Source organism: Cupressus sempervirens, chromosome 11, assembly GCF_028749045.1.
Source record: "Cupressus sempervirens isolate cs-2001-9-10 chromosome 11, ASM2874904v1, whole genome shotgun sequence".
NCBI classification, from domain to species: domain Eukaryota; kingdom Viridiplantae; phylum Streptophyta; class Pinopsida; order Cupressales; family Cupressaceae; genus Cupressus; species Cupressus sempervirens.
Window position 1 is genome coordinate 2,997,443 of NC_143128.1, and position 72,089 is coordinate 3,069,531.

Consider the following 72,089-nt stretch of genomic DNA (forward strand, 5'->3'; position numbering starts at 1 on the left):
TGTCTTTGGATTACAATTTGTTGTTTGTTTCACAAGTCACCACTACTTTGTGTTGTAATTTTTTGGCCTGATTTTTGTGTGCTTAAGGACATCCAAACAAGGAAAAAAATTGGTTGTAGTGTTAAGTGAGGCAAGTTGTATTACTTGGACTTGGTGTTAAAGAGTTTGGACAAGTTGCATCAAGCTCTTGTGATGGATGGCTCTAAGGGGGACAAGTAGAAATCTGAAATCTAGTTATGGCATCGATGTCTAGGACATGCTTCCTTTGGTTACCTGAAGAAATTATTTCCTAGTTTATTTGCAAAATTTGATGTTTCTAGCTTCTGGTGTGGAGTTTGTGAACTTGCAAAAATCCATCATGCTTCTTTTCCATTAACTTTGAATAAAAGTCTAGTTCCATTTATGATCATACATTCTGATGTTTGGAGTCCGTCCAAAATCACTACCTAGGGTGGATCACATTGGTTTTTTTGCTTTTATTGATGATTATACTAGGATGACTTGGGTATGCTTAATGAAGTCTAAAAGTGATGTGAACTTGTTATTTCAAAAAGTTTATAACATGATTTATACTCAGTACAATGCACAAGTTCAAGTTCTTCGTAGTGACAATGTAGGCAAATATTTGAGTTCTGAACTTCAGTAGTATTTGGAAGCACATGGAACTATTCATCAACATCTCAATAGAATGGGATAGTCGAGAGAAAAATCATCACTTTTTGGAGGTTGTGCGTGCTTCTCTGATAGAAGTGCATATGCCATTAGCCTATTGGGGTGAAGCGCTTACCTCTGCAACATATTTGATCAAATGGGTACCCTCTAGCACTATTGATTTCCAAACACCATCCCAGGGTCTCACTAAGGTAGTTGTTGCTCCAACTGTCCCAAATTTACCTCCTCACATCTTTGGTTGTGTAGCTTTTTTACACCTCCATAAGCATGAGCACAACAAGTTATCTCCTCGAGTGCTGCAATGTATCTTTCTAGGATATGTTGCTTATCAAAAGGGGTACCAATGCTATCATCCTCCAACCCAATGAATATTTATTAAATTGGATGTAGTTTTTCATGAAGACTTGATGTATTTTTCCTTTGAGCCTGAACTTCAGGGGGAGCACCAGAAGGAAATTCAAACTCTAGACTATGATGATCACATCTCTGAAGATGTGGATGTTCACATCTTTGAAGATGTAGGTATCTTGGACATCTCTAAAGATGTGGATAACACCTCTGAAGATGTGGATGTTCAAATCCTTGAAGTTGTGGGTAGCTTGGACATCTCTAAAGAAGGGGAACTCTCTAAAACTGTTAATTAAGAAGTAGGTGAAACTTTGGATCAAAGTAGTGATGAACATCTAGAAATTGAAGCTGAGGGTCCACCTCCATCCGAGTCCCTCACACCACACCAATCACTTACCAAGGATGTTCTTGAACCATCTAGAAAATAGCTACCTCAGCATCTCACTAGAGGTATTCCTAAATCCACATATGAACTTAAACTTTCTAGTAAAGTTAAATATCCTATGAGTCATTATGTGTCTAACCATTTTTTATTAGAATCAAATTAGTCATTTGTAAATCAATTATCTATTGTATTTATTCCTAACAATGTGTAGGAAGCCTTAACTAATCCAAGGTGGAAAGCTTCTATGAATGAGGAGATGAAATCATTATAGGAAAATAATACTTGGGAACTTGTTGACCATCCACCAGGAAAGAAACCAGTTGGATGTTGGTGGGTTTATACTATTAAGTACAAAGAAGATGGTACAATTGAACACTTTAAGGTGAGATTGGTAGCAAAAGGGTACACCCAAACCTATGGGATCAATTATATAGAGACATTTTCACCTGGAGCTAAAATTAATATAGTACGAGTCTTGTTGTCTCTAATTGCAAACCTGGGTTGGCCATTACAATAGTTTGATGTGAAGAATGCCTTTCTACATGGAGAGTTGTCTGAAGAAGTCTACATGGAACTCCCACCCAGCTATATGATACCAAAAATAAATAGTCTGAAGGTGTGTAGATTAAAGACGTCACTATATGGGTTGAAACAATCTTTTAGGGCATGGTTTAGAAGATTCACAAAGTCAATGAAAGTCTTTGGTTAACATCAGAGCAATTCAGACCATACTTTATTCAGAAAGAATTAGTAGGGTAAGATCACTACACTTATTATGTATGTGGATGACATGATAGTTATAGGAAATGATCCTAAAGAAAGGAGGGCTCTACAAGATTACTTGTTCAAAGAATTTGAAATGAAAGACCTCAGTCCCTTGAAATATTTTCATGGGATTGAAGTGTCTTGATCTAATAAATGGATCTTTCTATCTCAAAGAAAGTATGCATTAGACTTGTTACAAGAAATCAATATATCAACATGTCAACCTACTGATTGTAATGTCCCCTTTCTAGCTTTCATAGCATGATTTTGTCATTAGCCTATTTCCCCACAATCCTGTACGCTAACTAGGACATTAAAGGGGCTTAGAGGCCATTTGGCCTAGACAGTTTCAGTTGTAGGTCTTTTTGAGGGGTTCTGAGGCAACTTTGGGCATACTTACTATTTATAGTAAGTCATCTTGGACATGGCTAGACATTCAGTCAGAGTGGTATGTCAATGGTAATTTTTTAAAATCGACAAGAAGATTTATTTATCAGTGATAAGATTTGTTATGCATTGATAAAGCCATTTTATAAAGTTAAATTTAAATATTTAACTTTATTAATGCATAGACTATAGTTTGTGGGAAATATTTAAATTAAAAGAGTTCCCTTTATTTTTATAACACATTGGAGACATAAGGTACATAAAGGGAGTTATGTTTTATCCCACATTGAGAAAATGAAGGATTGAGCTCTTGTGAGAACACTATAAAAGAAATGGAAGAGCTTTTTTTTTTGGATTCTTGGATGAAGATTAATGTTATGTTGCTGGATATTTGATTATCGGGCTTGGAGGACGGAATCCCTCTTTGCTAGCATTCTCTTTGCTGTTGGAAGACATAGTCAGGAGGATCAAGGGTGTTTTCACTTCAGGAAACACACTGGGCTTCATTTGGGGCATTTGTATAAAGAAATTTACAAGGGTTTGAGGTGCAGATCTGAAGTTAGTTTTTGCTATAGTCGGCATGAACAGTATTTTGCTACAGTACGGCGTGAACAATGTTGGTATCAAGTTTACTTATTTTTCCAGCTGATTAGAAGTTTGGAGGGCTGGCCGACTACATCTACAAAATACTATGGCCACTAATTCCAGGTTTCTTCTGTCAAATTTTGATATTTTGCATAATAATTGTTGAATACAAGTCTGAATAGTTGTTGCAGCCTTTAAGGCAGCTATAAGTGCACATCTACATTTAAAAATCACCCTTTATTAGCATATTGAAAGAGTTTCTAGATTTTTCTTATACTATTGAATGTGTACCAAGTGTTTGTGAAAATGTTATGATGTGTATTATGCATTTTAATGTCACTTCATAGTTGTTCGTAAATCTACTCATTAGAAAGCAATTTATTGAGGAAATCAGCTTTATGAGTTTGCATACAAAGTGTTTGACAATATTCCTTAAGTTAAATTTCTGCAAGTCAAAGTTCAAATCAGGGGAGGATATTACAGTGGTATCAGAGCTATAAGTCCTGCCATCCTATGGAGGTCTTATAGGAAATTTGGAACTGGCGGATAGAGGGGAAAGTGTTTGACGAAATGTCAAAACACTAAAATCAGAGCATTTATGTTTGAGCATGCGACAGGGGCCTTATAATTTCTGCAATACCAGAGAAAGACAAAGTAGGAGTTCAGACCTGCAAAGCAAACAGTCTAGTTCATCCGTACAGGGGGGTATAGAATCCAGTCATACAGACATAGAGGAGGTATTCTTTGATCAAGACAGCAATATGGGTGACCGAGATGATAGGAATACAAGATTAGGTGGAGGCGAGAATGCCGGTCCAGAGCCTAGAGAGGAAAGATTCTTATAGTTATTAGAGACCTTGGTATAGGGTCAGCGAGTAGCAGAACAAAGGGTACAGGAACAAAATTAGAGATTAGATCTTATGATGCAGATGATGGCTCGTCAAATGGGGTTGAATGCTAACATGGGTGGAGGAAATAATCAGAATGGTAATAATCAGAATGGAAATCATCAGGATGGGACACATAATGGAGATGAACAAGTTGGAAACAATTTCGGTCATGCACCCCAGCGAGCTAGGACAGTGAGTTCAAGGCCCATGATTCTTACATTTCCTCCTAGAGCTCCAGAGCAGCTCGTACCAGAGCCCCAGATTACTAATATATAGGACCAATTGAGGAGAGATTGGGAAGCCAGAGGGCCAAATTTTACTGCTGCAATTACCTTTAGGGAGTATATGGATGTGCGGATGAAACATATGCCACGTGGACATGACAAGAACCAGAGCTATGAGCTATGGAAGAAAAAAGGGAGACTTGAGTTACCATATTATGATGGCTCAGGAAATTCTATAGCAAGAGCTTGGGTTCAAAAGCTTGACACATACTTTCAATTGAACCCTATGACCGAGGAAGAAGCTATTAAGTATGCAGCAATTCATCTGGGTGGTGGCATCATGGTATGGTCACTATGGGACATGCACACATCACCTCATATGTGGAGTTTACAGAGAGGCTGATTGAATGTTTTGATAGGAAGGATCCAGAACTCCATTTCAAGGAGTTAGCTTAGCTTAAACAGTGGGCTCATTGGAAACATACATTTCAGAGTTTCAAAAACTTGCAGTGTTAGTAATAGATGTATCTAAATGGAAGATACTAGTTCTATTTATGGATGGGTTAGCTAATCCAATGAGAGGGTGGATTAAGGCTCTCAACCCTCTTGCTTTGCAGGAAGCCATTAAGAAAGCTCATGACATGGATTCCTCTTCATCTTCAAAAAATAAATTCCAGGCAAAGAGTTTCCCTTCAAGGAAAGATAAGGACAAGAAACCTTTTCATAAAGAGGTTCGGCCAGCTAAGGAGGAAAGTAAGAGGTTGGACAATGATACACTTAATGATCTCAGGAAGAAGAAGCTTTTTTTTCATTGCAGGGAGCCTTGGGATTTGTCACACAAGTGTCCATTGAAAGAAAAAGCTAAGCAGATGGAGTACTTTTCAGCTGAAGAGTAAATAGATGGAGATTCAGAGCAGTCATCTGAAACAGATGGAGATGATGATAGTTCTTCACAGGAGGAAGCACGCGGTGATAGCATGATAGCTCAGTTGTCAAGTATATAGGAGGCTTTCAATTTCAGAATTAGGGGAACCTTGGATGGACAGAGAGTTGTGGCACTCATTGATACAGGGGCGACACATAACTTCATTGATGAGAAGTTTGTGACACGCAGAGGGCTACATACAAAGGAGCATAGGGGATTTAAGGTGATGGTTGCCGATGGCTTGAAAATTGAATGTACCAAGAAAATATCCAACTTGCAGCTTCGTTTGGGAGATTATGACATGACAGGAGATTTCTTTGTGGTCAACATTGGTGATCAGGATATGGTGCTTGGGATGAACTGGATGAAGTCTCTAGTAGAGTTCACATTTAACCTTGAGAAAATGGAAATGAGGTTTGAGGAAAATGGTAAGAAGATAGTTCTCAGAGGTTTTTCAGATGGGAGACTTCGAGTGGTGTCACTCAAGTGGATTCAAAGTTTCTTTAGACATGATCAAGTGCAGTGGACAGTAGAGTTTAGAGTAATGCCTGAGATGACAGAGCAGCATAAACTAGAGTATCCACCTAATGTACAAAAAATAATAACCAAACATACTAAGGTGTTTGGTGAGATACCTCCAGGGAGAGGGTGCTTCGCAGGAGGACTATCAGGGAGTATCTAGTGAAGTGGAGGAACCTACCTGTTGAGGATGCTACTTGGGAAAATGAGCAGATATTGCAGCATCCAGAGCTGAAATTGCTTGAGGACAAGCAATTTTTGGAAGGGCAGACTGTAATGTCCCCTTTCTAGCATTCATAGCATGATGTTCTCATTAGCCTATTTCCCCACAATACCGTAGGCTAACTAGGACATTAAAGGGGCTTAGAGGCCATTTGGCCTAGATAGTTTCAGTTGCAAGTCTTTCTCAGGGGTTCTGAGGCAACTTTGGGTATACTTACTATTTATAGTAAGTCATCTTGGACATGGCCGGACATTTAGTCACAGTGGTATGTCGATGGTAATTGTTTAAAATCGACAAGAAGATTTATTTATCATTGATAAGATTTGTTATGCATTGATAAAGCCATTTTATAAAGTTAAATTTAAATATTTACCTTTATTAATGCATAGACTATAGTTTGTGGGAAATATTTAAATTAAAAGAGTTCCCTTTATTTTTATAACACATTGGAGACATAAGGTACATAAAGGGAGTTATGTTTTATCCCACATTGAGAAAACGAAGGATTGAGCTCTTGTGAGAACACTATAAAAGAAATGGAAGCGATTTTTATTTTGGATGCTTGGAAGAAGATTAATGTTATGTTGCTGGATATTTGATTATCGGGCTTGGAGGACGAAATCCCTCTTTGCTAGCATTCTCTTCACTATTGGAAGACACAGTCAGGAGGATCAAGGGTGTTTTCACTTCAGGAAACACACTGGGTTTCATTTGGGGCGTTTGCATAAAGAAATTGAAAAGGGTTTGAGGTGCAGATCTGAAGTTAGTTTTTGCTACAGTCGGCATGAACAATATTTTGCTACAGTATGGCATGAACAGTGTTGGTATCAAGTTTACTTGCTTTTTCGGCTGATTAGAAGTTTGGAGGGCTGGCCGACTACATCTACAAAATACTACAGCCACTAATTCCAGGTTTCTTCTATCAAATTTTGATATTTTGCATAATAATTGTTGAATACAAGTCTGAATAGTTGTTGCAGCCTTTAAGGCAGCTGTAAGTGCACATCTACATTTAAAAATCACCCTTTATTAGTAGATTGAAAGAGTTTCCAAATTTTTCATATACTATTGAATGTGTACCAAGTGTTTGTGAAAATGTTATGATGTGTATTATGCATTTTAATGTCACTTCATAGTTGTTCGTAAATCTACTCATTGGAAAGCAATTTATTGAGGAAATCAGCTTTATGAGTTTGCATACAAAGTGTTTGACAATATTCCTTAAGTTAAATTTATGCAAGTCAAAGTTCAAATCAGGGGAGGATATTACACTGATACACCCATGGAATAAGTGTTGAAGTTATGTATTGAGTCTAATCAGATACCAATTAATAGAGGTAGATCCCAGAGACTTGTAGGAAGATTGATGTACTTAGCACACACAAGGCCACACCTTGCCTATTCATTAAGTATTATTAGCCAGTTTATGCATAATTCTAGAGAGCAACATATGAATGCAGTTATGTGCATTTTGAGGCATCTGAAGTCTTCTCCTGGAAAAGGGATTTTATTCACTAAAAATGAGGATTATCAAAGTGTGGATACATATACTAATGCTGACTGGGCTAGAGCAGTAGATGACAAGTATTCTACTTTACGTTATTTCACCTTTGTAGGAGGTCATCTTGTTACATGGAGAAGCAAAAAATAGAACGTTGTTGCACGATCAAGTGTGGAGGAAAAATTTAGAGGTATGGCACTTGGAGTATGTGAAGTGTTGTGGCTAAGACTTCTCCTAAGAGATTTGGGCTATCTGCCTAGGAAACCAATTCAACTATATTGTGACAATAAAGAAACATCTGATATTTCTCATAATTTGGTTCAACATGATCATACAAAGCATGTGGAGGTAGATAGATTCTTTATTAAGGAGAAGTTGGATAAGAAGATTGTGGAGCTGCCTAAGGTTCGATCAGAAGATCAACTGGCCAATATTCTTACCAAATTAGTTTCAAGTCGAGTGTTCTCGAAGTTTTTGGGCAAGTTGGGCATGTGGGATATCTATGCACCAAGTTGAGGGGGAGTGTTGCAATATTGGATTGTTTCTAATATTGAACCGATTCTTTCCTAAACTATTCTTTCCTAAATTGATTCTTTCCTTTTTCACCCGTAGCTATTTCCTTTCCTGTAGCTTTATATATTTGGCACACAACTATATATGTACCTATACAATTTTATGTAAATACATGAATGAAAAATATTCTTCTTGATTTCTAATTTTCAAGTCATTTTGCATGCATGTCTATTAGAGCATTCAAAATCTTTATATTTGACTAGGACTTTTGATATAAAGATAGATGTAGCATCTTTTGAAATAGTTCATAATTAGTGAAATAAATCTACCTTATATATGCATGTGATGCAGGTGGCTACAAATACAATATTTAACAAAGGTCTTTATTACTTTTGTCCATCACTTTTGGAAATTTTTCATTTTGGTCACCGATCTATTTACTCTAATGTCATAGTGTGATTTGAAAGTGCTTTAATAATTCAAATATCTTGAAGAATTCCATTGAATAGATCACTTTTAGTGCTATTTTCTATAGTCAAGACTTCTTGTCATTTTGTGTATATAACGTAATCATTAGATTTTGATAAAAATATATTGCTATGAGACAACCTACCACTTAGTTTGGGGACATTGCTTATGCTTAAAGATTAATATTGCTCATTCACTTGATAATGTATCTCCAAGGTACTCAAGTAGATCATTCACAGTATATTATTTCTTCCCAACTTTGTGAATTCAACTTCTTGGAGAAGATGGACATGCATTTATTTGCAAGATACATTCTATTTTCTTTCCCTTTCAAGGAAATAGGATTTATTTACTTCAATCTTTGTAGTTTACTAAGTTAGTTTAGATTCACACTTTTGAAGACATTAGATTGTTAGAATTGTTTTGTGCAAGAGAAGAATGAATTCATGACAATCTTCTATAATCGATAACAAACAACTATCGTGGTAATGGGCTAGGAGATGTTCTAGTGGGCATTTTGAAAATAGTTCACATTTCTCTCATATCTGGTATATCTATTAAATAGAACCATATCATTGGTATTTTTTAGCCATAGAAAATGTAAAAAAATGTGTAAAGCTAAATTGAAATAACATTCTTACTTGGGGTGATTTATAACTACAATGACACAACTCTTATAAAATGGTGGGACTCCTACTACATGCATCTCTTGTTTTGGCTAGTGTAGCCTTTCATAATCTTCTATTACAATGACTATTTCTATTCAATTTATATAAATTCCAATGATAGATACTTACACGAATAAATAAATAAATAAATACAAAGATGTTTCTTATCATAGATATTGTATGATAATAACTTCATATAATTATAGGTTGTACCCTTGTACATGTTCTTGATGAAAGCATTGGGTTTACTAGCGAATGATATGAGAATAGTTGTATGGAGAAAAAATTCATATTATTTAAATGATTACTATAAATAATGTGAAATGTGAGCCCTAGTTAAATTTGAAATGTAGAACTTAATCAAATATGAAATGATGCAAACTATTTGAATCAAGAAGAAATTCTTATTTAGAAATTAATTATTTACTTTGATTTTTCATGTAGTCTACTACTATAATCTTTTCTATTTGTAAGACTAATTGGAGCAAAAAGAGATTCTTTCTATGTAAATGAAATACTAAAAGTTAAATTGAAATATAAATCTTAGGCTTCAATGTTCAATGATGTGATGCTGAACAAGAAGAGATTCTTATTTTGGAACTAACTTCTTGTTAAGGTTTCTTTTATGGTCTATTTGTATGCTCAAACATGCAACTAGTTGAAATTTTTACCATACAAATGAAATATAAAATACAGTGTTCAATATTCAATGATGTCAGACTAATTGGAACATGATGAAATACTTTATTTAAAAATTATTTATACTCTTCAATTTCTCCAACGCTTTACTAATATTTTCTCTTTGTAAGCCTAGTTGGAATAAGAAGAGATTCTTTATTTAAGAGTTTTTAAAAAAAAGTTTCTCCATATACTCTACTAGTATAATCTTTTCTATTTATGAATCTAGCTAGAACAAGCAGAATTTTTTTTTATTCTTTGTGAAGAAATTCTAAATATACAAATAGAATATTAGAAATAATCTAATATATCATGAATCTTAATTCAATATCATTGACATGGAACTAGGTGGAACAACAATAAGAGGTTTGTAGTTGGGAACTATTTATTTATTTCTATTTCTCATAGGCTCTAGTAAAAAAAAAATCCTACTATTTAGGTTTCTCTTATGACCTATTATTTGTTTGAGGATGTCAGAAATATTTTTTTTAGCTATTTAAAAATAAAATATTATAAATTTATTTAGTGAATCTAAATTCTTTTTTTTGTTTAGAGATATTTTATTATTTTTAATAATTTATTTAATTTTATTGAAGTATTATAATTTTTAAATATTTAATAATATTTATAATATTTATAAATTTTAAATATTTTATTAATATTTGAATATTTTTGATATACTTTTATATTAAAAAATCTAATTTTGAATTTAGATAGATTAAAAAGTTATCTAATATTTTAAATACTTAAATATATGACACTTCTTTTTTTTTTCTTTTTTTTCTCTTAAAATGATGTTTGGCAAGAGCTAGGTGGTAACGCTAAAATTTGCTTATCTTTGATTCTTTGATGATTTATCATTCATGGAAATTTTTTTTTTTCCAAATGCTATATTTTATCCACATCTTAAAATTTGAAGGACTCCTAACATTGCAATGTATTATTATAAGCAAGATACATTTTAGTGGCTAATATTCGCAAATTGGCTATTTTTAGAAATTTTTGGCTAGTAGTTTGGCTAATAATTTAAGATTTGACACAACCTAAATTGCCATACTTCTATAAAATTTAGTTTTAGAATATTTAAAATAGCTCAATAATTTATTTTATTGAAAAATCTAAACTCAAATATTTGCCACAGTATTCGATATATGATTAGATTTGAGTCACCTAAATATTATATATTATTGCAGAAATTAAATTGAACTGATCAATAATTATCATAATTATTAGTTGTTTTAAGAATATATCACCAATATTTAGTTTTCACTATTGATTTTAAGTATATGTAATGATCCTCATAATATTCCACGAGGTAAAAAAATGTTCAAATTTGATTTGTAATATTCCATGGTGATTAATGAACTTGCTATTATTATTGAGATTCGTCAATATTTTATATAAAAAAGTTATGATTTGAAAATAATCGCCAATATTTATCATATTTGGAATAAAAAATTGAGAGATTCACTAATAGAAATAATTTTTTTTTTAAAAAAAATAATGAAAGGTTCGCCAATATTTATATCTTTTTTGGAGGCAGCTTCCTTAAAGTTTACCCTAATTATAAGAGTTGCCCATTATGCTCGGAATATAAAATATTCAAGTAATAGAAATTTTAGTAAACTGTAAGACAAACATAATTACTATGTAGTGGTTTGTATTTTTCATAGTTTAATAGTTTAATTAGATAGAATATATTAAACATAATAGTTAAATATTTTAAAAGAATCAATTTATTTGATGGTGATGACAATATATGATAGTTAACACCTTACCATCTACAATTTTTTTGAACAATTTAGTTTGAGTAATGTCCAAGAGGTTTTTAGGATGTGGATCATGTATTTTTGAGCCAACTCTCAATTTAAGAACATCTCTTGAATTAGGTGATACTCTTGTATTTGTTGGAAATATAGGAATAATTGGGGGGGGGGGAGGGGGGGGGTGAATCAGTTACCATTAAAATAAATCCTAGATCACTTAGATGTCAATAATAAAATTTAGACTAAGAAAATTGATTGCTCGCTAAACACATAGAAAATGTTGTAACTTGGTAAATGTAGAGTGTGATTTACTTTAATAGATCTTAAGATGTTATTAGTAATTATTTGCAAGCATGAAACAAATAACATGAACACATGAGACACTAGATTTGACTTGGAAACCCAATATGAAAAAAACTACCAATGTAACTAGTTACTATTTTTCACTCTTCTGAAGTGAGCCCTATTAGGAGCCAACTCTGTTAAAGCTTACAAAACACACTGTTAGGCATGACCTTGTTAGAGGATTTAATCACCCTGTTAGGAGTGGCCTTGTGAGAGGTCTTAAAACAATTCAATGGAACTGTCACCTTGTTAAAGGATTTACAACTAGCTATTAAATCAACTCTATTTATATCATCCAAATTGTTAAGTCATCTTAATAAAAACTAGAATGACCATTATTCATTACCATAGTTAGCTAGAACTAATACTTAAAATAATTAAGGTTGTCATGCCAAAATAACAAAATCCTTTATTACCCGACCCTGCTTGGTAAACACTAGTTCTTAGATGATTTTCTGTGTTAATCAATAGAGGCTCAGTTAACACTACAAACTTGCAAAAATCCTTTGGTAACTGAGTGAACTCGGTTAGCACTAACTCTATCCAACTTTCCTTTGTTAACCATGTGAACTTGATTAACACTATTTTCTAGCATAATTTCCTTTGATGCCTGAGTGAGCTTAGTAGACATTGACTTTGTAGAGTGAACTTCAGGAATGCTTAGTAGAAAATGAAAATTGTGTTGCTGACCAAGTGAGCTCAGTAAGCACTATCTATCAACTGCTACGACATTTGTGAGACATTAAAGACAACACAAAGTTAGACAATTGTATCGAACAATCTCCCTCTTTGGCATTGATGGCAACACAACATATCATAGCACAATGAAATTTGAGAAAAAGACTTTCTCTAATAGAAAGTTTCTCCCTCTTAGATTTTATACCATATGCTTCTCTTTTATGTAGTAATCTCACTTTGTGAAGGAATTACATAACTTCTATGATAGTATAATTCTCCCTCAGAAAGATATAAACAAATTTTAGAAAGATATGATAGTAATCTTTTCCCTCTTTAACAACACATGCCAAAGACAACACATATCAAATTAATATCAATGTGCCTTGAGTATTGATTCATATGCACTATTTTCTTGACTATGTTTCATCAACTAATTAATCTTGAACTTGGTTCCTATTGATGCATTACTAAAACTTCATTTAGTGAGCTTCAGATGAGGGAATGACCCCTAGCTTACCTCTTAGATACAAGAATACAGGTAATGGCTTAGTGAAAATGTCTACAATTTGTTCTTTTGTATGAACATATTCTAATCTAATTTTTTTTTCTTGCACCAATTCTCTGACAAAATGATATTTTATAGCAATGTGCTTAGTTTTGGAATGCATCAATGGGTTCTTTGATATGTTAATTGCACTAGTGTGATCACAAAACATGACAATTGGCTCTTTGATCTCTACCTTCATGCCTTCCAACAATTGTTTAAAACAAACAATGTTAGAACAATTTACTGCTGTTGCTACATATTATGCTTTTGCTATAGATTCGGATGTGCAATTTTGCTTCTTGCTTGTCCAAGATACCTACCTTTTACCAAGAAAGAATACTCCACCACTTGTGTTTTTTTTGTCATCAAGATTTCCTACCCAATCAACATCAGTGAATACCTTTAGGTCTAAGTTTCCTCCAAGTTTGTACCATAAACCATAGTCTTCAGTGCCTTTCAAATGTCTCAAGATTCTTCTGATTGCCATCATATGATTTTCTCTAGGTTTTGCTGAGAATCTTGCCACTATTCCAATTGTTAAGGCAATGTTAGGCCTTATATGAACTACATACTGTAATTTTCCAATCATTGATCTATATAAGGTCTGATCTACCTCTTTGGAGTCATAATCTTTTGTAAGTTTTAGTCCAGTACACATGGGGGTTCCAACTAGTTTTAAATCTTCCATTCCAAGCTTCTTGAGTATCTCCTTGATATACTTGGATTGAGATATGTAGATACCATTCTTGTTCTACTATATCTATAATCCAACAAAGAATTTTATCTCACCAAACATGGACATTTCAAATTCTTTGTTCATTTGTTCTAAAAATTATTTTCATAGATCATCATTTCCTATAAATAGAGTATCATCCATAAATATCTCTGCCAATACAATCTTGTTATCTAGTCCTTCCTTGATATACAAACTATTGTTATCATTTGTTCTCTGAAAATCAATTTGTGTAAAGTAGTTATGTAACCTTTCATACCATACTCTAGGAGCCTGTTTCAAACCATACAATGCTTTGTGTAATTTTCAGACCATGTCCCTTTTGTTTGGATCAACAAAACCTTTTGGTTGTTCAATGCCAACTTCTTCATTAAGAATACCATTGATAAATGTAGATTTAACATCCATCTGACATACTTTGAATACTTTGTGTGCTGCATATGCAAGTAGGGTCCGAACACCTTCTAATCTTGCAACAGGAGCAAAAGTCTCACCATAATCAATTCCTTCTTCTTGAGAATAGCGTTTACATACTAATCTAGCTTTGTTTCTTGATACTTGTCCATCTTCATTCAACTTATTTCTGAATACCCATTTTGTTCCAATCACATTTTTATCTTTAGGCCTAGGTACAAGGGTCCAATTTTTAATTTTCTTTATTTGTTTTATTTCTTCATTCATAGCCTCAATCCAAATTTCATTTTCCAATGCATCTTTAACACTTCTAGGTTCAAATTTAGCAAGTAAACATGTACCTTTTAGCTTACTTCTTGTCATAGTACCTTCTAATTTATCTCCAATAATCTGATCAGGTGCATGATGCCTTCTGACATACTTGGCCAATACAGGTTCTTTTCCTTTTGAATGAATTGCATCGTCTTCATTCTGAATCTCAACTTCTGGTTTGGGTCATTCAGACTTGATAGGAATGGGCTTGGTAGCTTCAGAATGTGACTCAGGTCCCTATCACTCGGTTTGTACTTCTTGAAACTTAGTAGCTATGGAAGACTTGAGAGATGAAGTCTCCTTATTGTTAGATGTGCCTAGCAATGTATCAGGTTCAAAATAAACAAATCTTTAGTAATCTTTTGGTTCCCTTTTGCTTTCTTCTTCAATCTTTTTTGCAAACTCATTAATTCTCACATGCACTTTCTATAATTTTGTGAGTAGACAAAGTCAAACATTTATATGCCTTACTTTTGCAATAATATCCTTAGAATATACCTTCATCACCTTTCACATCAAATTTACCTTTTCTAGATTCTTTCAAGATATAAAATTTACTACCAAATACTTTTAGGTAATTTACATTGGGTTTGTAGCCATACCATAATTCATAGGGATTTTTGTGTGAGTCCTTCTACTAAGCTCGGTTCAAAGTATGGATTGCAATGCTGATGGATTCCTTCTAGTATTTGATAGCAATATTATTTTCAATCATTAGAGTCCTTACACAATCCATAATGGATCTGCTTCTTCTTTCGGCTATTCTATTCTACTCAAGAGTACCAGGGGCTAATACATATCTTTTGATTCCTCTTTCAATGTAAAAGTTATTGAATTCATTGGAGATGAATTTACCACCTCTATCTGATCAGCATTTCAATCTTTTTCTAGTTTCTTTTTCTACTCTTGCCAAATACCATTTAAATTTCTCAAATGCTTCAGACTTTTCTCTAAGATACATAACAGTCATCATTCTAGAATAGTTATCAACAAAAAGAATATTTTTTTTTCTCCACCATAACTTTCTATTCCAATGTGTCCACATAGGTCAATATGTGTAATTTCCAAGACATTTTTAGATTGATAGTTTTTTCTTTTAAAACTAGTCTTTCCCATTTTGCCAATCTGACAATTTTTGCATAAACCAACATCTAGTTTCTTAAAACTAGGGATACCTCTTACTTTTCTAATTTTTCTTATCTTGACCATATTATCAAAGTTTACATGACATAGTCTTTTGTGCCATAACCAACTTTCTTCCATTTGAGCAATAAAAAAATGAGCAATCACCAAGATCAAGATAAAATAGGTTACCTCTTGTTTGTTTGCCTAATCCAATTAGATTCCCTTTGTCATCTAGTAGCCTTGTCTTTCCATGCATGAATTCTACCTTGAATCCAATTTTGATTAGCTATGTCACACTTAGTAGATTATGTTTTAGTCCTTCAACCCGATAAGCATTGTCACATAGAAGTTCATTGGTTAATGAGATTCGACCTTTCCCTTTTATACAACAAGGTTCATTGTTTCCAAACCTTACACTACCTCCGTCATAGTATTCAAAATGTTCAAACTTTGTTCTATCTCCAGTCATATGATGTGAACATCCACTATCTATGATCTGATGTGAATATCCACTATCTATGATCTATGTATCATTTTTACTAATATGAGAGATAAGTTCCATCTTATCTTCTTCTTCATCAAATTCATCTTTTATAGCAATGTATACTATCTCATCTTCACTATTATCTGAATCTTTAGCCATAAAGCAAGTTTTTTTACCTTTGTCCTTGTATGATTTGTGATTTTTGAAATCCTTTTTGCCTTTGTACTTGTGACTCTTCTTCTCATCCTTGCTTTCTCTATTTGGGCACCTGACAGCAATATGACCAATCTCTTCACAAGAAAAGTAGATTAAAGGAACTTTACCTTTGTATTTTCCTCTACCTCTAGAATATTTCTTTGCAAGTAAAGCTTCAACAACTTCAAAATCACTATGAGAACTTTCCTCTATTTCCTCTTCACTTTTTGACTGAATGTCCTTTATTTTTTTGCCTCTCTTTGAGTGAAATTTTAGCTTCAAATGTAGACTCTACATTTTTAGAAGCTGGATCATAATTGTCAAAGTTGTCTAGCTCAAAAGCTATCAATCTTCCTACTAAGGCATCCAAACCTAACTTGTGATTTGGATCACACCTCTTTTCTTGTATAGTAGATACTCTAATTGTACAGATAGGAAGCAAGGCTCTAAGAACTTTACTTACAATAGTTTCTTCCTTGATTTCTCCTCCAAAAGCTCTAATTATACTGACACTAGCTTTGATTCTTTGCACATATTGGGCAACATTTTCATCTTCTCTCATTCTCATCTGATCAAACTATCCTCTAAGAATTTCTTCTTTGGCTCTCCTTACATTGTCATCACCTCCATAAATATCCTTTAGCTTGTTCCACATATCAAAAGTAGTTTTGCAGTCTTTGATCTCATCAAACTCATCATAGTTGAGAGCAGATGCAATATCAATCATCATGATGTTATGGTTCTTTTTCTCAGCAAGATCTCCAATAGAGAATGTACTAGTAGAAGTTTTGTATTCTTCATCAAGGTATTTTAAGCTTAAATCACTAATGGTGGCTAGATGAAGTCTCATGAGTCCCTACCATGTTGAAAAGTTGTCTCTATTTAGCTTTGGAATTTCTCTCTTGTAAGACATCCTGATCTTTAGCTTAGGTCCTTGAAAGCTTTCCTGCAAGCACCAAATTCTCTAATACCAATTGTTTGAAATATAAGAGTAACTAAGAGAGGGGTGAATCAATTACAACTAAAATAAATCTTAGATCCCTTAGGTGTTAACAATAAAATTTAGACTGAGAAAATTGATTACTGCTATTACTTGGTAAACACATAGAAAATGTTGTAACTCGGTAAATGTAGAGTGTAATTTACTTTAATAGATCTTAACATGTTATTAGTAATTATTTGCAAGCATGAAAGAAATAACATGAACACATGAGACACTAAATTTAACATGGAAACCTAATATGGAAAAAACCAGCAATATAACTAGTTACTGTTTTTCACTGTTTTGAAGTGAGCCCTGTTAGGAGCCAACCCTGTTAAAGGTTAAAAAATACACTGTTAGGTGTGACCTTGTTAGAGGATTTAATCACCCTATTAGGAGTGTCCTTCTAAGAGGTCTTAAAACAATTCAATGGAACTGTCACCTTGTTAGAGGATTTACAATTGGTTGTTAAAACAACTCTGTTAAGAGATTTTAGATCACTGCTACAATGGTTAGAGAGTAACAATGAAATGACCTAATTGTGATGTAATTGAATTGTTGAATCCAAATCTCTATTCTACTTAAATTTGATCCTTCCTGATCGAATATTACTTTTCTACTCCATAAGGATATCTTCTTATCCTTCAAGTTTGCTCTCACTCTTTCCTTCTTAATTCAATCAATACACTTGTACACTTAGATGAAAATCGCAACTTGACCTTATTTTTATATCATCCAGATTGTCAAGTTGGCTCAATAAAAGTTAGAATGACCACTAATCATTTCCATAGTCGGATAGAACTAATACTTAAAATAATTAAGCTTCTCATGCCAAAACAACAAAATCTTTTATTTGTCAACCCTGTTTGGTAAACATTGGTTTTGAGATGATTTCCTATGTTAACCAACAGAAGCTTGGTTAACTTTATGAACTTGAAAAAATCTTTTGGTAATTGAGTGAACTCAATTAGTACTAAATCTATCCAACTTTCCTTTGTTAACCATGTGAACTCGGTTAATACTTTTTTCTACCATAATTTCATTCAATGCCCGAGTGAGCTCAGTAGACACTAACTTTGTACAGTGAACTTTAGGAATGCTCAGTAGAAAAGGAAAACTATCTTGTTGACCATGTAAGCTCAGTAATCACTGTCTATTAACTGATATGACATTTGTGTGACATCAAAGACAACAAACAATTAGATAATTTTATCCAATAGTATTATCATGCCAAATTTTTTCAACCAAACTTTTGACTTCACTAGTAAGTTTCATATCACATCTCGGGAGTCTACCACTAGAAGTTCATAAAATATTTATTGGATCACTTTCAAATTTAACCCTTTCTTTACATCTCTTTCTAAAGTTTTGTGATTCACATTAAGATATCCACTTATGTTACTAATAAATCTTTTTTTAGTTGTTGATTTGTTAACTAAAGTTGTTATTTCTCATCGTGCTACATTCTTATCTTTAGAGTGACTTCTCTTTCCGATAACATCAAAGACACTAGCAATAGTGGATACAACTTATTTTAAAGACTCATTTTAATTCTTAGGTTTTTCATACATTCGTAACATTTTCATTTCTTTTAATGTTTTAAACATTTTAATTAGTTGCAACATCAATTGGCATTGAAACTCAAATTTCTTATAATAAAAAAATGTCTATATAATCTATTAGCATGTGTCCTAATTTTTCTCCACAAAACCAATCCATGAAGATTATCTAGCACATTATTAGAAACATGAAAATTATGTTCATGCATTTCAATATCATTTTGACATGTTTGTTCAGTACTTGGTGTTTCCATGTCTATATTCATACCACTGTTATTTTCAATTGTCATTTCATTTTCAATGTTATTTGGAATTTGAATCTCATTTTCATTTTTTCTTAGTATTTCTTTTGGGGCATGCATTTCCATTGGAGTTTTTTGCGCATAATTGTTAGGAAATTTATTCTAATGAAGAAAATCTAAATTGTTTAAATCGTAACATGCTTCTAAAAAATTTAACAATTTCATCATGAGAAAAAACTCAAGAGTTTGGAGACACACCTATATTGAATATTTGATTAGAATGTGCACCTGAATCTCCTTGTATTGGGTTCTCTTCTTCTGCTTCTGCATCCATTGTGGTATCCTTAATGTCTTTCTCTCTGAAAAATTGCCCAACTCTCTAATTCTTTGTCTTCTCTCTCATTGGTGTTGTGATCCCATGTTTGCACCAATTTTGAATTTGAACCAACAGCTTGTGAATTGTAGAACGAGACAAGAAAATAGAATAATTATGATAGATATTTGTTGTTACAGTTTGAAACTGTCATTCAACCATTGCAATAATTGAAAGATACTCTATGGGGCATCTTTTGGGGCCCAAGGGGTACATAAAAATTGGGAACCCAATTGTTAAATAATCGGGTACCTAATTGTTTAAAAATTGAGTGTTCGATTTGGTTAACGTCTAAATTCAAATTAGGCACTTGATTCTAGTGACATGGGCGAGAATTTTCGATGGGTGGGAATTCACATCAGATTTTGCCTTGGGGAAAAGCATGGCATAGTCTTGGTGGGGCCAAGCCTATGCCTTTATGAACCAATTTTTGACTAAGGCATTTAATTGACAATTTCAGGGATTGTTATAATTTTTATACGGTCGTCCCCATTGAATTTTTTGATAAAATTAAAACCCATTATAGGTCTTGTTGTTCTAATTTCAAAAGTGTAAATTTAATAGTGTTATGAGTTCATGTTCTATTTTTCCATTATTTATTAATCAAAAGTATCTCTTAAACATTAAATAATGACATTCACTAAAATTTAATAACATTTTTAATTTTTCATATTTTTAAAATTAATTTACATTTCGTCAATCCTCACATGATTCTTTTGAGGTTCAAAAGAAAAACCGAAAAAATTAAAATTTGATTAAAGTATGTTGTTCATACATGAGAAGCTTTAGAAATTAGCTTAATCATCCATTAAAAACTAGTTAAAAAAATTCACTAAAAAATTCAAGAAAATTATTTTCATCAATATTTGGTGTGTCCAATAACTTCATTTAAAAGGATTAAAAAAAAATCATTTAGTTGTGTCAAATTATGGTGTCAGTACACGAGCATAGTTTGGTCCTAAAACAAACATTTTGAAAAATTGGTTTTTAAAGATCCATACCAAAAATATAATCTATCATATGGTTATACAAATAAATTACATATTCGAAAAGAAGATTCTAGGCACTACAATTTTTATTTCTGATTTTCTTTTATATTTAATTACTAAGTGGCTCAAATTTTGGCATCATTTGACAATATATTTCAAAAACAGGAAATACACTTCCACTTTTTGGCCAAAAGTGAGACCCAACTTCTTGGACTAACCCATATATGAATATTTATACTATAGTCTCATAGGTTTAACTGACTGAAGCTACCAAATATCAACACTCCCTCTTAGCTAGGGGGGATAAACAAGAACATGCACTACATATTACCTCAATGTTAAAAATGGTTTCTAAAATGTCAACTCATTTGATATTAGAATGCCAACTCTTTCGACATTCACTAACGTCAACTCATTTGACATTCACTAGGTGCTTTTGAGTAATGGCCTCCTGAATGTCATGTTGCAATATATTCACCAAGTACTATGAGCAATGATATCATAAAGTCAACTTATTTAACATTCACCAAGTACTCTATGTAATGGCCTCCTGAACATCAATTTGCATACCATGTACCATGTACTCAAAGTGTTTATAAGGTATGTTCACTCACATTTGCATAATGTGTACCATATAAACATCCACCATGCAAAGTATAATCTATCATGATCTGCATAGAAATCATAAGATATCTATGATAATAGATTAACTTATTGAAGATAATCACCTTTCAATGACTTCTGCAAATACAAGTGATAGTCATTTGGAAGTAGTCACTTCCTCATGATATACATAAGTAAGCCCATATAGTTCTAAGGACTAGAATTACAATCCTCTTAACTTCTATAATTTTATTGATTACTGGAGAATCCATCTTCAATATAGTCTACTCCCTTTTAATCAATACATCCAAGATCACTGAAGGTTAATGGAACCATCTCCTCTATCTACTCCCTTTCTTTCAATGTTGCATCTATTGAAATGGAAAGCTCCTTTTGAATACCAATCTCCCTCTGAATTTGAAATCAATCTTCCTTTTCCTACAATAACATTCTTGGAGGAAAATATCAAGGCACATAGTTCTTATAATAATAATGATACCTTTAATTATATTCTCAATAATTGTAGTGCCTGCCCTTGAGATTATCAGATATTGTGCTATGGATTCAGTTGATATGTGATGAGATTAATTAGACTCTACATTTTATGTATGTATGATGATTATTTTCAGTGCTTGCAGTTATTAATGATGATTAGTAAGATGATTTATTATCATATGTGTTTTCTTATGGATACTTACCCCATACTTGCATGTGTATGGTGTGCGTGTTTTCTTTGTGTGTTTGCTTTTGTATGGTGTGTCTGATGTGGTTAAGGAAGGGAGTCATAGTCACCTGCTAGTCAGGATCTACACGATGCACCACTTCCTGCTATTGCCTTTTTAGCTTAATATATATATTGTGCTTGTACATGCATGATTTTTATGCAGGTTGCAGGTACCAGGTATCGACTTCTGTGAATTGCCAGGATGTGCGTACCCTATCACATTATCTCAATGATAAGAGAGGGGAGATAAATTCTCAAGTCCAAATCCCAACCCTTTAAGCCATTTGTTCTAATTGGAAAATTAAGACAAGTATCCGAGTTGAGTACCCTCTGAATATGTCGGATGACATAATTCGTGATATTAACCCTTGGTTTGATTTTGTATGTATTTTGGCTATGACGAGTTTTCATATTTTTGCCTTGTGAGTCTTTGATGTATTTTCTATTAATTAAGCCTAATTAAAAGATTTAATTAATGGTTTAATTAAATAAAAAATTAATATTATATTTTAATATTTATTTTATTTAATCAATTAGAAAATTAATTAAATAAAATAATTAAATTTAAAAATAAAATAATTAAATTGGAAGATAAAAATTATAATATTAAATTTGGAATGTGACAATATTTATTTTAATAATAATATATTAGGAGCTCATTTTAAAATAAATGACTAAATAATATTATTATTAAAGCTAATAAATATTTTAGCAATAAAGTTTTGGAAAATGAAGTTTAAAAGTGGAAAATATATTTTAAATTATTAAAAGATTCTAAATCTCATATGATTAAAATATAAATATATTAAGATTGAAAAGTGGAGATATTAAAGTTAATGCATGAGACTTAATAAATTAATTAATTAAATTAGAAAGGGTAAAATAAATTGGAGTTATAAGCTTGCATGGGAATTAACATGTATCAACAACACGAGGGTTAGTGCATCAATTAAGCACAAGGTGTCTACAATTCTATGACTCATAAAAAATAATTGGAAAAGACCCATGCTTAGTTGGTGACACCTTTTAGCGGTTTCAAAAAGTATTCCAAAGGTTTCTTGAGAGCTCTTGATATTCAGGCATTCATAGAAGCTTAAAAGAAAAGCTTAATGGAAGCTACAAGTTTAATGGAAGCTACAAGCTTAATGGAAGCCACGAGCTACAAGCTAAAATAGAAGCTTCAAACCTTACATTCAGAGGAGAGGATTCATATGCTCATATATTTTCTACTTCCTTCTATGCTCCTTCTAGCACTTCTAATCACTTGGAGGATTCAATCGGCTTGGATTCTTGGAAGAATTGTGAATGATGGAGAAGGAAGAGATTTTTTATGGACTTCTGAGGCATGTCAAATTAGCATCAGTGTCCAGGTGCACTCGTGATATTCTCATATTCTCTTTGCACTCTTTCTCTTCCTGTCTTCATCATATCTATTTTATGTGTCTACTCTCTGTGATTGAATCTACTATTTGAAATTGGAATCCAGATATTTTATTTGGATGAGAAGAAAAAAATAGAAAAATCTTAGATCCAATTAAGGAGAAATAATTAGATCTTAATCGGATTTGGGTTCGAATTTATATTGTAAAATTAGATAGATAAAATTTGGAATTAAAATAGAAATTCTTAGTTGAAAATTCGAATGATTAGATGTAATCTTTCTATCAAATTATATTTTTAGATGTATATGGACAAAGCTATTAGATGGATGAATGGGTAAATTTATAGAACAATTAGTTTAAAAGGAAATTCTTAATTCATCACAAATTGTCCTGTCGCTGCCCCTTGGATAGACTCAAATTTAGTCATTCATAACTTTCTATCGTGATCGTATTTATTCGATCGCTCTAGTCAGAATTGGCGCAACTTGGCCCTGTCTAACATATTTAAATTTTAGCCCGATCTAACAGTTCATTAGAGAGATATGGTCGTCGTACTAGGACTATTTTATTCAAGAATGGATATCTCTTCATTTCACATAACCAAGAGTTCATTATGCTTAAACTTCACAAAAATAATATATCAAAGTAATATAATTAGAATTTAATAATTATTTAATTAGTCTAAAGACTAATAAGAATGTTCTAAATGAATTAATGAAGATTTTTAATAGAAAGTTTGTGGATGGAGCTGATGGATAGAGATATTGAATTCAATAGAGAATGGATGATTTTTAATATTAATTATTTAATGTATATTAAATACTATTTAATATATAGTTAAGAGGTGATAATTTATAAAAGTGTTTAATGATGATTATTAAGAGACTCAAATTTTAATGATATTGGATTTAGATTTAAATAAGAATTATTATATTGACAAGGAGTCATAGTTACATTATAACATTGTTATAACATAGCTACGATTTGAATTATTGATATTCCTTAAATGTTAGTTAAATAATAACTAATGGGACTTATCAAAATACAATTTGATGAGTTTATTATTTATTAATGTTTGTTGGGTCTAACAAACTATTAATAAATAATTGTTTAAATAGTTATCAACAAATTTGATTAGAAATGATCTAGTGGAGATTATTTAATAAATTAAAGATATTATTGCAATCTTTTCTTATTAGAATCTTATTAATACGCATTAGTTTTATATGGTCTATTATCTAATCTAATTAAATCAAATTTAATTAATATTAGTTAATAGTAGAAGAAGTGTAGTTAATTATTAGTCAATCTAAGTAAATGGATTAAAACAAAAGGGATTTTAATATAGTTTATATAGTGGAGTTTTTATAATGTATATGGAATACTATTAAACAATTTTAGAATTTTTTAATGAAGATGATAATGCTAAGAATTTGAAAAATTATTCATGTTAAAATCTACAATGGGTCTTATTAGTTTTTGATAGGGATCTTTTTCAAACAACTTTTATATAGACAAAATATTATTAGAACAATTAGAAAATGGAGTCTAATGGTTGATTTTAATATTGACTAAATAATTGTAAGATGATAATTTATATTAGGTTAATTTAAATTTAGAAAATCTAAATGATATTAGATTAAGATTGAATTATTATGTTATTGGTTAATACGTTTAAATACCTTCATGGTATTAAGAGTTAGCTAATGAAGTTCTATGTAAAAGTTCTCTAGATTGATTATTTATAGTTGTGATAAGTTTATTATTTATTAATGTTTGTTGAGTCTAACAATCTATTAATAAATAATAGTATAAATAGTTTAAATAGTTATCAACTAATACGAACAGAGTTACTCTAAAGGAGATTAGTTAATGATCGAAGTACTGTAAAAGATATTAATCAAATTGAATTGGTTAATAATTTGGAGGATTATCAGTTAACTGAATCAACGTACATAGGAAAAACTTATTTGAGATAATAATACTTGGTATTGAAGATTTATTATAACTTGTTATTATTAAAATATAAATGAGAATATTGTTGCAAAGTGATGTATGTGATCATTAAAGATTTAATAATAAGATTCCCAATATAGTTTGTTATTAAATATTAACAAGTTATTATTATTGAATTATTAATATGATCATTTGAGTATTGAGTTATAGTTGACTTTTAACTTTCAGAATTCTAGTTAGTTATTAGTCAACTGATGTTAATTAGAACGTTGCTATGGTTATACAATAATTAATTAAATCAATTAATGAGAGTTAATTAGATTTAATTAATAATTAAGTTATGTAATAGAGATTTATTTGATATAATTCTTTTAACGAGATTGTAGGTTATCTATATTGAAGTTGATAGGTCTTATTCTTATGACTTGAATTATGACTTTAGATATTGTATGGTTGTCAACGATGGTGACGATTAAATTCAAAGACTCAAACTTTAGTAATACTTAATTAAGTTTCCAATTGAAAACTAATAAGATGTTAATAGGTCATGGATGGTGTACCTATGTTAATGGATTGAGATAAATAAAGTTATAATCTCTTATTCGAAGAATGATAATTGGTCCTCTTATAATATAACGAATAATGATCCTAGAAAAGTTGAAAGGTTAATAAATTAGAATATGGATCATGGTTAAATAAAGAGAACAATTTAATTAAAGGCCAATAAGTAAATACTTATCTTTAAATTATTCTTATAATGTAATTCTTAATAATGGAAGGATAATGCTATCGGGGAACAATTGGGTTGACTTGTAGGTCAAATGATGAAACTTAAGACACTTGGAAGTATACTTACAAACAGAAAATTGGAAACTCCTACACTTGATTCAACTATGAGATTTTAGTAAAATCAAAACCTGTGTTTGCATCATGTATTCTCTATGCTTCTTGTTTTTGGTTTTGGGTTGACTAGTGTTAACCAGTCCTAAGTTGTTACCAGAGGCTCGGGGGTTATGAGATGTGATGGCATGTTGATCTTATTTGGTCTCAATATTTATAAGCCCAACCATGGTTATGTGATCGTATGCTCTATGAAATGTTTGTATTTGTTCATCAGTCTTCATGTGTGAAGCTGAGAGGTATGTGTATGAGACACTTGAGCTAATCATTTTTGAGTCATCGATCAGCTACTCTTGGTTTACTTTCTAGTCACCATGATGGGACTGAAATGTTGATTTATTTTTTGATGATGTCATGTTGTGACATGTTTGACTCAACCATTTTGGAGTCTTCGATCAGTATGATTTTGAGATATTCTTGGTTGTTTGTTGAGAACCAATGGATAATTATGATTATCAGTGATGCCTTCAGTTGTCAATAGAGAACTGTTGTGGTCATGATTTTCTATGGATGCTTTTCGGATACTCATGGAGATTTGATGATTCTTATCTTTGAGATTTGATGATTTTTATTATGGATATTTGATGCTTTTATGCATATTTGATGATTTTATTATGGATTATCTTTTGTGATTTGAGATTTATGATTCCATGAGCTTAGGGTAGGTAATCTACTTATAGTGTCAGGAAGTGGCTTGCAATGGGGGCTAGGGCCCTAAGTGGCTGTCAGGGTAACTCATTGTAAGTTTGGTTAATAAGTGATAACATTTACACACTAAATGGGAATTAAATGAACCTAAAAAGATAATTGTTTTAGTTCTCGCCCATGCCTTGAGTGCTTGTACAGGCTAGGATGGGAGTAGTGAGAACGCATGGTTGTGACCTTGCATTCCGTAGTATGCCTCATCAGTATGAGAGGATACTAGTGGCCGCATGAGATCAGTATGGACCCATGGAGTTTAGCTAACTGCCAGGGTAACTTGTACATGATAATTGCGATGACACTTTCCTGCTTACATAGTAGGTTTCCTACATGTCATTGTTGTGCCTCTAGGAATTAGATGTCGATTTTGTGTGTGTTGGAGCCTTTGAGTTAGTATATATTTTTTGGATTCCTAGACTATAGATATTTGTGCTATGTGTTATGGATAGCCTATTTGGGACTTTAGATTATCTCCTCAGCACGGTGGGAGTGGACAACTTAGATTCCACGCGGTCGGGTGGTAGTGTATTTTCCACTCTTATCATTTGAGATCCATTGGAGACACCGTGGCTGGAGCATTCTTAGTTGGTATTTATCTTCATTATGTTCTTGGAGCATTATGATAGATTATATACCTTATGATGGATGCATTTGCTAGTATGTTTCCTATATTGATGATTTGCATATGTTAGATGATTGTATCCTATGCTTTACTTTGTATGTTAGTAGGATGTTTTAGGAGTGACATTCCTACTATGTTAATACCGATGATCTCTTCAGTGCTTCGGAATGTTACGCACGAAGGGATGGCTAAGATCCACAATGGTCTAATGATGCTATTTACGGTTGGGAGGAACTGTGCACTTAGTTTATTTTGTTTGATCTTTATGATAGATGTATATGTATTCTATGATGATGTATCATGTGATTATCTCTACTTTGATGTATCATGGATTGTAATAGGATGATGTACCTTATTTCACATATGTATATTCTTTTAAGCCTTCATACCCTATGACATGTACAGTGGATGATTGAGCATTTAGAAATGTAATATATGAACATTGGACTTATCATTATTATTCATGTGGATGTTGTACTAGATGGATTCATGTATTTTAGTTAGTTTAGATGTAACTCAACGTTAAGGGATTCTTAAAGAATGAAATCAGTTATGTATGTTATGTTTACTTTTAGATGGACATTGCTATTTCTTCCATTATTATGCACAAGTTATATGTGATATTTACTTTCATGTTATAAAAAAAAAATGTTACCAAACTTAGTTAAATTATAGGTTAATTCTTTGGATCCCTTGGTGGGGCATTACAATAATAATAAGAACATTGAAACTTGATACTAAATTCATAATTAATTTTAATCCTATATATATATATATAGAGTTAACTACATCTAATATACTCATACTTCAACCGATAAGGATATATCTTATTTCATATGCAAATCGAGTGCCCTAATAGGTATGAGGTAAGCCTATCTTTTCGGGTTAACCAAGATTGGCGTCCTTGAGGAAATTACCATTTTTCATATTGTTCCTCTTTGTTGATATTTGGTGATTCGCACCATGCTTTAGTGTTTATTATATGGTCTTGAACTATCCATGTACTAATCTCCTTATTTATCCAAGTAAGTAACAACCATACTTTTGTGGATTTAGTTTCTCGCGATCAAGGTGAGGCAGAATTCATCTTCATTTTTCTCATATCCATCAGTGACGTGTGCTGTAGAGATAACCAACTTACCCAATCCTTAGCTTCTCATGAAAATTCTATGATCTTTATTTCATCCTCTAAGGTTTAGGAGAGGTTTGATAATTTTGAGGCGATCAAGTACTATGAAGGGTGCCGCTATGAGCATGTTGAGTAGCGTAGCAGATAAGAAATTTAGAAGCAACAATACATGGCCACTTGGATCATGTCTAGTCTTACATAAGAGAGTGAACAATTCAGAGTTCCTCAGGACATCATAACTTCCAAACTCACCTTTAAGCAATTTCTATGCATAATGTATTACGATGAGCAGTGGATCTGAAGACGCTTATGTACACCATCCCAGCTTGATGTCACCCCACATACTCTTCTTTGGTACCCACAAACAAAGCAAGGCCCGAATAAGTGACTCGAACTTGAAAGTGACATCTCTTCTACAAAATTTGGAGTACTTTCATTGTTTCTAATATCTTAATCATGAAACCTTACATCTAGTTGTGTATTCATCGAGGTTTTGTCTATTCATCAACATGGAGGCTCCAAACACCATTCAAAGAGGATCCCTCTAAAGCTTAGAGTTATTTTGGTGAGCCATAAAAGTATATGCTTTAGAAGTACAAGTTGTATCTACAACAGAAGTATAGGTCATATATGTGCCCTTTCTCTAGTCTTCATTCAATTTACATCTGCAACTAGGGTCTGATACCATGTTGATTTCTTAGGATCGATTGCAGATGTAATTGCATTGACATTTTGGTATATTCTTTTCAAACACATCAATATCCTCTTATATATATTGTGAATGACACATGTAGAGACATGGCTATCCATTATAATTAATAAAATAATAAATTAAATATAATATCTCATATATATATGAATATTTATACTATAGTCACATAGGCTTAAGAGAGTGAAGCTACCAAACATCAACATACATGATTGATCATTTAACTAAGGTTCACATTTCACATTATTTTAAGTATTTCATTTAGATAATAAGAATCACTTATTGTTCTAGCTATTCTCATATCATTTACTATTAAACTAAAGTTCATATTTCATGTTGATTTCAATTATATATATATATATATATATATATATATATATATATAGTAAAAATCTCTTCCAATTCCAAATACCTCTACATCATTTGACATTTTAGACTATCATCGTTATTCCTAAAAATTCCTTATTGCAATATGAGTGGAATAAGCATATATAAATTCTTAAAATTTCAAAATTTTTGTTTGGTTGTACCCAATCAGAATTGTAAATAGGAATACATATTGCAATTTTAGCTCAAAAATGAGCACATGCAATTCCGTGCATTTATTTTAGAATATATAAATTTTTGGATCCATAATTCCCCATCAAATTTTGACTAAACCAAACAAGAATATGAATATGTATTCTTATTTTCTATTCTAGAATAAAAATTCTAGAATGCGTAGTCCTATTCCATATTCTTACTCCCCCAACCAAATAGACCCTAGTTTTTAAAAATGTGCTCCTCATAAAACACAATATTCTCATGTTAGAAGGAACAGTTCTCAATCTAGGTAAAATACAGTAAAACAAGACAAAACATTATATATTTGTACATGTTTTTTAACTTTCTCAAATCATTGTTATCATTTTTATTAAGATAATGATAGATGTTGGTATTGGAAAAAGTTAGGAGGGGTTGCAACTGATCACCCTACCATTAAGATTAATATAAACATACCGTTTAGATCCATATAAACATAAGCTCAGAGTTTCATGTCAGCATAGAATACCCATCCACCATTGAAGATAGCTTCTTTTTTATTGAGACAAAAAATCTAAGAAATGGAGCACTCATCGTACAAACTCATGGTTAGCAACGAGAACTAGAGCGAGAAGCCCAAATGGAAAAAAATAGTCTTAGATCTGGAGAACACCCTTGTTTATTCAAGCTCCACAGTCATCCCCCAATATGACTACACAATCTCCCTAAGAGGCCATCAGGAGCACTTAGCGCCAAGTACAATCAAAATTTACATACAAAAGAGGCCTACAATAAACCTTCTGATGGCAGAACTGGTGAGAAAGAGCTACGAGATAATAATATTGACCTCAGCCACCAAAGAATACACAGACGCCATTCTCGACAAGCTAAAAATCAACATTATTCACAAAGCCAACATAGACATCTGCCTCTACAGAGACTCCTACCTCCTCTCTAACAAAAACGGCTACGTCAAAGACATCACAGTCTGCAAAAGAGACCTCAAAAATTTCATAATTGTGAATGATAATCTAGCAAGCTATAAACTTCACCCGAAAAATTGCCTTCCCCATGAAACCATTTTCTGGGGACTTGAACAATAGAGAGTTGTGATGGGTAAGAGACCTGTCCATCATTGTAGTGCTATCCTGTGATGTGAGAGAGACCATCAAAATATATCTGGCCATAGGTGTGTTGGAATAACATTAATAATTCTTTTTACTTGCACAATGTTTTGCATTTGGTTTTCTAGATGCTAGTTTTTTTCCTTCATCCTTAATAATTAGGGTTTCATTGATCTCTCGAACTAATAGACTAACTTAAATTTATATCTTGTAATATCTTGAATTAATTTATATGTATTCAAATATGTGTTTCTTCTAGGTGATTATCACAATTTGGAGTATGAGTTTGTATGTGGACGCCAATGTGAATTGCATGTAATAGCACTGCAAAAGAAGATTATTGTTCTGGAGCTAATGAATACTTTGGTGAAGAGAAGCAAGGAGTTTATGAAGCATGATTTCAATATTCCAGTTCGTATCTCTGGAGAGCTTTGCACAACTTATGTAAAGAAGAGGCTTGATTTGGACAATCTTTTGGCTGAGCTGGAGCAAAACTATGAGATTCTTCTCTATACTCGTTATACTAGGGAATAGGCAGATCCTATTCTTGATAAGCTGGACATTGGTTTTCATCTCAACCATAGACTTTACAGAGACTCTTGCCAAGATTATTGGCTCTGTAAGGATATTGGTGTTCTGAACAAAGATTTAAACATGGAATATGCAAATGTGAAGAATGTTGTGATTGTGGATTGTGATGTTTCGGCTTTTAAACATCATCCTTGTAATGGGTTTCTAGTAACTCCATTGGAGGAGGATGATAGTTTGGATACTGAGCTATGTAAGTTGAAGGGGTTCTGTAAGGGGGCTTATCTCTATGATGATGTCAGAGAAGCCAATGCTAACTTCAAAAGGAATGACAAGAGGCGTATGTCTTATTTACATTATAGTAGAGTTTGGCTATTGGTGTTCATTAGGTTTTAATCAAAGTTTCCTTCCTGTTGTTAGTACGAGGTTTTGCAAGGAGTTCATCTACATTACAATTATTAAATACATGGAAAACCCTATGGAAAAATCTTAAAATCTTAAACTACAAGAATGTTGAAATCTAAGATAGAAATAAAAGATCTTTTTCACTTCATTGATTAAAAATCTTTTGCATATTAATTATTTTCATGAATATAAATTAGCATATGTATCTAATATATGTTTGTTATATATAAAGGTTGAATAATATTAATCTAGAGTCATTTTATCTATTTCATAATTAATTAACAATAATTTGAAATTATATATTTATTATATGTATTTATCTAATATTTTTCTTTATTAATTGTATGTAGATATAAAATTGATGATATATCTTAATTCACTATATGTATGTAGACATAAATTATATGTAATATTTATTATAGAAATGATATATATATAAATTTAAATAATTAAAGTAACATTTAAAAGAATTAAAGTATCATAACAAAAATAAATCTAAGTAAACTAAAATAATAACAGGGGGCTGACCTTGAAGTACAAAAGACTGATAAATCAATTGAAGGTAACCTCCCAATCAACTAACCAATACCAACTTTAAACTTCAAAAAACAAATATATGTCCATAGTCAACTTAACAATACTATCAATCTTTAAAATAATATGTATAATAGACTACAAAATAAAACAATAGCCCTTATAAAAATTGTTGTTATAAGTCCCCTTAATCAACATAAAAATAAAGACCGTGTAGATGGCTATGCTTGCCTTTCTTCCCAACACCTTAATTATCAGTTAGATAAAAGGGGAGTACATAGTTGTTTTATCTCATTGAGATTTGATAGAAAAACATATGTTGAAAGATATTACAAAATATATGATGTCTGCATTACAATTATTCATAGGAGATAATATTATCTAAGTGACTCATTCCAAGTATCATCAAAGTCATCTTCCACTAGGTATTTGTCAAGGTTGATCCCAGTAATGGGTCCACTTCCATATGAGTTTTTAGAACTATTTGAACTATCATTACCACCTATCCTCTATTGGTACCACTTACCCTCTATCGATGGCCTGGAGAAACTTTATTGTTAAGCCTTTTTGGTGCCATTTTTCTAATACCTATGGTTTTGACCTATCCTCTTTATTTCTAATGTTCCCATTTTCCATCCTCTTTGAGATTCTAGATTAATTCCCCCACTATTCAATCAAATTCATCTTTAGTGATCATTTTAGTATGACCATATAAATTTTTTTTAATGGTGCATTTACCCTTTCTTTCTATTACCAACTTGAGGAACTTTAATTCTAAAAGCTTGAATATTGTTATTACCTTTAGAGAGATATTAGAATATATAGTCTTCAAAGAGACTTAGTAAGGTGCCTAGATTTACTATTAAATATGTCATCCTTCCTAGCTTTCTAAATGATCCATAGCTCATGAACATAAATGATAAATCAAAATGTTTTAAATATTGTGTTGTTCTCAATAATAAGGCCCAAGAGAATTTTGGTAAAAGTGAAATAATAGTTTAAATACAGATAAAATATACTCTAGATATCATTAGAAAAAATATTATCAAAGAAAACATAGTGAACAAACTCAATATTTTTTCACATAGAGGAACTATTAGGTTTACCCCTTAATCTCTTGAAGGGTAGTTTATGAAAAAAGAGATGATATAGGAAGTAAGAAATGCTTAGTTCAATAGGTTTGCACCCTAGAATGTTAAGAAATTCCCCCAAGTATCATAGTCTAGGTTAATTTTGTACTTAGAATTGAGGTGATACAGGATATCAAATTTTTTAGTTTGGAGACAGAAAAATAAATTTGTGCCATCTAATGACCTCAATATTTTAGAAGAGGTTCCTAGTTCACAACATGGTTTCAGAAATACAAGGTCAAGATATCTTTCTTTCAGAAGTTAGTATGTTCTCCATTGAGTGGAAGGAATGTAGAACTTGAAAAACTAATCTCTTCCTATCTCTTTAGTTCATTGTTGCACAAAAGATCCTTGAAGTTTTGGATAACTAGTGCTACCTAGCTTTTGGTATCTAGAGAAATCTTGCAATAATGTTAATGGCTTACTAGAGTAGGATAGTTGTCACTAAACATTCTTCTATCCTTCTCCATAAGATGATTTTCATCAAAAACATTTTTAATTGTGTTTCAATTCCCCCAAATGGATTTAAAGATGTTGGACCCTTCAAATTTGATGTGTACCTTTAGAGACAACAATTTTAAAATTAGTCTTTGTTCTTTCCAAGATTTAGCATGAGTTGGTGCAACCCTCAAGATGTTGCTCCTAGTAAAGATCTTCCAAGACTCTTTCTCATAACTTTCTTTGGTATTCCACTTTACTACTAGTGAAAGCCCTTGAGTCCTCAAATCCTTTAGAATAAAATGTCGTAGCTCTCTACTTCTTTTGCATAAATCCCAACTGACAACATGTCTTTTCTTTTTTCCCGCTCTATTAGACCACATGAAATCATGAATAATTTTTTGAAGGAAATTGAATTGATTATGCTTAAATAACTAGGATAAGTAATAATATATAGAATAAGAAGATGGAACCTTCTAAAAAATCTTAATCCTCCCAGCCAAGGATAAGAATCTATTGTTCCATTTTTTGAGTTTATAGTTTTATTTTATTTCTAATCTAGTCCCACATATATTTTAGATTGGGATTAACAAAAAAAGACATTTCCTATGACATTTACAATTATTATTCCCACCTCCAATGCTCTTCATTATATTTTCCAATGATTGTTTTTGAGCATTCTTATTCTCATGCTTTTGTCTATTTTGGTCTCAATTAAAACCAATGTCAATATTATGTATCTTGGGAAGCTTCCCAATCTCAAACAGGCTCTTACTTGGGACTGTCATCCTATCAAAGGCTAAATAAAGCTTAAGTCCATCAAGGGAAGAACAAATATCCTTGAAATTCTCCAAGTGGAGAGTGGGGATCATAGGGGGGTCTTTTGTATTAGTTTCAACAAAAGAGAGGTGAGTTTGATGCAATTGTGGCTCAAAATTGTGGGGATATAAGTTCATTTTTTGAATTTTTGAAATTATAGGGGTTTCTTAAAAAGAAAAAAGTAGTTTAATTTATCTTGTGGCCCTTTTTTCTACAAAAATAGAAGACATTAATACCTTTGGGAAGAAGTAATGAGAATAAGGTAAATCAAATGAGAGATTATTATGGAGGTTAACACCTTGGTTGATAGGTCCACTAGAACTATTACATCCATATTAGGTATGTGGATATTAGACCTATTAACCTAGAGTAGTCTACCAATTGGGTCTAAGGACTAAAATATGAGGTTCCGAAGGAAGGGTGGAAGATTCCATGCTATAAGCCACGGGGAGCTTGAAAGAGAAAGGACTTCACTATGGATAGGAATAAGAGACTAGAGGGTATTACTAAAATCACAAGACCTAAGTCTCCAAAATTTTCTATTAGCAAATTTTTTTTGTAAATGACATTTATAGAAAAAATATGAAAATTAAAACCTTTTTTTTCTTTCCTAAGTATTATGAATCCATTTGTTTGGAAAAAATCTACAAGAAAGCTTCAAAATTTTAAAGGAAGAAAACAAAATAGTACAACCCCCAAGCCTATGTGTCTCCTACTTAATAAAAATTCCCAATTTGGTGTTAGGCTTGATACATAGACTAAAAGGCCAATGATCATTAACAACATCACATTTACTTGGGCCAAATTATTCTCTCTTGTACTGTTTAGGAATAGACTTGTATCCATATTGTATAGAAGTAGTCCCCTTGATCACTTCTCTAAAATATTTAAACCCTCCTAATTGTTCATAGTAATCTTGTTTATTTTTTGAAAGGTTTTGAAATAAGGGAGGTCGAGAGCTACTAGATATTTTGTAGACGATGAATTAGGACATAATACATTAGAATAATTTTTTCTTTAGTTAAAAGAAATGTCTCTACTTTTGGTAATAAATCCTTACAAATACAGATCCATGTAATCTCTGAGGGATGAGAAATAAATGCAGCGAAGTAGGCTTTGTATACATATTTTAGATCCTACTTCCCTTTCTACGTGATTTTTTATGATTTTGATCAATTTTTATTTTCTTTATCAAAAAGGTCAAAATTTTGTAGTCATTTAGAACCCATTCACCTTTGAATATATGAAATAATAAATTTTGATAAATATCTTAGATATTATTAAAATAGATTAGGTCACAAATGAAGGGTCGTTCTATTAGAGAAGATTATAAGAATATAGTTAGGGGTGTGTGGATGGCATTGTACATTATTATTAATGAGAGGATATTAGAAGAAATACTATATTACAAGAGAAGTAATCTTTATAAAATAATTGTGAAATGATAGGTACAACATCCTCATGGCTTAAGATAATCTATTCACTTTTGTCTCTCTCTACTCTCATATAGTTTTTTTTGTCTCTTCATTCTCCCTTACACTTACATATTATCTCATGTAACCATTACAGGAGGATAAGAAGCATGATATTGTACCTAGTTCCAAGAAGTACTTATTATCTAACCTAGTTAGATGATAATATATACAAATTCATTGATGGTAATTTCATGTCTTTTTAAAGGGAATCACTTCTAAAATTTTAGAATATGAGCATCTATGGGAGTAGGATTGGTTAGCACCCAAAAATGATTCCCACTTTTTGACACAAAGTAAAAATGATGCTAAAAAAATTTCATTTTTGACACCTTCAAATGACACTAAAAAATGTTTTTCTAAAGATTAAAATCCACACTAGAAGTATATTATCATCATCTAAAATATTGTAGTCATCAATAGGAACAACATATAAAAGGATTACAATGGATATTGTCTAATCTACCACCCCAATAGATATAGTATCTCCACTTTATAATATTCCAATGATAATAGAATGAGTCCAGTGAAATCCATTCTATTACATACTATTCCATGAGTGATTTGATTGATACTTTTAGGAGATTTTTTGTCAACTGAGGTACATAGAACACATCATTATTTAGGTTTCATCATAATCATCAAGATATTCTTTCCCACACACACACACACACACACACACACACACACACACACACACACACACACACACACACACACATGCAAAGATTGCATGTGAGAGAAACACCATAATCTGGAATATGTCTCACTTATCATGAATTGTAGTACTAAAATGATATTTTCCTTTATTATCACTTGTCACAAATTTGTGACTCTTGTCCTTATAATATTATATTTATTTGGAAGAATAAGCTAAATTATACATGCTTGAAGGAAATCTGATTATATTCTTCTTCTAGAGATACATTTATTCATAAATATCTTTCTTATGAAAATAATTTTCTTAATGTACTAGCTTCTTCAAATATAAATACACATAATTATCCCTCTTTTATGGTCCCCACATAATGGAGAATATGTATACTTTCCTTGGAGAGAGGAAGATTGTACTTTGTCCCTATATTATATATTAGGCTTTGATTGATTTTGCTTCTTGTTGGATCCTTTTTCATGACAATCCACCAAAGCATGTGACTTCATCAACGTAGGGTTACTCATTTTGACCAACACTTCATGTTAAAGAATCAAAATAGATATGAATGAATAAAATGATGCTACATAGCCATGTATTCCCATATTCAACCAATGAGTATAAAAACTAGAAATAAGAGTTGTATACTCTAAAGGAAGATTTCCTAGTAAATTGAGGACAAAATGTGCATCCTCTTTCTAAGTGCCACGATCTTGGAATTCGGCTCTTATCTGATTTTACTTACTAATGCACTCTTATATTGTATCAAGAAGTGTAGTAAGTTAATTATTTCTATATTAGTTAATTTTGTACATTGATTTTCTACATTGCATAATTATGTGGAATTAAAAGTTGAAATTTAGTATTACCCATGAAAAGATAATAAAAAAGGTACTAGAGATAACTTAAGGCATAAATGTATTGGTATCTCTAAGTTTTGTTGTCTATTAGTGTCAAACACTTAGTCATACATAAGGAAGAGTTAGTCAATCAGTCATCACTACGATCGAACTACTCTATATAGGTTGAGTCATGTATAAGATGAGCTCTATAGGAGTCAAGAAATTCTTTGGTCACTAAGTACTTAAAGTTGAGGATAGTGAATGCCAAGAAGAAAGAGCACATATTACCGAGTTATATAGAAGGAGCCGAGAAAGTTAAGGCCAAGCAACAATAGAAATACTAGTTATGACCAAGCATCAGAGGTAGTAGTGCCACCTAACATAGAGAGAACATAATTTTTTCTAGAATAGTATAAAATTTGAGGTAAACCATTTCAAGCCGATATGTAAATAATATTTAATGATTGTAGAGTTTGTTACAAAGGTTGTTACACATTTTGATATGGATCATCGATCCCTATGAGGGATGAACAACCAATCAAATGAACAGGCAAAAAGGGAAGTGTCTAGAATACTCTACAGATGTCTTTAAATAGGTAGATCCAAACCTTATTTTCATATATATAGAGAGAAATACATAAGAGAGTGCAAATTGTGTGAAGGAAGCAAAGGAGTTAAGTTTTTGGATACTGCAAGAGAAAGATGTGAAGAACGGAGTTAGTGACATAATGAAGTAGTGAAGGATAGAGTAAAGACATACTAGATTGGAGATCAGATCAGAGATTAGATGGAAAAGGTCCCTAATCAACAATTGCAAGTGTAGACCAAAGGATCAGGTACTGAATCAGTTTTGATAGATTGAATTAGGGTAGTTTTAATAGACCTTTCTAAATATCCTAACAGAGTTCTTACTTCATTTTAAATGTAAAATCCTTTAATAAATGTAAACCTGATAGTCTTAAAGGTTTTAACATAGCATACCCCTCACGAGTAGATCATCATAAGTGATCAAAGTTGTATTCCTAACAAGCTTACTTTGTTACTATAGTAATGAATATATATTGTTTTCATCCTCACCTCAATTTTACCTTCACCTTGGAGGGTTCATGGGTTTCCAAATCTTTTGTGCTATGTGTTTACATTTCATGGATGTGATGCATAGTTAGATTTATTTCAGCATTTGACATTTTCAAGTTCTATTATGCATAAGATAGATATGAGACGGTTAATGTGGTGAATATAGTAAAGGTATTTTAAAGGATAATTTTTTTATAGACCTTGATTCACCCCTCCTCCCCCCCCCCCCTTTGTATCTCAGTTTTCCCAATTAACTTCCAACAAAATATACAATAATCCCCTAATTTTAGTTGAATAAATAAACCCCATTCTCCCCCAAAGCAATGATTTATCACTCCAAACTAGTGTCAGTGAAATGATGTCTTTAAATTAATAGTAAACACATAACTCTACTTTTTCTAGATATAATAGCTATAATTAATGTATCATACTTAGATCACTATGAAAAAATAAAGGTATGAGATATACATAGTAAAACTTCTAAAAAAATGTCAAATAAGGCCATGTATGAAATATCAAATCTCTTATCATAATGACTAAAAAGCAATAGTACTACTATGAAGTACAAAGAATTATACACTTAAAAAAAAAAAGTACTTGAAAAGGAGTTAGTATGAGACTGAATTAGGCCTTTGATGTTTCACAAATTGAAATGACTCAATTTTTAATTTAAAACTTAGGAACCAAAATCAAAACCACCAACATCAAAAAAAGCAGAAAGATCTACCTCAAATAAAATCTATTCCTTTAAAATAGGATTTTTGATTACAATGATATCACTAATTAAAAACCACTTCCAAGATGTGGACTTTTTATGATATCTTTTGGTATCTACCAAAGATTTATGTGTCTCCCCTGACCTAACCTATGGGACTAGCTCAACCTAGGTCAACTTGGACTGGACTAGGTTGACCCAGGTTGACGTCGTCCTTGGTGTTTTTGGGGCTTGAGGCCTAAAAGGCCTCAAGGGTTTAATTAATTTTCTTTGATTCTTCCATCAACTTGTATTGTTTTCCTGTTAAAAACTAATATTGGAGGCTTCATTTTCATGTCTTTTTCCCAATTAAATTCCAAGATTACAAGATCTTTCTCTCAAGTGAATATTTTTTCATTTTGCATTCAAGGAGTTCCAGTATTCAAGATTTTCAAGCATTCAAGCAAGGAGATTCTTCTTTATTATTGAAGGATCCTTTATGAGTATTTCCTCTTCAAGATCTAGTTTATTGTTGACCACTAAGGGAGGAGATCTATATTGGAGCATTCATATTCTTCATTGATGCACATTTACATCCACAAAACCATGATTAGATTATGGTAGATCTATTGAAAAGTGTGGAGATATGATCATACATGTTCCTAGTTCAATATATATAATATACTTACATAAAAATTCCTTATTGACAAGGATTTGAAGAAAGACAAATCCTAACATTTATCTTGTCTTTCAGTCATTTACTTTTAGATTTATTAATTATGATAAATTCCTTTAACTTAGGGCTTGACCAAGGCAAGACCTCATTAAACCCAAACCAAAAAACCCTTTCTTTTCTATGTTTATTTGTAGGATACCACTTGGAGCTTACAAATTTGGAACCTACTTTTCAAGATCTTTCTAGAGAATTCACTTGCAAGTCACAAAACAATGTCAACCTAGTATAAGGTTGCCTTTCCAAGTGGACATAGACCTTAAGTTTTCTTTTTCTAGGGAGATCTCTAGGTTTTATTCCTTTAGTCATTTTATTCCAAGATCCACAAGTAGATATTTTTAAACAATTTAGACCTATGAGTTTTGGAGCTAAAAAAAAATTTCTCTATGCATCTAAAGGCGAGTATTTCATACTTTATTTCCTTTCATATCTTTACCCTAGATTTATATCTTAATTGTGCTAATTATGTATATATTGCATCTAAATTTACATTATTTAAGCGATTACTTCAGTTTCATATTCACTCTATCCTATCAAGGGCCAAAGAGTACATTTCCTTGTATCACATTCCTCTCTATATTTCAAATTTAGTATTGGCTCCCCACTTCCTTTGGGTTATATCCAATCTAATAAGAGGAATCATATCTAGAAATTCCCCTCTTTCTCTTTCATATATATTTGAATGGTTTAGTTGCCATAGAAAAGAGGATATCTACAGTCCTATTAAAGTGTCTCTCTTTTCCCCCTGAACAAATAAATATGAGCTTATAGCATCACATTAAAAGGAAACTATAACACAATAGTAAACTATGAACCTTGTACCTAGGAGGTCTTCGGCTAGAGTCTACTTTCCATTAACAAATAATATAATTAATTATAAAAAATAATAATTAATATTGGTTTTGAACGATTAACCATAAAAAAATCTCTCATAAATTTTTTTTTATGATATACGCTAGCCTCCTCCATAAAATATTTGAATTATCTAATGTGTTTTTGGAGTGTGAATTTTTATTCTTCTCAAGAGAAGAAAGTAGTTATTTGGCCATTGTAGAATACAATTGACACTTCAAAAAATCCATTTCAAATAGTAATCTCAAGGGTATATTAACAAAAAAGAATTAGTTTCTTCAAACTAGTTGTGGTTCCTACAATGTTCCCCTATCATTTTAGAATGAGATGGGGGGCATGTGAAATTATTGACGTGGAATCCATTTGGCATGGTAGTACTTGTGATATTATATTGTGCTCTCCTTCCTGTTGTGCCTTTGTTATATTTTTTGATTAGATTTATTTAGATAATCCTCAATTCTTTGTTAAGCACAAGAGGATAAAGTAATTGAAACTATCATACATATTAGTCTACTTTTACCTCTTTTCTTATAAATATTGTTACATGTTATGTTGTACCTATGCTATTTTTTTTACCAATGATCTTGTATAGTCTTCTTGGTTTCTCATGATATGGCAGCACCAATTAAGTTTGGTCTCCATGTTATTGGCTCAAAAAGACTTATTTGTAACTGTTACATGTATTTTCCTCCAATGTGTTGTAGTTTTACTTCCTTGGGGAATGCTAATATTTCATAATTGGTATTACATATTGCCATATGATCATATTGACCCTAAATTTAGTAGACCCCTTTGCATTATCTCTTTTTGTCATGTGTTCATTTCCCTTGATATATTTCTCTTCTTGTGGGAATCTCATAGTGGAAACATTCTTTAGTGGATTCATGTGTGCTTCCATTAAAGCCAATGTCCCCATTAAGGTGTTGGAAATAATTTTAACATAGAGGCATACACACTACTCATCCTTTTTTATCATTGAGTAGAAAATATGGATTCTAAGTATAGCTTTGAGTACTTTACCCTTGTATTCTTGGTATGATTTCAGAGTTATCCCCAAATCTCTCTCTCTCTCTCTCTCTCTCTCTCTCTCTCTCTCTCTCTCTCTCTCTATCTATCTTCTTCCATGAATTATTAGTTTCCTAGAACTATTGGTAGTTTTTGGGGGTTTGGTCTCTTTAGATCTCTCTCTAAACTATGGACAGTTTAGGAGGCCCAATTCTTGTTTTTAATCCTTCTTTTGACTATTGATAGTTTTGGAAGCCTAATATTTTGTTGATCCATTAAGGACACACACATTCTTATGCCTAGATTTCTTTTTGGACTCTTCTTTTTGAGACATGGAGATCCCTTAAAGTTGGATCCTTTAATGGACTAAGCAGCATTCCACATACACTTGCTAGACCATTCAATTCATTTTTGATGGTTTGGATAACATGAAAACACAATTTATAGATCATTCAATGCCATCCCTTTTACATAGACCTTTCCCCTCTCTTTTGTTTCCCCTTCACATGTAGTTCACAATAAGTTAGACAAACCTTATCAACTCTTTTCTTTTGATCTACTTTATCACTAGTTTGAGGAAAATCACACTCTTTTTAAAGTTGGGGCTAATTGTACCATCTTAAAATAGACACACTTTCCTTTGAATATCTTTTATCACCTATTCCATAATGAATTTTTAGACCATGGATGAACATGTGCATGGTGAATTCTTTTCCTTGTTTCCTTCCACCTTCTTCCTAGGATCTTCTATGATTCATATAAGCTTTCTAAGCTTCCCCTATCCCCTTCTCTAGGACAAAGTCAACCTAGGTTGAACTAGACTAGTCAAGGTTGTCCCAACCTAACTTTGATCCAAAATATTTTGAGGATTAGAGATCAAAAATCCTTGGGGGTTTGATTAGTTGACACCCTCTCTCTAGTTGACTTGTATTTTTTTCTCGCCAGATAAATCATGTACAAGGAGACTTGGAAAATTCATTTTTCAATGCCTAATTTTTATTATCTCATAGCATACTGACACAAGATTTAAAATTCTTCTTTTATACTTTGCATTCAAGGGTTTGAAGCATTCATAGCATTTTTCAAGCATTCAAGCAAGAGAGATATTAACAAGTATTAAAGGATCCTTTGTGGGCATTTCATTTTCAAGATCTAACACATTGTTGGACATCAAGGGGTGAGATCTATATTGAAGAATTCATCACCATATACATTTATGTACACTTACATCCATGACACCACAATGGAATTATGATAGATCCATTGTATATTGTGGAGATACCCTAAATTCACTTATCAAATTCAAGGTCTTGAACACTCTACATGGAAAAATCCTTATTGAAAAAGGTTTTTAAGAAAAGAGAATCCTAACATATATCTTGTTTCAATCATTTATATTTACATTTATTATTTCAAGGTTGATTCCTTAATCTAGAGCTTGACCAAGGAAAGCCTTAATGCAACAAACAACATAAACCCTTAATTTTATATATGTAGGAGTAGGATAGTAGAAATGTGATGACATATTTGAAAATAATGACCCAAGAGATTTTTGGAGAAGTTGGTTTCACCTTTTTACATTTCTTCTAGTACACAGTGACCTCGAAGAAACCTAAATAGTCAAGTTACAACAAAGTCGACCAAGACCTTGCTTCTTTTACAGAAAAATAATTTGTGGGTTTTGACTGATTCATCAATTTACTCAATAATCTGTAATCATATATTATGTAATAGATCTAGATCCATGGTTTTTGAAGCTAAAATACATCTTCTACTACACATTTCAAGGTGATTCTTTCATACTTTATTTTCTTTCATATCTTTATCTTAGATCTATATCTCAATTGGGTTGATTGTGTGCACTTAACATCTAGATTTATGTTATTCAATCAATTAATTCAATTTTACATACACATTATCACACATGGGTCAAAGAGTGTATTTCCTTATTGTACATTCTTATTTACAATTCAAATTTAGATTCAGAACCTTTTCTCTTTTTGGGTCTTGCTAATCTAATTTGGGTTATGAAGATGAATCACATTTAGGGATTATCTCTTTCCCTTTACATGTCCTTTGAATGGATTAGTGATGAAAAGTGGAGATTTTCGTGCCCTAAAATCAGGATAAAAATACACCAACAATTTTTTTTATTTTTAAAATTTTAAATTTAAATATTCACTATGTTTAATACATACAACCCGTTGAAAATGGATGCAGATATATGAAAACATGATAAAGATAGTTCTTGAGTCATGATTAGTTTACAAGAGTTTCTAGGTTTTCCAAGTTCTTAAGTTGGATTAATGAATCAATGAATCACACAAGACACCTTAGTCTTGACATGATTCCATATATACTAATTTCATTATGTTGATTCACTTTCCTAGGAGGACTACTCCTGCATCCCTTAGCAAGTGAGCTAGAACCTAAATATTGATTCCCAATCAATTATAATTTAATCATAAAACTTAATCAATACATTTGAATGCTTCCCATCTAATTACATTTGACAAACATTTCATCTTTGCACACCCTCCTACTTCCCTAAAGAATTTCCTACATAGGACCTCTTCAATTACCTTCAAATCCTGTCATAGTAATTCAAACTAAATAAAACCAAAACTTTATTATTAAATTATAAACTAAACCATACACTTACTTTCTAACCATAACTACTAGTTCCTATACTTAACCACTAGCTAGTGCCAAGACCAACTTCAGTATAAAATCATTGAAATTCAAATACACAATGTTGTTTTAACATATTAATAATAATAATAAATGATTTCAAACAAAACATAAGATACTAATCATATTCACTAATCACTAACCTTATTGAATAAGTCTCAATACAATTGTAACATACCTAGAACCTTTATTAATAGCATTCATGGAAACCCTTCTATCACTTTAATTGTTTAAATTACTTTTCAAAAATAACTATTCTAAAATATTAAATTACGTCCACATGTCTAATAGATAAATAAATAAAAACTTCTAGTAATATAACTCCAATATGAAATACCATTTTAATAGAAATTTTAAAAAATAACCCTAAACATTCCTAACTATTGCTTTCTATTAAAACAAAAATTACTACCTATTGACTACCAAAACTCTATTCACCAATAAAAAAAAAACTAACAAATATAAATTTTACTAACCCACAACATTTTCCTAATGTCCTAATCAATTTTTAATACTACCTAATTCTAACCACCTCATCCAACCCATGCACATAATACCTTTCAACACATTAAACCAAGGAACCCCTTTCTTTTTATTATATAATTTACTCTACTGACTTATGGATGCATTTTATTTAAACCACAATATACTTTATTAACAACTAAATAAATCTACTTAACTACTACTAATCTTTATTTATCAAACACTAACTATACTTAAATAACTACTAATCACACTTTATTACAGCACTTAACTAGCTAACTATCTAACTACTCCTAACCTACCCCACACTTGGCAACTTGTCATTCCTCTTCCAAAAGTCTTGGGTGGATTCCAAGGCTTACATGCTGACCTAGGCTTGCATTTTTCTGCCCAAGCTGGCCCTTACATGGTACACATGAATCGCAAGGAAGTAGAAAGGAAGGAGAGCATTAAAGTTCTAACAGTACAGTTTGAAGAAGTTAAGAAAAAAAAAAACCAAATATCAATGCCCTTTTTTCAAACGTCCACTCTCCAAGTCAAGACTATCATAAGTACCCATGGACACATGGCAAAGAGAATATCCAAAATGTTGCACCAAGGTCAAAGAGGATGGACAAACCAATGGTAGAGCTACACCAAATTCATTTAAGGAGATAGGAAGGTTGGGATATTTACAAGATGGGGTCTTTACTTCTTTTTTTCTTGGTAAAGTGAAGGGCATGTCACCTCATGCATGTACTTAGGATATTTTAAGGGTAAAGTAGTGAGGTGGAGGTGGGAACCATGGGGTTTCCCTTTTGATTCACTTTCTTTTTAGAGTTTAATTATTTTACTAATTTTACTTAAATTGGTGTCCATTGATATATAAATATCCTTTCTTAACATTTGGGAGTTTGCACTAATCATACAATAAGGTAGGTTAAATATTCTAATGAGAGGAATATAGAAGGAATATTCTCTATATTTTTTTTTTTGAATTTAACAAGCTTTCATGTATTATCCAACATCCTATAGATGTTCATTTTGAGTATTTTTAAAAAAATTTCTTTATTTTCTAAAAGGAAAAAGTTATATGGTTTTAATTTTAACTTCCTAGCGATGATATTAGGACCATTTACCATAATTCTAAGGGAAACTTGAGAGGTAAGAAGAATGTATTCCAACTTATATTTAAATTTAATGATTTATCGACATATCTATTAAGTAATTTATCATATCCAATGTTGGTTAATCCAAGGACTATGTTCCCATATTAATTTTCTCTCGAACTCATATTGAAAATTCACGCAAAATATACTTAAGATCAAATCTTTTCCTTCCTTCATCATTTATAAAAGTTACAAGGGAATAATTTGTCACTATAATGTAAATCAACATTTAAACAATCGTGTGTTTTATTTTTATTTAGAGATCAGAATTAAAATGGGAGAACTATTGAAAATGTTTTAATAATACAATGAAACTTCTCTTATATAAGGAACTATCATTTTATTAATAACCTAATTCAAAGACTCCATTGGGAAAGAACCAAGGAAGAAAACTCGACATCATGGTCATTTCGACATAAGTTTCAGAATGAATTTTACAATAGGATCACTATGTCGAGGAGATAAACAATTTTAACATGAAGGCAATCAACCATTTTCTCCCATCCTAGGTTTGCACAATAGGTTCATTACTGAACCGGACTAGGGAGAAGATGGATTTTTACAGGGCAAGAAAAGTTGGTCACAACACCGTAATAGATGCCCTTTTGAGGAAAATATCATAAGAACTTCTATTCTTTCATAGATGTCCTTTCGAGGCTAATATCACAAGAACTTCCATTCTTTCACTTCTCAATTTTCCAAAACACAAACATGGTTTGTATTGATGAGTAGGCACCCATAACACCCTACTCTTTCCCTCTCCTCATCATGAAGAGAGACTTTTCTCTGCACGAAGTCCAATTGAAGCCCTCCTCCTATACATGACCACTTTTACCCTATCCAAGGGTGAGTAATACCAACACAACACTTATAGTTTCCCTGAAAAATCAAAATGTAAAACATGAAGAAAATATTTAAGAAAACCCATCACAATCCCATCCCTAACATGTTCATCATATATATGAATACACACACATGTAACAACCTACTTTAAGAAATGAAACAAAACATGAAGATAGGAACTTGAAGGATTCCTACCTTCACAAATGGTTATAGAAAACTTTAAAATTTGAGAAGAGATATCCCTCCTCTTCCTTCAGTCCTAACTTTACTTTCTAAATCTAGAGGTTTGGTGAACACTCTTCTACCCTCAAATTTGTCACTAAGTAGGCTCCTAATTTTAACCTCCTACAAATTGCTATAACTCCCCACTTGACTAAGATCTTCTAGAGTCTTCTAACTTAACCTCATTATTAAGGAAAAATTTAAAGGGGAGTATAAACTTGTCAAAATCATGGTGAAGCTCCAATTTTCGAACTATAGAAAAAATGGGATATTTGGGTGGTCACAAAAGTCCAAAAAAGGGGCTAGAGTAGTGGAAAATTCCCCCAACCCATATATATGCCCCCTAGGCATTTAGTTTTCATAATTTTTGGCCTCTAGTACTATTTAATGATCTATTAAATTGCTTGAAATATTTGAAATTTCTAAAAACTCTAGTAATTAAATCTTACCACTAAACCTTGATTAGGGAAATTAACCTTGATTACTAACTAATTAGTATTAGGTTACTAACCTAGTCGAACTCAGATTAATTGGTTACTTGGATAACCCTAATTATGATGTTGATATACATATACAAATCAGGAGTTTCAAGTGACACTATAAGATCACTGTTACAAAACATTAACACTTAACGGTTACAGAATGATATGCACATTCAATTTACAATACAAATAAAATATGAAGCAAGAGGTTCTAGATCTTTCAATAGATTCAATCTTGGATTTTAGAAATTATACATAGAGTTGAGTTTCGATTCTTCGTTAGATTTCCCACTATTAATCCTGCACACTTCATTTCACACATCAGTAGTTCAAGAAAAATTGCATGTATATATAATTAAAACTTATTTGGAAAATCAAATTAATCAAACACCAACTTTTCATATAAATAACTGTTATCTCATTTCTACTCATATATTTAACCATTAAAAGTTGCATAATTAGTATAACATAACCTATTTGTTAATTTGAAACAAAATACTAGAATAATCCTCATTAAACATGCATATACCTAAACATCATAAACATCATCAATAGGGCATACTAAACTATCTAAATGCATATAAGCTAATAATCAAGGTACCATAATTAACATTGTCATCATAAGGTGAAATACCTCATATGATTGTTAGTGAAATTTGATGTTTAAACAATCAAGATAACATAGTAGTTCTTGAATAACTACGTATTTAAAACATGAATGTATCAGCTAATATGAGTTTCTATTAGGACATCTAAACCATAAAACATTACTTCATATCGATTCCAATTTCTTATAATAGATTTAACAAATAAATTCATATTTAATAAGTACATGTGAGGAGGGACCTTACATCCTCCTCCACTAGTCTTTGATTTTCTCTTTGAAGTCGTACAACTAAAAAATTTTGTCCTATGTTAGACCTTGTCCAGACTTAATCCAAAATTTACTCCTATTAAAAGAATGATTATACATAGTAAGGGGCGATAACCAAATTTCCTAATTATCATTACTAAAAGAGAAGTTCAGTCCATAATTTTGACATGGGTACATTTTCTAAGGTCAACACTTCTTAAAACATATTGGCCACATATAAATGCCATTCTAATCTAGTATAAAATACTTATAGAGTCTCTAAAAATAATAATATCATAAGGTGTTCCAAATTCTACATACTCACTTATTGGGGTAATAGTTGTACGAGACTCCCTTAAATGGGATTTTATATTAATCGACTTGGTTCATTATGTATGGTTAATCATTATGTATGGTTAATCACTCTTACTCTAGAATTTGCATTGCATATCTCTTCATGATAGGAAATAAAATAAGTTATTCACTACACATGAAAATTTTGCATCTAAAATTTTAGTAAGTTAACTCATAATCTTAAGCAATTTTATGTTGGGGTGCAACCCATTGCTCATAATAGTCCACAGATATCACTAGTCCTATTCTTGAAGTCTTGAGAGAGGGTGGGGCATGAATACTCTCACTAATAACCCCATACCCTAATGCTATACAACCACTTAATTATCAATAATTCCCTTTGGTAATCCCATCATATGTCACTTTGCTAACAAAATTTAGAAGAAGGTGCCTCAAAATTTAAATTCAGCATCAAGGATGAAACATCTAATGCACAAGTCTAAAACAAAAGAAATAAAGGGTGGCAACAATAGTAAGATTTTAATCAAGAAATAAAGGCATGACCTAGAGGCAAAATAGAATCATCAATAATAAAGTTGGCTAAACAGCCCTACATCACATTGTTGGCCAAAAAAAGAAAGAACGTTAAAAATACCAACATCTAAAATCAAAAAATTAAGGAAACAAGTCCAATTACTTACAAAATCTACATTACTGACATAATGTGACCATACCAAGGTCTCTGAAGCAAAGGAGAAATCTTAGGTCTTCTAAATACATTGGAGGAATCTTGAATTGAAATAAGATGGTGCTCTAAAGACCATATTGCTCGAATTGTGATTGATCCCACATACTAACTACATACCTATCTTCATTAACATTTCCCTATAATTAGGGTTTGTTGTACTACAAGGTTTTCTCTATTAGAACTCACTCAAAAGTGCAAATGTGAGGATACTAAAATGAGTCCCCTTCTATCCTCTTGTTGTTATGTTGGTTTCTTTTTGAAGAATCTAAACATGTGGGGACATCAGTGTCAGTAGAGGGTAAAAGCACAAACATGCGTCACCTTTCATAAAGAAACGTGATATCAGAATGTGACAGTTCAACATTAGTGACAAAAAAAATGGTATTTGTGTTTAAAATATGAAGATGATGTAAACTGATGAAATGTGTAGAGTTGGATGAATTTTATGCCTATAATTTTTATAATTTTTTTGAGTAAGAATTTATTCATTTTATTTTATTTTGAAGTCCCTTTTTCAATTGTAAAAAATATAGAGTGTAGTTCCCGTCAAACAAGTATATGCAAATCATCTTTTTTTGTTCTAATTTGAAAATATCTTATAGATGACATGTATAGCTAGTGCACAAAAAAAGAAATAATTATTTTTTATGTATATTTTCTTTGTTATAAGTACTCAAGTTCGACCTTATAAGAATCCAACAGTGTTTTCCTCCCGTCAAAACTTTCCCATCAAATCTATACCTTCTTGGAAAAAAATTACATATTGATGAAGATGATTTTTTCCTCTAGAGATAAATATAATTTTTTAATTTTTTGGCTATGATTTACTATTTGTTTTTCTTTTTTTGAGGGAGCATCTTTTGAAATGTTGAAATATCAACTTATAATGCTTTGAGATTATAGCATATTATGACTAATCAAAACACTCAAAAATTTATATAATGATAATATTGAATTTGAGATCTATAAAAGGGTATTTTTAGTTTTTGAAAAAAATTGAGCTTTGATAGAGAAATGAGATTTGAAAAAAATAGGTTTTGGTATCACAAACGGTGACACAGATCTATGCTTTTACCCTAGAGTTGCACATTAGGGTTGCTACCCATAATCTTTCTTAGGTCAAATTTTCCATAATATACCAGTTGAAGTTGTGTTATCACTCTCACTAAATTGGTATGATCCTCTACACAAACACACAAACACACACACACACACACACACATATATCACTGTCCGTGTTATTCCATCATTTACACAAGTTTTATTTATCATCTGAGAATGTACTAAATACTATTGTTCTTATCAATAATCCATACTTCATGTTCTCCTAGTCATAAATGACTTATTAATTCATCCTTAAGTTGGAGGTTTGCAACTACGTAGGTATAAGACCATTATTAAGATGTTGTCAATGTATACTTATCCAAATGTCATGATTTACTTATTCACTCTTACAACTATCTCCTTATCGATGATATAGGTCATTATCATTGTTTTTATCATGCCTGGTAGCTTCTAATCCTCTTATTAATTAACTTCAATACCTAAACCTTTAGTTCATATTAGATTGATGACCTCTTCATGACTTTACATTCTCTTGTAGGGTTATAATTGATCTAATAATTTCAATACTAGAGTCTATGATTATTCACTTGATAGTTACAATTTATTATTACTCATGCTTATACAATAAGGCTACTAAAATAAATAGACTCACATATAAACCTAACTTAAAAGTTTGCATTTTCTATCTTACCTATTCAAAACTATATGTTACATACTTCTCACCATTTAATTTCATTCTTATCACCATATATTTAGATAGATTTATTCCCTAATTAAGATTCTATTCCTCATAGTAGACTAAGATACTTCCATTCCTTGTGTTTTCCTAGCTAACTTGTTTGTTGAATAGTTTCCTTCATTAGTAATCCTATTGTTTGAGGTTTCCAAAGGTTACTTCTATATTTTAATTGAGCTCTTTTTTGCTTTCCAAAGATTACTAGAACAATACATTTTAACACTGAAATAGGTTAGAGGTATCTCAATAGCTTGATAACATGGTATCATTTTCAAGTGTTACCTTCCTATTTACTCACCATTCATTTTATCTATTCAACATTTTAATCCAAAGGTACAAAATTTAATTATGAAGGTTGTAGGTTCCCTTTACTTATTTTATTAATGTCTAAATCAATACCAATATACTTGATCACTTTCATACTTGATATGAACTACAATTCTTCCATGAGTCATATGGTCAAACATAATCTGACTTCTACTACAAGTTGTGTGAAACACTTTGTCTTTGATTACTAGGTTATTTACTTATCTCCACTCACATGATTGAAAGATGTTTTAGGATTCTTAATTTATTTTTCCACAAGGTGATCATGTTCAATATAATTTCAAATTCTTTATGAGATCACAAATTTTCTTAATACAAATGTAACATTCTTACATCAAATTAGTTATTTCAAGTCCTTAAGACTGGGTCATCTATTTATGGGTGTCCATTTATAATTGTTGATACCAATTTCAGGTTTTTCTTATGTTTACTCATTAGTATCCTTGTTTAGAAAGATTACATTAGCTTCTTAAAATTCTACAAGAAGAAATCCATGCTTCATATAATAATATTTAAAAGTCCACAGTTAACATGAACCCATCATTACACAAGTGTTATGAACCTAGGCTTTGATACAAAAATGTCATGCCCAAAATTCGAGGCAAAAACACACAAACAATTTTGTTTTTGTTTTAAAAAGTTAAATATCCACTATGTTTAATGCATACAACCCATTGAAAAAGGATACAGAGATATGACAACATGATAAAAATAGTTCTTGAGTCATGATTAGTTTACAAGAGTTTCTAGGTTTTCCAAGTTCTTAAGTTGGATTAATATATTTGACAAATTACATAAGACACCTTAGTCTTGACATGATTCCATTATATTTATTTCATTATGTTGGTTCACTTTCCTAGGAGGACTACTCCTGCATCCCTTAGGAAGTGAGACAGAACCTTAATATTGATTCCCAATCAATCATAATTTAATGATAAAACTTAATCAATGCATTTGAATGCTCCCCATGTAATTACATTCGATAAAAATTTCATCTCTACACACCCTCCTACTTCCCTAATGAATTGCCTACATAGGACCTCTTCAATTACCTTTGAATCCTATCATAATAATTTGAACTAAATAACCAATACTTTATTATTAAATTATAAACTAAACCATACACTTACTTTATAACCATAACTACTAGTTCCTATACTTAACCACTAGCTAGTGCCAAGACCAACTCCAATATAAAATCATTGAAATTTAAATACACAATGTTGTTTTAACATATCAATAATAATAAATATTTTCAAACAAAACATAAGATACTAATCATATTTACTAATCACTAACCTTATCGAATAAGTCTCAATACAATTCTAACATACCTAGAATCTTTATTAATAACATTCATGGAAACCCTTCTATCACTTTAATCGTTTAAATTACTTTTTGAAAATAACTATTCTAAAATATTAAATTACTTCCACATGTCTAACAAATAAATAAATAAAAACTTCTAGTAATATAACTCCAATATGAAATACCATTTTAATAGAAATTTAAAAAAATAACACTAAACATTCCTAACTACTACTTTCTATTAAAACAAAAATTACTACCTATTGACTAGCAAAACTCTATTCACTTATAAAAAAAAAACTAACAAACATAAATTTTACTAACCCACAACAATTTCCTAACATCCTAATCACTTTCTAATACTAACTAATTCTAACCACCCCATCCAACCCATACACACAATACCTTTCAACACATTAAACCAAGGAACCCCTTTCTTTTTATTATATAATTTACTATACCTACTTATCCATGCATTTTATTTAAGCCACACTATACTTTATTAACAACTAAATAAATATACTTAACTAATACTAATATTTATTTATCAAACACTAACTATACTTAAATAAGTACTAATCACACTTTATTATAGCCCTTAACTAACTAACTATCTAACTACTCCTAACCTACTTCCCACTTGTCATTCCTCTTCCCAAAGTCTTGGGCAGATTCCAAGGCTTGCATGCTGAGCTAGGCCTGCATTTTTCTGCCCAAGGAAGCCCTTGCATGGTATGCATGAATCCCAAGGAAGTAGAAAGGAAGAAGAGCATTAAAGTTTGAAGTAGAAAGGAAGAAGAGCATTAAAGTTCTAAGGGTAAAGTTTGAAGAAGTTTTTTTTTTTAAAAAAAGTAAATCTCAATGCCCCTTTTTCAAAAGTCCACTCTCCAAGTGAAGACTATCATAAGCACCCATGGACACATGGCAAAGAGAATATTCAAAAAGTTGCACCAAGGCCAAGGAGGATGGATGACCCAATGAGAGAGTTGCTCCAAATGCATTTATGGTGATAGGAAGGTTGGGATATTTACAAGATGGGGTTTTTACTTTTTTTTTTCTAAAGTGAAGGGCATGTCACCTCATGCATGTACTTAGGATATTTTTAGGGTGAAGTGGTGTGGTGGAGGTGGGACCCATGGGGTGTCCCTTTTCATTCACTTACCTTTTAGAGTTTAATTGTTTTACTAATTTTATTTAAATTGGTGTCCATTGATATATAAATATCCTTTCTTACTTAACATTTTGGGGTTTGCACTAATCATACAATAAGGTAGGTTAAATATTCCAATGAAAAGAATATAGAAGGAATATTCTCTATGATTTTTTTTTGAACTTAACAAGCTTTTGTGTATTAAATAGCATCCTGTAGATGCTCATTTTGAGTATTTTTTTATTTCCTTTCTTTATATTGTAAAAGGAAAAAGTTACATGGTTTTAATTTTAACTTCCTAGTGATGATATTAGGACCATTTACCATAATTCTAAGGGAAACTTGAGAGGTAAGAAGAATGTATTCTGACTTATATTTAAATCTAATGATTTATCAACATGTCTATTAAGCAGTTTATCATATCCAATGTAGGTTAATCCAAGGATTATGTTCCCGTATTAATTTGTGTAATGCCATGCCAAGGGATCCAAAGAATTAACCTATAATTTCACTAAGTTTGGTAGCATTTAAAAAAAAAAATTTAAAATGAAAGTAAATACCACTTATAACTTATGCACTATAACAGAAGCAATAGAAATAATCATAAACATAAAATACATAACATATTACATTTTTTAAGGATCCCTTAACATTGAATTACATCTAAATCAACTAACATTATTGAACCCATCAACCACATGAAATAATAATGATAAGTCCAATGTTTATACCTTACATTTTTGAATGCTCAATCATCCACTGTACATGTCACATGGTATAAAAAGGTTAAAAGAATATACATATGAGAAATAAGGTACATCATCCTAGTCTAATCCATGATACATCAAAGTAAAGATAATCACATGATGCACATGATACATCATCATAGAAGATAATTACATCCATCATAAAGATCAAACATAATAAACTAAGTGCACAGTTCCTCCCAACCGTAAATAGCATCATTAGACCATCATGTATCCTAGCCATCCCTCTGTGCATAACATTCCAAATCACTGAGGAGATCATCGGTATTAACATAGTTGGAATGTCACTCCTAACATATACTACATCATATGCAGAAAGTAATCTAACATGCAAATATAAGCATAAGATAACATCATCTAACATATGCTAGTCATTAGTGAAAGGATACATATCCACCATCATGAAGGACACATTAGCCATGATGTCTCAAACTGATCTCAAATGATAAGAGTGGAAAAACACTACCACCCAACCACGTGGTACCTAAGTGGTCCACTCCCACCATGCTAAGGAGATAATCTCAAGTCCCAAACAGGTTATCCAAAATCACAAAGCATAAATCACTATAAGTCCAGGAATCCTAAAAGTATACTAACTCAAAGGTTCCAACACATAACTCGACATCTAATTCCCAGAGGCACACAAAGACATGTAGGAACCTACTATGCAAGCGCCAAAGTGTCATCACATATATCATGTAGAAGTTACCCTGGTAGTTAGCTAAACTCCACATGTCCCTACTGATCCTCATGCGGCCACTAGTATCCTCTCATACTGAAAAGGCATACTATGGAATGCAAGGTTGCAACCATGTGTTCTCTCTACTCCCATCCTAGTCTGTACAAGCACTCGAGGCATGGGCGAGAACAAAACAATTATCTTTTTAGGTTCATTTAGTTAGTATTAGGTGTAAATGTTTTCACTTATTAACCAACTTACAATGAGTTACCCTGGCAGCCTCTTAGGGCCCCAGCCCCCATTGCAAGCCACTTCTTGACACTACAAGAAAATAACATAACCTAAGCTCATGGAATCATAAAACTCAAAATCATAAAGATAATCCATAATAAGAACATCAAATATGCACAATAAAAGCATCAAATCTCCATGAGCAAGCATCCATAGAAAATCATGACCACAACAACTCTTTATTGGCAACTGAAGCATCACTAATAATCAAAAGTATCCATTGGTTCTCAATAACCAAAATATATCTCAAATCATACCGATTGAAGACTCCAAAATGGTTGAGTCAAAACATGTCACAACATGACATCATAAAATAACATTTTAGTCCCATCATGGCAACTGAAAAATAACCAAGGATAACTGATCGATGACTCAAAAATGGTTAAGTCAAGTGTCTCATACATATGAATCTCAACTATAACAATAAGTAATTACAAACATTACATAGAGCATTCCATCACATAACCACAATTGGGTTTATAAAGATTGGAAATAAGACATCATCACGACATCACAATCATAACCCCCAAGCCTCTGGTAGACGTCCTATAACTGGCCAACACTAGTCAACTCAAAAACCAAAATAGAAGCGTAAAGAAATGCATAATGCAAGCACATCTTTTGATTTTCTAAAATTACATACTTGAATTAAATGTGGAGGTTTTCAATTTTTCATTTCCAAATTTTAGATAATAAATGGAGGAATGTTTTTACGTATTTCCTAATCCCATGTATTTGTTTTAAATTTTCTCTCCCAAAACTATTAGATTCAATTTTCCAATTGTTCTAACATTATATGGTTTATATAAACGTTGTCTAGAAATGACTCCTATTGACTTCCAATAGTCAATTAACAATTCAATAATTGCATGATTTAAAACTTTGATTAAACACATTTAAATTGATTAACCTTAATTAAACCAAGTTTAGTTAGGTTAATTATTAATATCTCTCTATTTTAAATAATAATTGACAAACTATTATTAATATTTTAAATCATTTATCTTTTAAAAGAATGACCCATTAATTCAATCTTTTAAATATAATAATTATTTATAACTTAACAATATATATACATATATATATACTTATACATAAATATATATAACTATACATATATACATATAAAACTAACATTTTATAAAATGAAATATAATAATCAAGTCTCAAATCACTTCATAACCTTTGAATTTGATTACATATATTTGTATGAGAAAACGTCACCGCACAGAGGAGGTACCGTGCGGGCCTGCTGTCGTAGGCCTGCGATAGTGTCGCAGAGCCCCAGCCTCTACCATGTATACATAGTGGGGTGGGGGTATGGGCTCGTCCCTCCCCACCCACCATAATTTGCATTCAAAATTTTTTTTTTTTTAAACAAAACAATCGTATCATATAAAATTCAATTTTTTATTCGGTTTTAATTGAAATGTTTTGCGAAAAATGAAAATCGCAAAGCGATATGACATTTGATTCTTCAATAAGATATATTTATATATATATACATATGTATGTATATACATATATACATATATACATATATATATAGATACATATATATAGATACATATATATATATATGTATATACATATATGTATATACATATACATATATGTATATACATATACATATATGTATATGTATATACATATATGTATATACATATATGTATATACATATATATATATATATATATATACATATATATATATATACATATATATATATATATATACATATATATATATATACATACATATATATATGTACATATATATATACATATATATATGTATATATATATATGTGTATATATATATATATATGTGTGTGTGTATATATATATATGTGTGTGTGTGTGTATATATATATATATATATATATATATGCAGATTTGAATTAACATATCCATAGCAACACAATTCTTAATAAATTTTCTAATGGATTTGGCTATAATTTAAACCCTAGTCCCGTGTTCTCTTGAAATCTATGCATAAATTTTTTTATCAATTAAATATTAACTACCCATATTGAGAAAGCATACAACCAAAATAAGAAAAACCCTCAGAAAACATATGGAAGACATGATGAAGACAGGGAGTACAAGATGCGGAAATAGCATAAGCAAAATCACAAGAGTCTACCCGAATTTTGATGGTCATTTTCTTTTCCTCAGAAGACCCGCAGAGCAAGCTCCTCCCTTCTCCAAAGTTCCTGAGTCCTCCAATGCTCCAAAACACTCTTTCACGTTGTGTCTAAGCTTCGGGAAATGCCTGAATATAAAGGCTTCTCAAGAAGCACCTAGAATGTCTCTAGAAACAACTAGAAGGTGTAGACAACTAAGCATGAGTCTATTCCAACCTTCTGGATGAGTCATTAGGTTGTAGACACCATGTGCTTAATTGGTGCACTAACCCCCATGTTGTTGACATATGACAAATAAAAAGGTGTGTTTACTCCTAAGCAAGCTTATAACTCTTAATTTTTTTATAACTTTCATTTTAATTTTTATAACTTTTATTTTAATTTTTTATAACTTTTATTATTATTATTTATTTATTACTTTATTATTATTTTATAATTATTATTAATTTTAATTTCTAATTTTCTTTTATTTAATTCTTTTTTTCTCAATTAATTCTCATTTAATTAATTATAATCAAAATATCAAAGATCATGATATTATATTAATTTTCTCCAAATGATTAATTTATTAATTAAATATATTTATTAAGACTTAATTAATAGAAAATTCACCATAGACCTCCAAGATAAAATATGAAAACCCATCATAGAACAATTCACACAAAATCAGTCTAAAGGGTTAAAAATTACGAAATATATCATCCAACACATTTGATGGGTAAAATATCAAGATACTTGTCCTACCTCACTAGGACAAATGGTTTAAGGGTTTGGGATTTGGATTTGAGAATTTATCTCCCTTCTCTTATCATTGAGATAGTATAACAAGGTATGCTCATCCTGGCAATTTAGGGAAGTCGATACCCGGTACCTGCAACTTGCATAACAACCATGCATGTACATACAATATATATATATATATATATAATACTAAGCTAAACAGGCAATGGCAGGAAGTGGTGCATTGTGTAGATCCTGACTAGCAGGTGACTACAACTCCCTTCCTTAACCACATCAGAAATGCCATACAATAAGAACAAACACACACACCATACATATGCAAGTATGGGGTAAGTATCCATAATAAAGCACATGAGATAATAAACCATCTAACTAATCATCATCAATAACTGAAAGGAATGTAATGATCATCATGCATACATGAATTGTAAAGTCTAAATGATCTCATCATATATCCACTGAGTCCATAACATAATGTCTAATAGTATCAAAACAATACCACTAATCCATAGAACTAGTCTAACATAGTCTAATCATAATAACAACAATGTGTCCAGAAAGATGTGAACGAGGGTAGGCACTACAATTTGCACTTGAACTTTTATTGAAAATTCACACAAAATATACTTAAGATCAAATCCTTTCATTCCTTCATCATTTATAAAAGTTACAAGGGAATAAATTTGTCACTATAATGTAAATCAACATTTAAACAACTGTGTGTTTTATTTTTATTTAGAGATCAGAATTACAATGGGAGAACTATTGAAAACATTTTAATAAGACAATGAAACTTCTCTTATGTAAGAAACTATCATTTTTATTAACAACCTAATTCAAAGACTCTGTTGGGAAAGAACCAGGGAAGAAAACCCAACACCATGGTCATTTTGACATAAGTTTAAGAATGAAGTTTACAATAGGATCACTATCCTAAGGAGAAGTCTCCCATACATTGGAATTGAAAACAAAAACTTTGAATTCATGCTTGGCTTCATAACAAGGTAGCCACTATGAAATATACAATTTTCATCAAGGTAGCCATGGAGAAAATGAAACTAACCAGGAGACAAATAATTTTAACATGAAGACACAATCAACCATTTAATCTCATCCTAGGTTTGCCTAATAGGTTCACTACTAAACCAGACTAGGGAGAAGGTGGATTTTTTCAAGGCAAGAGAAGTCGATCACAACACCAGAGAAAATTCTCTTTTGAGGCAAATATCACAAGAACTTCTATTCTTTCAAATATGCCCTTTTGAGGCTAATATCACAAGAACTTATGTTCTTTCACTTCTCAATTTCTCAAAATACAAACATGGTTTGTACTCACAAGTAGGGACCCATAACACCCTACTCTCTCCCTCTCCTCATCATGAGGAGAGACTCAATACTGTCTGAAGTCCAACTGAAGCCCTCCTCCCATACATGGCCACTTCTACCCCATCCGAGGGTGAGTGATGCCAACAAAATCCTTATAGTTTTCTTCAAAAATCAAAATGTAAAACGTGAAAGAAAAAATTTAAGAGAACCCATCACAATCCCATCCCTAACATGTTCATCATACATATGAATACACACATGCAACAACCTACTTTAAGAAATGAAACACAACATGAAGATACAAAATTGTAGGATTCCTACCTTCACAAATGGTTATGGAAAACTAAAATTTGAGAAGAGCTATCCCTCCTCTTCCTTCAATCTTGACTTTACTCTCTAAATCTAGAGGTTGGGTTAACACTCTTTCACCCTCAAATCTACCACTAAATAGGCTCCTAACTCAACTACCTAAAAATTGCAATAACTCCGCACTTGACTAAGGGCTTCTAGAGTCTTCTAACTTAATCTCATCATTAATGAAAACTTTAAGGTGGAGTCTATATCTTAATTGGGTTGATTGTGTACACTTAACATCTAGATTTATATTATTCAATCAATTAATTCAATTTTGCATACACATTATAACACATGGGTCAAAGAATGTATTTTCTTATAGTACATTCTTATTTACAATTCAAAATTAGAATTGGAACCCTTTCTCTTTTAGGGTCTTGCTAATCTAATTTGTGTTATGAAAATGAATCATATTTGGGGATTATCTCTTTCCCTTTACATGTCCTTTGAATGGCTCAGTGGTGAAAAGTGGAGATCTACATCCTATTAAAGAATCTCTCTTTTACCTTTAAATAGTGATTAAGTAGTGAAGGTTTCTAAAGACTTTTACCTTCTAGAGTTTAGGCTCTTTGAAAATATCTAGGTGGAATTTAATTTTAGGAATATTTTACTATGCCTCTTGTTTGTTTGGATCTTCACTTTATTACTTTTCTTACACATCTGCTTGTATCAATGTGTCAAATCATGACTTCTTTATTTTGGTATTCATAGGCGGTTTCCTTGATTTACTACAAGTTTTTCCCCAAGAATTTTTATTTCTTTGGATCTACGTTGTTGGGGTTACTCTTTTCTTGGAGATCAGCATTTATTCTCCCTTGATATCAGGGTTTAATTGTATCTCATCAATCATTAATGGTATTTTTTGCCTCTCTTACATAGTTTCTTGAGTTGTATTATCTAGTGCTATAAATATTATATCTTAAGAAGTTATGAGTTTAACTTGGGAACTTCCTATTATTTATACTTGGTCTTTCCTTGGTTTGTTTATTTTGGAACTATTTGTTAAGTTCTATAATTTATTCTAGTGGGTTCTCTTTGGAAGTGGTCACTATCATCTTTGAGATAAAGCTTGATTTTCTTATGTAATTTAGAGGTGGGTATTCTAGGAGATCAAAGTTATGTAGGTTTTGATGAATGATGGAATCCTTATTGGAAGGGGGTCTAGTTTAGTAGTGATTTATTGATATTAATGGCATGCAAAAAGTTGGTATCTTTATATGTGTTATATCAAAGAGGGATATTATTCTTATGTAACTTCTTATCATAAGAGATCTAGTTTTTAATAGGTGTCTCTATTTTCTTCTAAGGTCTCTATATTTTCTCATTTAACTCATCTTTCTCCTAGGGATCCTAGAGATATGACTCCCATTAGTTCTTATTCTTCTTGTATTGAGATTTTTAAGGTGGACCTTTCTATGTTGGTTGTTGGTAATATTAAAAAAAGGATTTTAGGAACTCTTCTACCCCTTTTCACTCCTATAAACACATTTATTTATAGAAGGCTCACTTGTAATAGGTAGTATCACTGGGAAAAGGTTTTAGGGTGGCTTTTGAAAGTTATATTTCTTTTTTATTGCATCACCTTGTTACTTATGTAACATGAATCTAATCAACTATATTGATACGAAGTATAATTTTCAAAAGTGGGAGAGATCCCACTACTATTCTAAAGGGTAGCCCTACTTTCTATAGGTAAGATCACCCTAATAGGTGGAACTTATCATCTCAAATTTGTGTTCCTGCAAAATAGATTGACTAGGAAAACTTCTTAAAGTTTTTTTATCCCTACCCTCATCTTGCATGCCTACCAGAATGATAAATAGGTTTTGGCTATGCATGCAGGGGGTAGGGCATGAAGATGAAAGTCCTACTATCTATACCCGGTACCATAGCCATAGCCATAGAACCATTCTAGGCATAGTGATACGGTAGATGGTAGGGGATTGGATTAACTCACTATAGTTAGGTATCCATCCTTTCCACGCTCTTTGAGTGCTCTTTTAGAAATTAACAATGCTCTGAACATTTATTGCTTTGGAATACCTTCCAAAAAGATTATTTTTTATTGTATTTGTAGTCTATTTCCATGTCTTGTCTAGGTAGCCCTTGTGCTCCTAGATTTTATGAAGCTTTTCAAAATTAACTATTAAATTTTTATACTCATTTCTAAGTTGAATTAAGTGAAAGGTTTTTATGAGGAAGATGTTTCAGGGCTCCTTCCTGAATCTCACCTAGGGGAAATTAACTTAATGACTTATTTTCAAAAAATATTGCCCCAACTCTACTTTTTCACCCCTTCCAATACCCTCAATAAACATTTTCTTCCATAAACCCTATAGATAGATAGATGGATGGATGGATGGATGGATGTCTGTGTGTGCCAAAAAATACAAGGAACATTTAGGGAGAAAAGTAATTAGTTGAAAAAAGGAAAGTTTAACTTTTTCCATTCTCTTAAAATCAACATTGTTTATCATTATATATGTAATAAAAATTATTCCATAAATTTTTTCAAATACATTATGTTTACTTGAGAAAAATAAAATTTTAACCATTTAGTTGAGAAGTCATGTCCTATTGAAATGAAGTGTTTTTTCATAATTCACACTTTGAAGACATCATAATTAGTTCAAAACATGTTTACTATAAACAACCATTAGAGATGGTACAAAATGTATGGTTGATTTTTTTTTAAAATTTATACTATTTCTCTCTATAATTATATTGAGAAGGTTGATTTTAATAGTGAATGGTACATATAAACCATCTTGGCCTCATTATGCATTCAACAAGACTTGATATATGGTAGGATTATTCAAAATTATTTAGTTTCACTATTTTAATAATTCTTCAATTGAAATTTGAGCATAAATTATGCCAATCATTTTGAAATAGCATTCTTCTTAACTCCATCAGCATCTTGTTAATTATTGACTAACTGTCTATATACTTAATCAACAAAATATTGAAAAATATTTCAATATATAACGCTGAAGCTCATAATGAAAGAATATTGAAATAATATCAGTTCACATCATTTATAAAATGAAATAAACATCATCGGATTCTGAACAGCTAAGGCGATAACATTTTGATTTGGGAAGAAGGAGAAGGTTAAAAATTTATGCTTTCCTTCCATTGCAGATGACGACATAGAAAATTTACAGATGACACACGTATCTAATTATTTTGAGTACAATGATCCATTATAGGCTATAATAAAACATAGATCATGCTTGAAAGAAATTTTTGAAAAATCTATAAGACATCGCTGAGAAAGGTTTTTCCATCTCTATATACAAGATAGAGATGACCTTTCAATTGGTTTAAAAATGGTAACAATATAGAAATGAAGAGGAAGAGTTCATGAAAAATTGCAACTTAAAAATAACATTTTAAGCCAAGACACCCATCTAAGTTGCAATTTCTCTGTGAACTGATTCTCTAACAATTAACTCTTAAATCTGCTCCTTGTAAACCTATTCAATCAATAAATAAAAATGGACTATCAATAATTCTAGGGTTGTAGATCAACTTATGCCTTTAAGAAGTGGAAATCTTATTATTATGATTTACAAATCCATTTTTATTCTCTGTTGTAGCGGCCATGGTGGATGCAACACATCTCTCTTCTTTCTTGTACCGGATGCCACATGCATTGCATAGAGACTATTAATCAACCCATCAGAGAAAACAAATATTAATTTGTAGAGATCTTCATATATCTAATGAGAGATAATATGTATTGATTGTTAAAGGCATATATTGTAACAGAATTGATGAGTATGATTGTATAAAAAAACAAATCCCTAGATGTGGGTATTAATGTACATTTATTTAGCGTTTGTGTGTATAGATGAAAATTTATTTAAGGTGTTCAAATCAAAAACTTAAGAGAAAAGATAATGAATTATTTGATTGTATCTTCAAGACATAAGTTTTATGAAATTTACCTTGGGACCCTTTGGACCATTCCTCCACAATGGTGTAGTATTGGTGTGGCATGTAGAATACCTTCTTCCTGAGCCATGTGAAGTATTATTACTTCGCTGATTCTGTTGCACTATTCTTATGGAGCTGCCGTTATTATTGCTCATGGGGTTTCTATCACTTGTCTTCTTGAGTCCGAAATCTCTTGCATGGTTTCTATGTGTCAAAATGTCCTTGGAATCCATAAACTTTGATCTGGAATGAGCTATAGGGTAGGAAGTGGTAACAACATTGGCTATGGCACCCCAATGAGACTTGTAGAGTTGTGATCTATTAACATTGTTGTTTACTGATGATGATATTTCGTACAAACCACCAAATGTCGTTGATGTGTTGTGTGAAGCTTCCATGTCAGAATTCTTTACCTATTATGAGAACGAGAAACCAAAATGATAAGAGGAGACAAAAGACCAATCTTTTGATGTGTCAGTAAAATTTATTTAATAATCAGTTCAATTTTCAGAAAATCAGTGTATTGAAGCCTTATGTTTCTTTGTTAATGTTGACAAGAAAGCTTACATTTTCACACAGTTGCTAGTGCAATTTGACTTTCTTTTATAGACTATAAAGGTGCATATAACTTTTTTGAGGCTGCTACTATCACAGATGAAATTTCCTTTCAAGAATTTTTTAAAATTTATATGATATATCTTATAGAACAACCTTCATCATATTCACGAAAGAATAGTTTTTTTTCTTCTTAAAGAAAGAGTAAATCTCTTAAGAACTTTTATTGATAAGTTTTGATTTTCTTTGTATCGTAGTCAAAATCCAAATTAGATTGGCTGTCATGACATTTTGTTAATGCAAGGTGCATAGATCTATTTAGTTGAGCAGAGAAATTAATGAATATTAAATGGTCCCATTTAGTAATCTTTATGCTTGCAATTTCTCCAATTTTGAACTTTGTCTAATGAAATCCTGATGTTTTTTCAATGACAAGTAGTAAAGAGGCTATATTTTTTGTTATAACTATCTGTGACTAATAAGCCCTCACAAAGAAAGCTTACGTGCACCTAACAGCATGACATTGTAACTCAAACTCTTAATTGACAATTAATCAGTGAATGAAAGAAAAGTTAACATAATTCCAACTCTTATTTGGTAATTAAACAATCAATGAAACAACTGCCATGTACAAGTTTTAATCAAAATCTTGGTCACAGAGTGAATGAAATCTTCATAAAAATGCCAAAATATTTTCATTTTCAATAGATAAACAAGTAGGACGTGAGAAGGTAAACAAATTTAAATTTAAATTTTTTTATAGTAAAAAATAATATGTTAAATCAAGTAACAAAATTGCTAATGTTTTCAGTTTCAACAAGCTTCACCCTTGATAGTGCCAAAAACTTAACTTATTCTCAAAAACATTCTCTAACATAGAAATGAAATAGAGTGGTACCTTGTGTGAAAGAATTTTAGACTGCATTTTCTCAATGAAGTTGAAGCTACCTTGCATGGTCCTTTTCTTTAGCATGTCCATGGGGTTTTGCTCCTCTGGAGATAGTCCATTATGGGGCATGCCCAGAGACAGTGTGCAATCCACACCACTGATGAAAGAAACCAAACTATTGTCCTTACAGCTACTTGAACTCTTCATTAGACTCCTGATAAGATCTTGCTCCTTCAATTCCTTAGAGCTACTATTATTTCTACTATTCGGATTCTCTGTAGTTCCTTCAATAGTCTCATAGGAACTCCCATTGAACAAATCTAGAGTGCAACTACTTCTTCTTTTTCTCTTCACAGGGGGGCAGCAGAGCGTCAGTTCAAGCTCTGTTTCATCCTTGTCCCAGAATCCATATCCTTGAGCTTCAAAATCCCACTTCACAAAACCAGTTCTCAAATCCCAAACATGACTCTAGATGAAGTTTTTCTCTCAATTGAAATCATGCAGAAAAAGCACAAGACATTATTGGATAGCCCAATAAACTACTTTGGCCAAAACATATTTGGAACCCTAATTTATGATTCAAAACCAACACTCAATTATTTTTGTATTGGAACCCTAAGTTATGATTAAAAATGAGCACTCGATTATCTATGTAAGGCCAGGAAGCATACATGAATCGAAATATATCACTGTAAAACAATCAATGAACTCATAAGTTAGAAAGATTATACTTTCAAATAGGAGATGCACATATTGTAACTTAGACAACCTGATACACACATTTTTGAGCTATATAGACGTTAAAAACTATCTTCAATAGCAGCCTAACTTGTCCTATAGGTCAATGGACACATACACATAAGATATATCTCTCTGGACGTATACACAACATGTATCCAATGTATTCACAACCACATCGATATTCCCAACCACCACTGTCCTCAACAACATATGTCACATATACAACTCTGTAAAAACTTATTCCTATCAAACTAGTGTATACAGTCCTATTTTTAAGCTCTCTCCAATAGGAAATATATTTCATGCGCATACACAATTACTATATCTATCAGATAATAAATAAATGGTTGGGAATCCTAGAACATAAGCTCCTTGTATGAATATTAAGACAGTGAGAAGTGGGTTATATGGCATTCTTATTCTATTCTATTATTTATGCATGGCCATCACATTCTAAGGTTTGATTCCTATACTAAAAGTGTTAAATAGTCAAAGTTGGCTTATTTTTCCAACCTTAATTTCTTCCTTAGTGTGTGATGTTTAAGGCTGGTGAAAAAGATGGGACAGCTTAAACATCACACTCTAGACTTGATTCCTGAAATTATTGTCTGCAGATTCTCCATAAGAGAGATAGATAGTAAGATTTGGCAAACTCGCTGATAGTATGGCGAGATCACCTTTGTATATTTGTTAGATCAAGTAGTTGAGTCCTTCAAAATCTTATAAGACAAATTTAAATCACTTGTATTTTTAACAGTTATTTATTTGAAAAAGTTTTTTGTTTAAAATCAAGGTTTCATTTCTATAGTTTCAAATATTGATGTCATATGGACATTCATTTTGTTTTGAAGTGAAAAAGATTCAAAGCAGTAGTTGTGCACTAATAATGTTTTATTGCTATTACTGCGGCATTTCAAGATTAGTTTTTTTTTTTAAAAAAAATTATGGAAGAAATATATTAGTATTCTAATTGATACTAATGATTTTAAAGTGAAAACTATTAGTGTTATATTATTAAGAATATTACACATTAAATAAACAAATGCTACGACAACTAAAATATCTTATTTTTAAATTTGAAGATGTTGAAAAGACTCTTGAAGGATTTTATCTCCCAATTAACTATACTTGAGATTGCTACTAAAAGTTTCTAATTAGTTCAATTTCATGTTAAGGATCAAAACATAGAGGTAGTAGTCTAGTGAAGTCCAATGTTGTATAAAACATAGACATGTAAGCAAATTATACAAAATTTTGTTAAGGATAAATAAGTTTATGGTTTTGTTTTGCTATTACATATGCACAGTAGTATGTTAGACTATGAATCATGTGGTTATCATTAATGGTTTTCATTGATGTCAATATATCTTATATGAGGTTGTTTAAAAATTAATGACAAAAAATATTTCTCTTATATGAGCTCACGTATGCGGGTATAAAAAGTTGCCTTGGGTAATTGTCTATGTGACATCTTATGTGGCAAACACACAAACAAAAAGTAGAGTTTTTTTAAACTTCTCACTTCTAAGGCTAATTTCTCCATAAAAAATGAAGTTTCTTCAAAAACTAAAAATACCCTTTGGTAGATCTCAGAGTCAAGATTATTGTCATATAAATTTTATAGTGTTTTGAGTAGTTATAATATGTTATACTTTTAAAATATTAGAAGTAGGTATTTTAAGATTCAAGAAGATGTCACTTTAAAAAATAAAATAAATTAGTAAATCGTGCTCAAAAAATTTTAAAAAAATATATGTAGCTTTAGAGGAGAGAGTTCTCTTTAAGAATATGTAACTTCTTTTAAAAAGATGTTGATTTGATAGGAAAATTTGGTAGGGAAAAAATATTATCAATTTCTAATAAGTTTAACTTTGAACACTTATAACTTTAACAATATACATCAAAAATTACAATTACTTTTTTGGTCCACTAGATATACATGTCAACTATAACATATTATGAAATTAGAGAAAAATATGATCGTTTTCATATATTTTTTTGGTAGGAATAAAGCTCTATATTTTCAACATTATAAATAAATAAATAAATAACTATAAAAATTTAAATAAAATGCAAAAAAATATTTCTCAAATTTTTGAAAAAAAATTATAGACATAAATTTCATCCAATTTTACATATTTCATCAGTTTACATCATCTTCAAATTTTAAACACAAATGCCACTTTTATGTTGTTAAATTTGAACAATTTCAATTTTGAGATCTTTTTTATTTATAAAAGATGACATAGGTTTGTGTTTTTATCCATCAATAAAGGTGTCTTGCCCCCATCTTAGTCCTTCATCCTTTGGTAAGTGATAATATTGTAAGTCTAAGTTTAACCTTGAAAATCTTAACTCTTAAGTTATGTCAGAGTTTGAGTCAAGTCATTTCTCATTAGGTTCCCCTACCCTCCCCCTTTATAGTTGTGTGGGTTTTTTAAGATTTCCCTTCTATTACCTTTCTTCCAATCACGTTATGTAGTTTTGGGTGGAAGAAAGTGCCCTTAACTTGGGTATTTCACATATCTAAGTGGACATGTAAGTTATTAGAATCCCCCCAGTGAGAAATAAGTCCAAGTAAAGATCATATTGTTCAACATTTTTTACTCTCCCAATTCATGCTACTACTTTGGTAAGAGAAATAGTCAAATGGCTTCACCCCTAAAAGAGGGAGCTATCACATTATAGGTGGTAATGTTACATGAAGTGTGGGAATATTCTTTTTATGATACATCATGCATACTACACAATTCAAGAAAGTAATGAGATGGGAAAGAATATTCTTTCAAGGATTTCCTAAAGATGCTTCTCTAGAGAAGAATCTCTTCTTCTATAATCCCAAAAAGAAGGAAAGGTAACATAATGCAAGGCTTGTGGGAAAAGTGAAAAAAAGTTCTCTGGGTCTGACATCTCACTTAAGAGGCATCAAGAGCATGTGTACATATTTATCATTAACTTAAAGAGATCACCTACTGACAACAAAAGCTAGGAATAAAAAATTGAAAAAGTCATTGCTTGCAAATGGGAGTTTTGGATATTATGGAAATAAACTACAATGAACAAGATGTGTTGATGTCATTTCTAGTTGTTAACCATTGGGAATTTATTTCAAATTTATCATTAACAAAAAGGGCATTCATCATTAAATGCAACACCATTCATTTGTGTGGCACAAATTCCATGACCCAAGATCATAGAGAAAATCCATAAAAGTGTATTTGGGAAGGGTTTTATCATCATAGCTCTAAAATGAATACCTTCAATTTCCACAACTAAAATAGAGCTTTGCCTACTAGTATAAGAATTTAACCATATCGATGAAATTTTCTGGATATGGTAATCTAAATGGGATTAACTACAAGTGGACAGAATTAAGTGAGACCCAACTCAAGTATTATAATTTTGGGGAACTAAATAGGAGGTTGAGGTCTCATTCTATCCAACCCATTACACAAAAAGTGAAGGACAATGGTCTTTTAAATGTTGCAGGGTTTCCCATGGTATTTCAATCTCTTGAGTTTATCTTGGAGTGCATTTCTCATTATTACCCTACTACGCAAAAAATTAAGATTCTTAATGACTTCTACCCCTTCTCTAAAGTCATCATAGTTATGTAGATTTTGTCAAAATGAATGATGCCTTCAACATGAGGTTGTGTAGAGAGATCCAGGGATGCCCAGAGAGGAGATTGTCACAACAAGTCATCTCTTTCATAACCCAATTTGGAATTTATTTCATACATTCGCCACATTCACATACACAAGGATAAAAGGACTTGAAAACTTCCCTTGGAAGCTACAAAGATTCCAGATGCTTGGATGATCTCGATAGAGCTTTACACCCGAATTCTACATGTAAACACTCTATCTACATATGCATGAAAGGTGGGTATCCCTTTCCCCATCATAGTTTGCAAATATTCATGTGCTTTTCATTCCAATGCAAAAAATATGTTGAAGGTGTTCGAGAAGAAATATAATTTGGGCTCTTATGAGGTAATAATACTTAGGGTTGATCATGTTGACTATATCAAGAGCAATTTAAGATTAGGTTTGAGCTTCTAGCATGTCCCTGCACTATAAGATTACTAGGTGAATTGTGTAGATGAATCAAACAATAGGGAAAGGTTCTACTCAAGGCTAACCATTCAAAAAATAATGTTATATGGTGTAAACATCTATGTGGATGGTATTGAGGATGGTGGTCTACATATGAAACCATCCAAATATCTAAAGGATATTGAGAGAACTCCTATTGATTCCACACCACCTATGGGACCTAAAATTGGGGTCCTAGAAGAATTGATGGCTAGCATCATAAAGGGGATAGACAAATGGGTGGAATCAAACAAGGCATGTAAGGAAAAGAATTGATTCCCTCGTTTCTTCTATTTTCTCTACCACCATCACATCCATTTCATCAGGTCCCACTTAAACTACTAGTAGAGAGGACCTATTCCAATCTAGCTACTTATAGAGGTGGCCCCACCCCAAACATTAGGTCAACAGAGGTAGCAGATAAGGATATGGACATTAATTTTGTTATGATGTAAATAAGATTCAAAGAAACTTTAAGTAACTATTTGGACACTAATCATGTCTTATTGTTCTTACTGTGGCATCTTAGAATTATTTATTTTTTATGGAAGTAATAGATCTCATTTAATTGTTGGTATTCTAATTTATACTAATAGTTTTTAAGTGGAAACTATTAGCTTTATATTATTAAGAATATTACACATTAAATCAATAAATGCTATGACAAGTATAGTATCATAGTTTTTAATTTGCAGATGTTGAAAGATTTTGTCACCCAATTAACTATACTTGAGATTGATACTAAAGGATCCAAATTATTTTGGTTTCATATTAAGGATCAAAACATAGAAGGACTTGTCTAGTGAAGTCCAATATTGTATAAAACATAGACATGTAAGTAAATTATACAAATTGTGTTAAGGATAGATAAGTTTATGGTGTTTTTTTGCTATTTGATATGCACAATAGTATGTTAGACTATGAATTTGATGTCGCTCATGTAGTTATCACTAATGGTTGTTTTCAGTTATCACTAATTGTAGTTCAATCAAAAGAAATACAAAGAACATGTACCAAATTGAAGAATCAATATAGAAGGATTTTTACTATCTCAAATTGATGACAACTAGCTTTGGCACTAGAGGATGTGCCACACCAATATTGACAATCTAGTGAGAATAATTTTATCACATGTAGTAAGATAATTACATAGACTATGAAA